This window comes from Prionailurus bengalensis, chromosome C1 (assembly GCF_016509475.1).
Source record: "Prionailurus bengalensis isolate Pbe53 chromosome C1, Fcat_Pben_1.1_paternal_pri, whole genome shotgun sequence".
Taxonomy (NCBI): domain Eukaryota; kingdom Metazoa; phylum Chordata; class Mammalia; order Carnivora; family Felidae; genus Prionailurus; species Prionailurus bengalensis.
Genome location: NC_057345.1, coordinates 99,620,535 through 99,691,719, shown reverse-complemented (window position 1 = coordinate 99,691,719; position 71,185 = coordinate 99,620,535). Strand labels below are relative to the sequence as shown.

The 71,185-nt window shown below is 48.1% G+C and overlaps 1 protein-coding gene and 1 long non-coding RNA gene across 3 annotated transcripts; one reads left to right on the top strand and one right to left on the bottom strand.

Moving 5' to 3' along the window:
• Window positions 1-2,773: 2,773 nt before the first annotated feature.
• LOC122480993 lies at window positions 2,774-9,719 on the top strand. Its single transcript, XR_006296723.1, has 2 exons — window positions 2,774-4,399; window positions 9,319-9,719. It is a non-coding gene; the product is annotated as an uncharacterized LOC122480993 (long non-coding RNA).
• Window positions 9,720-31,563: 21,844 nt separating this feature from the next.
• MAB21L3 (mab-21 like 3) lies at window positions 31,564-57,240 on the bottom strand. Of its 2 annotated transcripts, XM_043575935.1 has the most exons (7): window positions 55,913-57,240; window positions 55,078-55,323; window positions 44,751-44,891; window positions 41,656-41,947; window positions 38,228-38,406; window positions 37,552-37,746; window positions 31,564-32,629 (listed from the first exon to the last, which is right to left on the bottom strand). In XM_043575935.1, exons 2-7 carry the CDS (start codon window positions 55,123-55,125, stop codon window positions 32,396-32,398), a joined length of 1,089 nt encoding a protein of 362 aa, XP_043431870.1. In that variant the 5' UTR covers window positions 55,126-55,323; window positions 55,913-57,240; the 3' UTR covers window positions 31,564-32,395. The 2 variants fall into 2 exon arrangements, with proteins under 2 accessions (XP_043431870.1, XP_043431871.1); XM_043575936.1 differs by having other exon boundaries at window positions 55,078-57,240.
• Between the last annotated feature and the right edge of the window lie 13,945 nt (window positions 57,241-71,185).

Sequence of the window (71,185 nt, the reverse complement as noted above, 5' to 3'; positions counted from 1 at the left end):
CTGAGCCCAAGTCAGAGGCTTAACTGACTAAGCCACCCAGGCGCCCCAATGTTTTGATAAGCCCTCCATGTGATTCTGGAGGAATGGCGCTCCAGAACATTAAAATCACCTGGGGAGGGGCGCCTGGGTGGCTCAGTGGGTTAAGTGTCTCACTCTTGATCTTGGCTCAGGTCATGATCTCATAGTTCTTGAGATCGAGCCCTGCATGGGGACTGTTTAGGACTCTCTCTCTCCTCTCTCGCTCTGCCCCTCCCCCCGTGCTCTCTCTCTCAACACAAATACATAAACATTTTTTTAAAAAATAAATGAAATCACCTGGGGAGTTAAAGAAAATCAAGACCTGGGTCCCATCCCAGAGAATCTAACTTTTTCATTCTGGGGTGGGACTCAGGCATCGGGATATTCCAAAGGCATCCACGGAGATAACTGTCAAGAATAGTTGGCCTAGAACAGAAAGCTAATCCTGCTGCAGTAGGAGACTTAGCTGGAAAGCATCTGACTGAACCACCACAGACTGGTCGCAGGCTGGATGTCTGTCTGCACGGTATGCACTCCAGCTCTCCAGGGTGACTGTGTCCGAGTGGGGATAATGTAAAATCACTTCCTCACTGCTCACCCTGCCATCCACCCTCATCCCTGGCTATTGTCTCCTTTTGCTCGTGATGTGTCTGGCTGGAACCCACCCCCTTTCCCCCACCCCCCCCACTGCTGTGCTGTCACCAGTTGAAAGTTTCACCCATCGTTAAAAGCCAGTATCAATCCAGATCTTCAGAAATCCCTTCCTGAACGCTCTTGCCAGATGAGATTTACCCTTCTGTAGATGTTCACCGCATGCTGTCTGCAAGTCTTATTTTCTTTTTCTTTTTTTAATGTTTATTTATTTTTGAGAGAGAGACAGAGCGTGGTAGGGGAGAGGCCGAGAGAGAGGGAGACACAGAATCCAAAGCAGGCTCCAGGCTCCGAGCCGATGACACAGAGCTTGAACTCACGAACCGTGAGATCATGACCCGAGCCGAAGTTGGGCGCTTAACCATCTGAGCCACCCAGGCGCCCAAGTCTTATTTTCTTATACTACCTACATTTCTTGACTCTTGCCCTCTGTCGAATTGTAAATTCTTGGACACCCAGGATGGCATAGCCCTCAACTTCGCACCTCTTCTGTCAGTGTGAGTGCTTCACTGTGAACCTAGTAGGCACCCAGTAAACACCTCCTTGAATCTGGGATCAGAGCTCCTGGGTTTGAGGCTTGCCTTTGCAATTAGGGCTTGTGATCCAGGTTGTTGGATATCTCCTAGCCTCACTTATCTGCAAAATTAGGATGTTGAACTAGATGATCTTTTAGGGTATCTTTCAAATCTCAGATTTGATGGTTCCGTGTAGTCTATGCTGATTCCTGGAAAAAGAAGTCTGATACTGGCTGCTGTTGGCTGCTGGGTCAGAGATGGACACAGACAGATGGGGTCTCTTTCCTCTCCTTGTGTTTCTGGGCTGCACTGTGACTTGACTGCACCCGAGGGGGCACTGTGACAGTTCTGGGCACAGAGAATGGGTGTGTCAGGCAGGGCTGGAGTGAGGTAGGGGGAAAGAAGTTGAGGAAGAAATTTGGAACGTTGGGACCCCAAAGGAGGGCCTTCAATCTTGGCTTTACGAACATCTGATGTCAGACACCTGAACTGTTCTGTTGGAAGACTGGCCATCTTCCCGGAGAGACCATATGGAGAGGCCTTGGATCTACGTGGAGAGAGACGTGCCCCACAAATCCAGCCTTAAAGCCATCCCTGCCAAGGTGCCAAGTATGCAAGTAAAATTGTTTTGGACCCTCTGTATCAGCCACCACTAGCCACAAGCCACTGCGTGATCCCAAACCATCTGGAGCAGGAGAATCACCCAGCTGAGCCCTGCCTCATTCCTGATCTACAAAGTCACAACACATAATGAAACGGTTGCTGTTTAGGTCACCAAGTTTAGAGGAGCCTGATTAGGCAGCAATAGATAACCAGAACAAAGCATTACTCTAGGTGACATTCTATGCGCTTTAGCAAGCAAATACTCGACAAATGTCGGAGAAAATACACATACATACATACATACATACATCACATGGGCTTGGAAGAGTGCAGGCCATTTTGTGCTATTCCCACTGACTTTGATTCCGTGAGGCAGTTAAATGGGCTGTGGATACATTTCGAGAGCAAAATGCACAACCGCCGACAACAAGGGCCTCCCTGACAGCTGTGTGCTCATGATGCGGCACCAGGTGCGATGTTGGGACTTGTTAGTCACAGAAGGAGCCAGGGAATTGCACAGAGAAGGTGGAGCCCTTACAACAAAGAGGGCTTTGTCTGCTCCTGAACACAGTGTGGCCATCTCCTGGAGGGGGGTGGCGGGGGGTTGGGGGGGGGGGGTGCGGATGTTCAGTGTAGGGAGAGATCTGCAACTTGAAAAGGGGGATATTACTTTCTCCTCTCCCCGACTAATGTAAACCTCCCCCGAGATCTTTTGTGCAGTTATAATAGGGACACCTTCAGAATCACAGCCTCTTTTTCTGAACGTGTTTCTTATGTAAATGCTGCATCAGAGAAATTTCCCTCTGCTTTACACTTGAATTCTGCTTTTAAAACCTGCAAAAAAGAAACACAGAGAAAGACACCTTGAAAATACTTTGGGTTTCATCTCTTTTCCATTTTTACCTCAAGCTCCCACAGTTTTTTTTTTTCTTCTTCTTAATCCTTGTTCTTCAAGTCAAGCATATTTTAAAAGCATCCTCTGTTGAACTGGGTAAAGCAAAAAAAAAAAAACGGATGATACCGGTACATTTAGGCTGCCTGAATATACCAGAAATACAAGCCACTTGATAGTGATCTAATAATCCTTAGAATGTCACAGTGAGGTCACAGTGAAGAGCAGGGGAGTCAAGGGACGTTTAAAGAGGTGGCATCGGAGGCCTCGGTGCACCCCTCCCCCAAGCCACAGAGCTTCTGGGGGCAGCACTAGGGAGAGGGGGGGAAAAGCCCAGAATCCGTAGGTATCTTTTAGGAAGGTTTTCTTTTGTTCCCTGTCTCCCTTCCACTTCCCCACCACCTGTCCCTAGGGAGGACCCACCACCCGTGTAGTGGTTTTGACTCGCCCACAGCGCCCCCATAGGGCGACTCTCAGACCGTCATACACCGCCTTACTGTACTGATTCCTTCACACCTATTCACCTGCTTGGGAACAGCAGCGATGATTCCGTGTCCCTATCCCTGCACACAGCAAAATAATAACAACGCACTTAATGGATGAATGGGTTTGGATTCCAAGTCAACTTACTAGCACCACTTTCTTGGGCAAGTTCTTTCCTCGTGAAGACCCGGGTTTCCTTCTCTGTGAGATGGGGAGACTAACAACCACCTCCCTGGTCGTTGTGAGGAATCAAGGGGGTAACACTTGTGACGGGCACGGCAGCACACTGGAGGCACGCAGTAGGTCCACAGGTCAGGTTCAGTGACTCTCTCGTAGACCCGCCGACAGATGGAAGGAGCCTAGCCTCTGTGCGGCAGGGGCGCCGGGAGGGTTCGCTGCCCCAACGGTACCGCTCCGCATTCCTGGCTGTCCCTTAAACCCATTCCCTCAGGGACCTGTCCTGTAACCTGAGGCTCAGATGCTGCTTACAAGGCAGATCTCAGGGAGGGAGGAGAAGGGAAGCGCTTCGGGCTGGTAATCGGTCACTGAAACCTCAGTGTGAACTAGTCCCCGATCATCCTTCCAATGGAGGAGTGAGGTAGACAGGACAGTGAGGCCGGGGTGGGGATGGAATAAGGAGAGAGAGGGTGAGGAGGGCGTTGGGAATGTTGGGGCGCAGAAGAATCCGGAGCGGCTGCCTGGTACACGGGGAAACATTGCCGAAGTCAGAGAGAGATCAGGGTTCAAGTCTGGGCTTTTCCAGCTGCTGGAAGTGTGGCTGGAGGCAAGGTACTTAAGCTCTTTGTAGTTTTCTGATCTGTAAAATGGGGCAGATACTAGCTAATTGGGGGGTACGTCTGAGGGTAGAGGGAGGCAACCTGAAAAGGGCTTAGTCGGTGGTGGCGGCCGGGAGGCGCGCTGGGCGCCGAGGACTGGGCCCTGCAGGCTGGATTCACCACCGAGCAGCAGGCCAAGGAGGTGGCCCCTCTAGATTGCGGTTACCGTTTCCCTTCTCTCGGCTGGATCTCCCGGGCTCTGCTCTTTGTCTGGGGCCAGCTGTGCCCACAGTGACAGCCACCTACATTCATTCGTTGTGAGAGAATGCACCTTCTCCCACCTCCCACCTCCCACCCCGAACGGGGAGCAGAGGCGAGCCTACGATGCTCTTTCCTTCCAGCTCCAGGAAGGAAAGGGTGAAACATTCCACGGTCCCCTAGAACGCTGGGAGAAAACACCGGTAGGTGGGAGGCACTTCAGCGGCGGGGGCGTGGGGGGCGCCGCGGGCGGGGGGCTGCGGCGCGGGTGCGAGCGGGGCGCGTCCCCTGCCCCCGGGGCGTCGTTAAAACCCCGCTGGCTCCTTCCCCCTCCCTCGGTCCCCGGCGCAGCCCTCCGGCCACACCGGTTTTCTCTTCTCACCCCAGCCCCTCCCACCGCTCCTGTGCCCAGTCTCTGCGTGCGCGAGCCGGGGACCGCGGCCCCCACCGCTGGTGGGGGACAGAGGGAGCGCGGGGGCGGGGGCGGCAGTGCGGGCGAGGCCTCTGCCATCCCTCTCCTCGCCCCACCCCTGGCTCCTCCTCTTCCTTTCTCTCCCCCCCCCCCCCCCAATTACACCCTTTCTCCCGGTGCGCTACCTCCTTCTCTCCCCACCTCCTACAGCCTCCCGGTCTGGACCGCCCCAGGGGGAAGGCCAGTGCCTTGGACCCCGATCCCAGCACCCCGCTGACCTATTCTCGCTTTGCAGTGAGAAGGAGCTTTAAAGACCACTCTGCCGCAGGCCCCGGCCGGCAGGTCCCAGTCGGCCTGCGCCTGCTGCTGAGATCCGCAGCCTGCGCCCCTCTCCCGGGCACTCCACGCCCCAGGCACTGCCCTGTGTGCCCCGTCTAGGGTGGCCCCCAGGCCCGGTAAACTAGACAGGCTCGCAGTCCCCACCTTTGAGAGCCACATGTTGGGGAAAAAGGGAACAGTAACAAAGCGAAGTCGCCGTCCCCGCCTGCCCCTGGGTACAGACACTCCACGGAGCTCACGTTGTTCCCTGGGCCCGGGGGCGGGCAGCGGGGGAGGGGGTAGCTGGAGTGTCGGGGTACTGCACCGCGATGGATGGAACTGGAAGGGAGCCTCTCACACTAAGACTGCGGGTCCTTCTGGCGAGGCCGGGCCCCAGAGCAGAGTGGGGCCTCATCCAAATTCAACCTGGCACTCTGGAAGCCTTTGACATTTCCTCTGCGGGAAGAGGCTCCACCATAGGTCACATTGCTCTAGGAATGGGGAAAAAAAATCGTGATCTGAACTGCGGTGGAGAGTGTTTACCCAAAATCTTATTAAGGTTTATTTTTAGAGCCTATGTCGGCTGGCCTTATCACCAGAGACAAATTCTAGAGGGGTCTCTCTGTTCTCCTGACCTTTAAGAAAAGACTTCAAAGATGAGAGACAAGCAGGGAGAGGCAGGCTCTGTCCTGGGCCGGGTCCACCACGCAGCCGGTCATGCCTGGCCGGTGGGAATCCTTTCCAAGGGGTGAAAGGCATTGTCCAGCCCTTCTTCCAAGCCTAGACACCACAAAAGACAAGTCTCCCTACCCGCTCCCATCCCATTCCGGCACCGTCCCGCCTCCAGGCGACCTTGGGAAAAGGCCAGACTGACCTTGGGGGTCGTCTCACAATAACAATTACTAGGTGCCATTACTGTCCACAGGCTTCCCCTACAGTAGCTCTTTTTTTTTTTTTTAACGTTTATTTATTTTTGAGACAGAGAGAGACAGAGCATGAATGGGGGAGGGGCAGAGAGAGAGGGAGACACAGAATCGGAAGCAGGCTCCAGTCTCTGAGCCATCAGCCCAGAGCCTGACGCGGGGCTCGAACTCACGGACCGTGAGATCGTGACCTGAGCTGAAGTCGGAGGCGCAACCGACTGAGCCACCCAGGCGCCCCAGTAGCTCTTTTAATTCTTGCCTTAGTTCGCTCATTATCCCCATTTTACAGATTGAAAAAGGAAGGCACAGGTGTTGAAGCAATTCCCCGGAGGTCACAGAGCTTTCACAGAGCTTTCAGATTGTTCTCTTCAGCACAACAGAGTTCTGGCCTGGAGGCACCCTGCCCTAGCCCTCAGGGGCCAGAGAGCAGTCTGGAAGATGGCCACACCCAGGCAGATCTGGCCACAGGCCCCGAGGCAGGGCCTCAGGCGGTATGGATTGCTGCAGCAGAGGCAGGGACTTGGCAAGGCACTGTTGGAGCCGTGCCCAAAGCTGCCTCTCCCTGCCAGGCTGCAGAACCCATCTCCCACGTCTGCGTCCTGAACGGCCACCACTTTCCTAGGACCCCACCAGCAGCTGGGTGTCTCCCTCTCCGTCAGACTCCAAGGAGTCACAGTTTTAACGGCCCCCCAGTTCGCCTAGCTTTGCCGGGGGCGGGGATGTGGAAGGTCTGAGTGAAATCCCCAGAGACCTAGAGGGGTGGCTGGAGAGTGGCTCAGAGAGTGACTTGACTCCCCACTGTGAACCAATCAGAATGACTGGGGTGGGGAGGGCCCTCCCCCAGGAGTTGTGCCCCCCTGGGGTTGGGGGGAGGAGAGGCTTGATTCAAAAGGAGATGGGGGGGTGGTGGTGGTGGGATGCTGAAATTCATAGAGGGAGGGACTCAGTCCTGCCCTGGCTCTGGGGACTTCTTGGGCACCGTCCTTTCTTTGGCTCAAAAACTGCCCCATACCACATGTTTGCCAGCTCCCTCTGATGTGGCCAGGGGAGGACAGTCCACATGGCCAGAGCAGAGCAGGGGAGAAGAGCAAAAATCCGTGGGAGTGCCAGGAAAGCTGGAGGGGCTGTCTCCTTTCCTGCAGGAAGAAAATCAAGGCCACAAAGAACTAAACTGCCTCCTGGTGCAAGGCGGGGGCCGGACCACCTGGGAACATTGCCTTAGCGCAGCAAGGGAGGAGGGCCAAGGTGGCTACAAGCCACAACTGTGTTGAGAGCCACCAGGAGAGTGTGCCCCACCCGCCCCCCACATGTGGCTATACAGCTATGTCCCTCCAGCCTTTCAGTTTTTCATGCCAACTTTAACACACTTTGTGTCCACATTGGAACATACCCATATTTGGACATAAGCCCCCACACGCATCCATACTGGTGGGCAAAATAAAACACAAGTGTAGCCATTAGTGAAGATCACCGTCGTGAGATACACATTTGTCCTTTGACACGGAGACAGGCTCAGCCCAGAGATATACCCCGACAGACTCCAAGACGTGTCAACTGGGCGTTCCTAGGGAGGGTCACCATGGCCCACTGCTGGCTGCGCCCAGACAGCTGGCCCCAGAGCCCAGTATCTGGCACCTCCATGGCCACAGCTCAGTTGTTCAAACCAGGGCTGGTCTGGGAAGCTCTGAGAATCCGAGGAATTGCTCTGGAGATACTGGGCTTCCTAGAGAGGTTTCAGACACGCAAACTGTGGGGTCACCTGAGAAGCTCTGGGAGCGTCCTAAAGGGAAAGGAAAGTTTTATCTAACTTTGGCCTAAAACTTCCACGAGGTCAGTGCTGATCAACAGTGCTCCTCGGCCCCACGGCGTCCCCTGGCTTGGATGCCAAGGATCACGGTGCCCCCAGTTTGCTCCGTGTGTAGATAGATCCACACAGGAAAAGCACAGACCTGGAGGCTGGATAGTGCGGGTTAATAGCCCAAATTATGGAGTCAGATGGCTGGGTCTGAATCTGTGCTCTGCCACTTACTGTGTGACCCTGGGCAAGTTACTTAACCTCTCCAGGCTAAGCTTCCTCAATTGTGAAATGAGAGCAATGATAATCCTTACACCCTAGGACTATTTTAAGAATTAAATGGACACAGTTGAGCGAAGTGCTTAAACAGTATAAAGCAAGTTCTAAGAACCTGGGTAGTCCGGTGAGAGGGTCTGGGGCCCAAGGGGCAGGCAATGGGGTGTCTGGGGAGTGGAGGGTGGCCCGGAGAGAGGCGAATGGTCAGGAGATGACCACAGACCCGAGTCTCTGTGTGTCAGCTTGAGTATTCTGGAGGGAAAATAAATCAGAGCGTATTTCCTCAGGGAGCACGGTGTGCTCAGCCAGAAAGCCGCAGAACAGAGGAACATTCTCTCATTACGGTATAATAATATCCAAGATAATGTTCTCCTTTCACAGGAGCCCAGAGCACTTAGAGATTGCATTGTCAGAGTCCCACTTGCATGGGCCCTGGGCTGGGTGGCTGAGACTGCCAGTGCCGGTCGGCTGCTGTAGTGGGGATGACAGAACCTGGGCCACGGGCACTGTGGGCCCAGCCGCACTCAGCAGAAGGACTGTAGCCTCCGTGCTCCTGCAGCAGGTCCGCTGGCACATGGCCGACCCGTGGAGAGACGACTGCCCTTGGAGGTCCTCACCAGCTTAGAAAAGCACAAGAGGCCTTGGAGGGGCTTTCCAGAAGCAGGGGATCTCTCTATGCGCACTGCACTGCCAACAGGAGAAATGGGGGGCAGGGGGTCTAGTCCTGAAAGTTGGCACTTACTTCCCGGCAGCCTTTGCAGGCTATGTCTGTGTCTAAGGTCCCCTGAGCCGGGGCAAAGCAGACAGAGGGAGACCCCACAAGAGAGGGCAGGAAATGACTTCTCTTCTGTCCAGTGCAAGCCCTCCCTAGGCTGTGGACTCTGTTTGGGTGAAGAAACCCAGGTGGGCACAACTCACGGGTGACAGCCCTCTGCCTCTCTGGTGGTTGTGCTCCAGGCTGGACTACACATGCAGGGAGAGGCGTTCTTTGTGTGAGGAGACACAGACCCACTGAAGGATTACATGAGCCCAAAGAAATTTCAGAGACCTAGTGACTTGAGAGGGTCACCGAAGCAAAGAAAAGTTGCCAAAGATCGGTATGAGTCGGGTCCGGGGAAGGCTCACTACTTTTCTCCTCTTTTTTTTTTTTTTTTTTTTTTTTTTTTACATTTATTTTTGAGAGACAGAGAGTGAGTGGGTGAGGGACAGACAGAGGGAGACACAGAATCTGAAGCAGGCTCCAGGCTCTGAGCTGTCAGCACAGAGCCCGATACGGAGCTCGAGCCCAGCAACTGCGAGATCACGACCTGAGCTGAAGTTGGACGCTCAACTGACCGAGCCACCCAGGCGCCCCTACTTTTCTCCACTCTTAAGCCAGGTTTGATGTTTCCCTTTTAGGAGAAAGACGGAAGCATGTGATTCCTGAATTAAGAAGTTCTTCACGCCCCTATTCCAGACCTCCTGCCTGCCTGGGCTCCCATGCAAGCCCTCGTGCTCAAAGATGACTCCCTACATGCCTTCGGCAAAGAGTGGCATAGACCCATTTCCCCCACACTGGCAACTGGCACCAGGGAACCTCATCGTCTTAGCACCTTTTGCCTGGATTTCTGCAAGGTCTAGGTCTCGTATGGAAGTCATGAGACAAGACCATTGTACTCCTAGCGCTTAAGGTAGAGACAGAAACGCAGCGGGTGCTCACGGCTTCTCAACTGCCTCCCTATTGACGACGGCCAACCAGTGACGGCCCGACGGCAACGATTTTACCACCGTTGGCCGAGTATGAATTGTGAGCCAGCATGGTTCTGCGTGCTTTGTGTGTGCTGTGTCATTCGGTGTTGTCACAACCGTCCGGGACAGGTCCTCTCCTTAACCGCGGGTTATGGATGAGGAGCCTGAGGCACAGAAAGGTTAAACGCTTTGCTTAAGGCCACACAGCTACTAAGTGATGGGGCCAGCATTTGAACCTGGGTAAAGTCCAAGCATCTAGCTGTGAGACACAAGGTCCTTTGGCACGGCCCTCAGCCCTCTCCAGCTCCAGCTCCTGAGGTGCCCTACCTTGGGTCCCGCTAACAGCCTGTGTGCCCCGTCTCCCTGTCTCTGTCTCCGTCTCTCTGCCGAGGCTGTTGTTTCTACCTCACCGTCCCCCCGACCCCCTCCATCTCGCCACACCACACCCTTCTCCTGGCTAATACCTACTTCTCTTTCCAGATTAATTTTACCGGCCACCTCTCCTTGGCAGGCTCCCCTTATCTGCACTCCCCAAGTCCCCAAGGCTGAGCTGGGCGTCCCCCTTTTATGCCTCCATAGCAACATGTGAACACGCGAAGGGCCCCATCACTGCACAATGGCGCTTGCTGTTCCGGTGGTTTGTTTTCTCCCACACGTGACTGTCGTTCCCTCGGGACAACAAGGATGTCTTCTCCATCATGGTATCACCAGCACCTGCACCTGCACCAGCACCTGCAGACTTGGCAGGAGCACCTGCCGAGTCTATCACTTCCCCTCCTCCTCTTCCCCCCAACCCTTTGAAAACACGAGAGCCATCCTTAGCTCAAGGGTCACACACAAGCAGGCCGTGTGCCGCGTTGTACCTGCGGTTCACGGTTTGCCGGCTCCACTGTCGTCGGGCAACGCGCCTCCAAACACAAAGGTTACTAGGCAGACCGATTCGGTGATTTTTCACGTGAGAGCCATACTGGCATTTCAGACCGGGGGGAGGGGGTGGGCGGATGTTTTCGGTGGTCACAGGGACTGGGGGTAGCGCGTTAGCATCGATCGGGGCCCAGAAGCTGGGATGCTGGGCATCTGGAGGTCCTCAAGGCGGTCCCACTGGGCCATCCCCTGAGGAGCACGGGCCGGCCGTTGGATGCTTCTCTCTCACTGCTCTCCGGTAGCAGTGAAACCGCCTCAGGGATTCACTGACAGAAAAGACATTAGAGAACCAAATCCATCTCAGAGCCAATTATTTAGGCAGTAGAGACAGGAGAAATGAGAATGTAAGCCTCGAGGCAAGGACTCTCTCAGGTTCTTCGTGGGATTCCTAGCACAGTGCGCAACACACACAGGCCTCCATGTCTGTGAATGTTTCACCCGAGGAGCCTGAATGGAAGCAGGGATCACTTAAAATGGGTCAGAATCTGGCCTGAGCAGGCCAGATCCATCTGGAAGCCTGTCCCCGGCTGAGTGTGCGGGGGCATGAGGCTGTGTGCTGGCAGGCTTCACTGAAAAGGTACCACCAAGTCACAGGCACCATGCAGTGGGGAGGCTTGGTTAGCGGTCAAGCCAGTAAGCCCAGGACAGGCCGCAGAGCTGCCCACACGACTCCCTCTCTCTCTCTCCCTTCATCTCCATTAGATAGCCCGAGTTTATGCACACATTGCTATTTAAATAACTTCAGTAAAAATCTCATTCTCTCATCATGAAAGCTAATCAAATATCAGCCTAAAACCATTACTCAGATGCTTGTGGGCGCCTTAGGGAAATGTACCAGTAAGTACAAAAGGGTTCAATCTGCCTTCTAAATAGCTTTGACCCTAGTCTCCTACGGCATAGAGACCTTAGTTAGAAGTGGACACAGACGGGGGGCGCCTGGGTGGCTCAGTCGGTTAAGCGTCCGACTTCAGCTCAGGTCATGATCTCGCGGTCCGTGAGTTTGAGCCCCGCGTCGGGCTCTGTGCTGACCGCTCAGAGCCTGGAGCCTGTTTCGGATTCTGTGTCTCCCTCTCTCTCTGACCCTCCCCCATTCATGCTCTGTCTCTCTCTGTCTCAAAAATAAATAAACGTTAAAAAAAAAAATGGACACAGACGTGTGAAACTGCTTCTAGTCTCCATAAGCCATGGATTTCTTCACTCTCTTGGAGTCTTCGTTTCCCTATTCGTTAAGGCCAGAGTCACTGATCCCTTCCCAGCCTTATTTTTTTTCTGGGGGCCATTCTGGTGATCCAAAAGAGATAGGGCATGTCAAAGTCTTTCGTGAACTATAAAGCACCAGAAGAAAATATAAAATCCCATAGGATGCCTTGTTTTTGCATACATCAGAATCTGATTCCTCCTAAGAATTTCTTCTGCCTCAAAATTATTCCTCTTTAGATGTGGAGAAATGGGAACCCTCTTGCACTGTTGGTGGGAATGCAAACTGGTGCAGCCGCTCTGGAAAACAGTGTGGAGATTCCTCAAAAAATAGAACTACCCTATGACCCAGCAATAGCACTGCTAGGAATTTACCCAAGGGATACAGGAGTGCTGATGCATAGGGGCACTTGTACCCCAATGTTTATAGCAGCACTTTCAACAATAGCCAAATTATGGAAAGAGCCCAAATGTCCATCAACTGATGAATAGATAAAGAAATTGTGGTTTATATGCACAATGGAATACTAGTTGGCAATGAGAAAGAATGAAATCCTGCCATTTGCAGCAATGTGGATGGAACTGGAAGGTATTATGCTGAGTGAAATAAGTCAGTCAGAAAAGGACAGATCCCATATGTTTTCATTCATATGTTGATCTTGAGAAACTTAACAGAAGACGAGGGGGGAAGGGAAGGAGAAAAAATAGTTATAAACAGAGAGGGAGAGGGGCAAACCATAAGAGACTCTTAAATACAGAGAACAAACTGAGGGTGGGGGGGGGTTGGGGAGAGGGGAAAATGGGTGATGGGCATGGAGAAGGGCACCTGTTGGGATGAGCACTGATGTTGTAGGTAAGCCAACGTGACAATAAATATATTAAAAAAAAAACAAAATTATTCCTCTTTAGAACAAACTAGTTATTTGCATGAGAACACAGGTCATATAGGCCTTTCACTTTGGGGCCAGATGGTAAGGTAACCAAGATTAGTTCCAATTTCATAGCGTCATTTGGAAATGCCATGATGGGATTTCATAAAGCTTTAGGGTATTGGACTCTGTCTTTGATTTCTTCATGCAGCCTGTCTCCATATCAAGGGGCCTACAACTGGCCAGCTGGGCTAGGTGCTAAGATTGCTGCCTTATCTTCCCCACATTGTGGCAACCCCCTAGAGAGTTTAGGTAACAAAATTCAATGAGAAATCAACCAGTGGCTTAAAAATTTTTTTCTATAAAATAAAATCTAGTTATTTTAATCTTTGCTAGGAGACTTAAAACATATTTCCTTCTTGTTAAGTCACCAGCGTATCAGTAAAAAAAAGCCAATATATCCAAGTGCAAAAGGTAAACTGCTGGGGAAAATGCAAGTTCCAAAATCTCAGAAGCATTGCTTTTAGTCTTCTTGTTTGTGTGCTGAAAGCTGACCCGGTACATCAGGCTGGGAAGAAAAATGGGAAAGAGGGCGAAATATGACTGACAGCCCCAGGAAGAATGAAGAAAAACGTGGTTATGGACTCCCTGGAATTCTTCCTCTGTGGTTGATCTCTCCTGCGTCTCACGGGATGGGAGCCGTCTCCACCTCACACATCCCCCTCTGTTCCTTGAGCCAAACCCTCAGGACAGGAGCAAATATTTCTCTCCTACCACCTGCCATCCCATTCTTTGCTGGCTTCAATGACTCCGGGGTTCCTTCCGTAGGCTGGAGAGGCTCAAGTCCCAGAGCTGACTCGGCTCACGTCCACAACACAGCAGCGTGCTCCAGGGTCTGCCAATGAGTTGCTCTATGGTCTTGAGCCCTTAACTTCCAAGTGCAGCTCAATTTCTGACAAAGCAGGAGGACAGACCGTATCTGTGAGGCGGCAGGATGTGAGGGAAGTAGAATAGAATACTCTTTGGATGTTAGCTTTATTTTCGTCATTCCACCTCCCCTTCTGCTGGCCCAGGAAACACTCCCCATTTCTCTACAGGCTTTAGGAGCTGCCTTCAACTCCTGGAAGAGTTCGGTCCTGTCAGTCTGATTCGGTCACTCCCCCGACGTGTGAATTAAGCAGGCCAAGCGTGCCAGGCTCAGGTGGGCATGGCAGGAGAGTGACCAAGGGCAGGGTCTCCTGCCATTGCCAAGCAAAGTTCCCTCTAACCAACATGGTGTTACCCTAAGACCTTCAGTCTGGAAATGCTACCCATTCTCAAAGCCCAGCTCACAACCTTGACCTTGATCACCTGGGCTGGAAGAGACCGACTCCCATCACAGCCCTTCTCTGCACCATGTAGAAGCTCGTATCACCGACCACCATGCATTCCATTTGTTTGCATAAGCATGTTGGTTTTCCTCCTTAACAGTCAGTTCCTCAAAGGCTGGATCTAAATCTCGTGCCGCCCTGCACCCCAAACAATACCTAGCCTAGTGCTTTGCACACATAAGGTGCTCAATAAACTATTTCATTTCTAAAATAATGGCTTCTTGAGTTTTGTACAGCTTTCCTAGGTTTAATGATTATAAAATATATTTGGGGAAATCTCTAAACACTTGGAAATTAAACAAAAGACTTTAAAATAATTAGTCAGAAAGTTTCAAAGTAAATAAGAAAATATTTTGAATCAATAAAAGTAAAAACATAAAATGTCAAAATATATAGGATGTACCTAAAGCAGTGCTCAGAAGAAAACAATGCTTATCTTAGAAAAGAAGAAAGGTATCTGCTTAATCATCTAAGTTTATACCTTAAGAAACTAGAACAAGAAGAGCAAAAGCAAGCCAAAGCAAGCAAAAAAAAAAAAAAAAGGAAATAACAAAAGAACAGATATCGATGAAATAATAAACAGAAACAATAGAGAAAGTCAATGAAATCAAAAGATGGTTCTTTGAAAAGATCAACAGAATTGATAAACATTGAATAAAAAAAGGAGAGAAAATGCAAATCATCAATATTCAGAATGAGAGCTATCACTACAGATGCTCTAGACATTAATGTGAAAATAAGAGAATTACTGCGAACAACTCCACACACACACATCTGACAGTTTAAATAAAATGGCCTAACTTCTTAAAAAGAACAAACTACCAATTCAGCCATGATGAAAAGGGTTATCTGAGGGGTCTTCTAATGATGGAAGACGTTGAGTTCATAGTTAGGAACCCTTTAAAAGAGAAATCTCCTTGCCCCCGTGGTCTCACGAGTGAATTCTCACAAACATGTCAAGAAGTAAGAGCAAAAAAGGAGGAGTGCTCCCAGCCTATTTTAGTGGCCAGCATTATCCTGATTCCAAAGCCACACAATGACAACAGAAAACTTCATATCCCCATTCCACGAACATAGATGCAAAAATCCTCAATAAAATATCAGCAAATTGAATCCAGTGATAGGTGAAAATAATAATATGTTGTGATTAAGTCCTCAGTGGATGAATGGGGCAATGACACTCTTCCATAGTCTCACTGTGATGACGGTTACACAAATTTGTACATGTATTACAATTCACAGAACTGGGCACACACACACACACACACACACACACACCAATTTTACTATATATCAATTTCTAAAATGAAGTTTAAAAATGGGTGTGTTTGGGGGCACCTGGGTGCACAGACTCTTGATTTCAGCTCAGGTCATGATCTCACAGTTTGTGAGTTCGAGCCCCGCATCAGGCTCTGCACTAACAGTTCAGAGTCTGCTTGGGACTCTATCTCTCTTTCCCTCTGTCCCTCCCCCACTTGTGTGTGTGCACCCTCTCTCAAAATAAATAAACTAAAAAAATGGGGTGCCAGGGTGGCTCAGTCAGTTGAGCATCTGACTCTTGATTTCAGTTCAGTTCATGATCCCAGGGTTTGGGGATCAAGCCCCTTGTTGGGCTCCGCGCTGAGTGTGGAGCCTGCTTAAGATTCTCTCTCCCTCCCTTTGCCCTTCTCCTGCCTACGCTCTCTCTAAAACATAAAAACTAAATTAAAAATGGGTGTGTCTTGTGTGTGCATTAGCTCTCTGGTGACATTCACTAACATTTGTACGAAACCTTTGCCAAAGTGCTTCCAGATACATTTCACATAATTTTCCCACCAACAACCACACAAGATGTGTGTCATTGGTCACATTTCACAGGTGGGGAAATGGAGTCTTGGGGGGGGGGGATGTCTTCACGTGTACTGAGGAGCAAGTCAAGCCACAGGTCCAGGTCCTCAGTGGAAAGTCCCTGTCAGCTCTCCCCTGATTCTGTGCTTACACCCCCAGACGGTGATGGCAGGGCAATTCTATGTGTCCCCACCCCTCCATGGAAAGCTAATCCAGGAGCAATTGTGCCCAGGGCCAGTGGCTGCCAGGACCTCACTGCAGAAGACTTTCACGAGTGGGAACTCGCATTAGAGGGGGGCTGTGGCTCAGCTCCTGGCTCCAACGGTCCATCCCTGTGAAGCATGGTGTTCAGCCCACCACAGCAGAGAAGACCTCCCCCACTCTCTACATGCCTGCTCTCCAGATGGCTTCTTTTCCTTTTGTGGTGATCTTTTCTTCTGTAATTCCCTAAGGGTGTGGCATTCTACCGGGTTCCAAGTAAACGGGGAGGTGGAGTGCAGGAGCAAGAATCAGATTGCTAGACTATTCCATGCAATTTTCTCCAATTCCCTGCAACGTGAGGACAGTTGTCTGAGAGACCCTCTTCTCCCCATTCCCGCTCTACCCCAAAAAGCATATGTTTGTTAAGAGAGGAGGAGAGCAGAAGCTGGGGGAGATGCCCACTGGAGTCCTGATTGATTGAGGTGATCAGGAGCAGTGAATGATATGCCAAGAACACACTAATGGGAAATGTGCTAATGACAGATTGTTCTATATTTGTATATCTCTCTCCTTTTTTTTCCTTTTTCTTTTCTCTTTTGTTTTTTAGAGAGAGTGAGAGAGCATTCGGGCATGAGTTGGGGAGGGGGGGTGGAGGAGGGAGAGACAGGGAGAGAGGGAGGGAGGGAAAGAGAGAGAGAGAGAGAGAGAGAGAGAGAGAGAGAGAGAGAGAGAGAGAATCTTAAGCAGGCTCCACACTCAGTGCAGAGCCTAACACCGGACTCAATCCCATGACCCTGCGATCATGACCTGAGCCAAAACCAAGAGTCAGATACTCAACCGACGGAGCCACCCAGGTGCCCCTTCTTTCAGTTCAGTTAATATTTATCAAATATCTGAAGGGGTCTATGTGCCCAAGTAATTGCTTATATCCCCACTTCATCAGAGTAGATATTGATGGTCAAGAGCCATTTTTAGGGGACTTAATCCTTAAATGGAATGAGAGTTCATGGGGTGCCTGGGTGGCTCAGTCGGTTAAGCGTCCGACTTCGGCTCAGGTCGTGATCTCGCGGTCCGTGAGTTCGAGCCCCGCGTCGAGCTCTGTGCTGACAGCTCAGAGCGTGGAGCCTGCCTCAGATTCTGTGTCTCCCTCTCTCTCTCACCCTCCCCTGTTCATGCTCTGTCTCGCTCTGTCTCAAAAATAAATAAACATTAAAAAAATTTTTAGTGGAATGATAGTTCAGAATGCTGCAGGAACTTTTGCCAAAACTCCGGAACCTATCAGGAAAGTCTGGACAAGCAAGGGGCAAGTGTGTCTACCAGGGGTCACCAACACAGACCTGACCCTACTGGAATCTCATCTTGTTGGAATGATAGTCTGTTTCAAAGGCTTGATTCTGGCTGCGACATCCTGAGGCTGAGTCATTCCCTACCATGCCAACCCCACTGGAATCAGTCTGGCATGGGGGCTGTGGGGATGAGTGAGTTTTGGAAGGCGCAGAAGATGCGCCCGAGTCTGAGACTGTGCTGGAAAGGAGCAGTGGGCTAAGAGAGAAGTTTGCAGGGCCTTTATAGTCTATGTTTGGTGAGTAGAGACTGGGCAGACCGCATTTCACAGGCCGGCACTAGCAAATCATGGCAAAGGCAAGAAATGACTTCATTCCATTTGGTCTGGGAGCATGAGGTATAAGGGCACACTTTTCAGGGAAGGCAACCAGGTGCCTCTTGTGGTCGCAGCTACAACCCTAGTGGTTAGAAGAGGGGCAATCATAGGAGAACATATTTTAGGGAAGAGTAAGAAAGACCCAGTCACTTTTCGGGCAGCCTAAGGTTACCGTGGAAGCTTCCAGAACGGTAGATTTCAGCAGCTTTTCTTCTTTGGGGAGCAGATAGACTATTGTAGTGTTCCCCAGACAAAGCCAGGACACGGACCTGGGATAATTCCCAATCAATTTTATGGTTACGGGGTGCTTTCTTTCGGCTTAAGAAGCAATTCCTCGCACACCTGTCTTATCTGCTTTTCCATTTCCATGAGGCAGGTTTTATGATCCCCCGTTCTACAGATGAGGAAATGAAGGCTCAGAGAGATTCAGAAGCATGCTCAAATTCTCTCAATCATTAGATGGCAGGGCAGGAACTACATCCCAGGCCTGTGCAGCGCCCTTCCCCTGCCTATCTGGAGTGAGCTTCTCAAACTGAAACTCATCTCTAGGGATTGCGAAATGGGCACGCACAAGATGAGAATTTCCTTTTACTGCAATTCTGAATTTAACAAGTAAAGATATTGGTAAGTGCTCACTGCTGGCCAGGAGTGTTGGCTTAAATGTTTTGCAAGGGCACTTGGGTGGCTCGGTCGGCTGAGCGTCCGACTTTGGCTCAGGTCATGATCTCACCGTCGGGGAGTTCAAGCCCTGCATCGGGCTAGTTGCTGTTAGTGGAGAGCCCACTCCATGTCCCCTTCTCTCTGCCCCTCCCCCACTTGTGCTCTGTCAAAAATAAAATCAAATAAAGTTTTTAAAAATGTTTTTCCAAATGCACGCCTTCCTCCCTCTCTCCCTCCCCTTGTTCCTTCCTCTCATAAACATGTACCGAGGCACCGCCACACGGAAGTGATGGAAGTCATGATGTTAGGCGTCGTGGAAGTTACAGAGATTACTGACCCAGGTTCTGCCTCCAGGGGCTTCACAAGGTAGTGCTTGATCACCACTAGGCATGTTACAGTGGACTGTAACAAGGGCCAGCGGATCCGAGAGCTCTTCTATCGTACCCACCAGAATCGACAATTTCCTTGTTTGCTCATGTTCTTTTTTTTAAAAAAAAATTTTTTCAATGTTTATTTATTTTTGGGACAGAGAGAGACAGAGCATGAACGGGGGACGGGCAGAGAGAGAGGGAGACACAGAATCGAAAACAGGCTCCAGGCTCCGAGCCATCAGCCCAGAGCCCGACGCGGGGCTCGAACTCACGGACCGCAAGATCGTGACCTGGCTGAAGTCGGACGCTTAACCGACCGCACCACCCAGGCACCCCAAGTTTGCTCATGTTCTGTTGCCACGAACGGCGAGCTCCCTGTGAGTAGGAACGTGTCCATCTTACTCAGCATTGAATTTGCAGTACCTGGAACAGTACCTGGCACACAGCTGGTGCTCAATATTTGTTGTTTTTGGCACACAGTTGGTGCTCAGTATTTGTTGTTTTCTGTGTTTTTTAATTTTTTTAATGTTTATTTATTTTTGAGAGAGAGAGAGAGGCACAGTGCGAACGGAATAGGGGCAGAGAGAGAGGGAGACACAGAATCGGAAGCAGGCTCCAGGCTCTGAGCTGTCAGCACGGAGCTCGACGTGGGGCTCGAACCCACGAACTGTGAGATCATGACCTGACTTGAAGTCGGATGCCTAACTGACTGAGCCACCCAGGCACTCCTCAATATTTGTTGACTGAATGAATGAGAAATTGATCCTTAATGGGAGTCTCCTGGAAAGTTTCAAGGAAAAACATTCGTATGGGGCCTTGATGAAGAGGTGGGTTTTTGCAGGTACTGTAGCTATGTGTGTTCCAGATTGAATGTGAAGGGTGGGGGAACAGCTGGGGTGGGACATCCCTGGCAAGGGACACCGAACGTGGCTGAAATGTAGGGGACGTGTGGGAGGGAAGTAAGGTTGGGCTTACGTCATGCAAGGCCCCGGACGTCAGCTGTTTGTTCCGCTGGCCACTGGAGACTATTCAAGTGTCCGCAGTGGGGAGAGGTTGGCCAGAGTCGTGGGTTTGTGTGACAGACCCAGTATGGGTTGCAGTGAGAGTGACAGGAGGGAGGCTGTGGGCGTGTTGGAGGTGGAAGCAAGAGTCCAGGGGAGAGGTGACAAGGGCGTGAACCAGGCAGCAGCTGTGGGACTAGGAACGAGGGCCCTTCATAACTAGAACGTTCCGATCTCAGCAACCAGATGAATGTGGAGGTTGAAGGACAGTGAGCTTCAAAGGTGATTCTGAGGCTCTCAGCCTGGGGGGAGGAAGAGAAAAGGGGCTATTAGCGGGGTTAGGCTGCCAAAAGGGGACAACTGGTTGGGGCATCTTACGCTTGAGGGCCCGTGGGACGCCGGGTGAGAATGTCCAGCCAGCTCTCAGAAAGTCCGAGATGGGTGTGGTTATGACAAACCTTCTAATCTGCGGGTCAGAAATAGTTGAGCTGGGGTGGCCCTTTACCACAGGCTGCATGATTACAGGCTGCAGAGCATCAGCCTTGGAAGGGCCTTGGAACTCATTCCTCCTCAGTGCAGAAGGGGTATCTGAGGCCCAGAGAGGTTGGGTGACTTGCCCAAGGTCACACAGCCAATTGGCCCTCCCTGATTCTTACAGGAGGTCACTTGACTTTTAGGTGATTGGAATACTAATTTTGAAAAGTTGCTAACACGCACCTCTCGGTGTGCAAAGCTGATTAGGGTAACTGCAGTCGTGAAATAAAGAGAATGATCTGGGTTGAACTTAGCTGCCATCCAGATGAGAGCACGGTCCTAAAGGAATTGGGGGCAGGATGGGCGGTGGCTTGGATTTTGTCTTTTTGTTTTTGATGTGCCTTTGTCTCCCTCATTCAGCACCCCATGAGGGCCACAGCCAGAGATGATCAACCTGTTTGAGTTCGGAATCCATAACCTCTCCAATGTTTCCAGACTCCCAGGAGGTGGAGGGCAGGAGGAAAATGAAGCCTGGTACCGCACCCCAAATTCCTCTCTTCCTCACCCAAATGACACTGGTCCAACTACAAACTCTAGGACTTTTAAGAAAAGCAAACAAAACCCCAACCACATGCCAAAGGTCATCTGGCCTGAGGTGAGAGTGAATGAGTAACTCCCGTGAAAGGGAGTTTTGAGGATTTTTTTACAGCGTTCAAAGGTGCAACTGGGAAATGTCAGCCCAGGGAAAATTCTAAGACAGCACTTTCTCCCATACCCTGTGCTCCACCCGCACCCTTTCCCCCAATGATCGACCCGCGGCCTTGTGAGGAGTGAGCCATGTCAAGGGCTGAGGATGTGGGTCACTCCCTGCCAGCCCCCCCTCCCTTGGCTCCTGGGCGCTCACTTGACTACAGAGCCGGCAGGCAGGCAGGCCAAAGCTTCTGTCTGGAAGGCCTGGTCTGCTCTGTCTCCGCGTACCTCTCCCACGCCCTGCACTGTGAGGTGTTCACTGGGACAAATGCCAAAGACATGGCTGTGCCCACCTCCAGCGGGGTGACCTTGAGGGGACTCCTTTTTCTCTCTGAGCTTCCAAATGCTCATCGACGAACTGGGTTCACGATGCCTACCCACAGCCTCGGGGCTTCTCCTTTCCTCCTCCTTTTCCCTCCACGGGTCTGTAAGGAAGAGGAGTTAGAGGAGCACGGCTGCCTTTTCTTTTCTGCAGCCCCTCCACTCTTGCGGGCGAGGCGCTGGGCGTCCTGCAGCTCAGGGACAGTCACCGTCTGCGGGGGTGGCCTGGATTCGCATGGTGCAGTAAGAGAAGAGGGGCCCCTGGGAGCACGCAGTCAGCTCGGGGGGTCACAAGGGCCTCTCCGGGCATCAGGTGAGCCGACGGGGCACCCCAAAAGCACAGGGCTCTGCAGGGAGCCTGTGGGCACTCTGGGCTGGTGGCATTGCCAGCTGCTGCAGGGTCTGCGGGAGAGGAGCCACGGGCGTCCCCTGCCGCTTCATAGTCAGACAGCACTGAGCACCAGGACAGACGCCTCTCCCCCACCGGGCCCCTGGACTTCCCCTCTGGGTGGAGGGTGAAGGGGGCACCCATGCCAGGCCCCCACTGCTCCTCCTCACTCCTTCAGGAGCCCATGTCCTGGTCATCAAGGCCACAAGTCACTGACGGTGGCCGCTGGACAGAGAGAGTCAAGGGCAGCGAACTTTCCTGATGTCCCTTAATTCACCATGTGGGCAAGGAAGAACTCCTTGGAAGGAGGCAGTAGAGAGGAGGGAAAGGCAGGAGGAGGGGGCCCGGCCGAGGGCTGTCATAAGTCCCGCAGCACAGGAGCCCAGAGCCCAGCACCTTTGTCCCCTGGCCACCAAATGACCAAAGCCCTCAGGCTTGGGCAGGTGGCTTGCTCACTCAGTCTCTCAGGTCTGGGTTCGGTGCTCCGCCTACTTTTCTAATATCCCTCTGGGCCCCGAAGAGGGAGGTGACATTTTACATGACATTCAAGAGTGGAGCATGATGTTGTGAAAGTGTTTTGTTCGTTCACAATGCCACCCTCACAGGACCACTGTTCCCTCCGTCTGTTGTATCGGGCCTTCAAAGGCTGGGTCCTGACAGAAGATTCATAGGTAACAAAGCCTGAGAACAGAAGATATAAGCTCACAAAAGAAAGTCACACAGCCAAAACATAACGACGTTTGAATGAGAGGAAATGAATGGTCTAGAGTCAGAGACGAAGGGAATGAGACAGAGACCTTCTGCCAAGAGCCCTACCATTTGTCCCCCATGCTTGGCAGGAAGAGAGGGGGGAGGCCCGGACCCCTTTCTGATGTGTTTTGTTTCCATGCAAAGTGTGTGCGTGTGCACGGGTCCGTGTGTGTTGCTCGCGGAGTGCACAAAATGCCTGCGTTGGGTTGGATCCTGGCTGAGCCGGCTGTGTCCGGCAAGCGCAAGCTGCAAGTACGCGTCAGTGTTCCCCTCGGCGGTGGCCGGGGAGGCCCGGATGCGGCGCCGCCCCCCCCCCCCCTCCCCCCGCAGCATGAGTGTGCACCCGCATTCTGCTGCGTCACACCGGGCTCTGCACCGGGAGAGGAGCCAGGCCCTTCCTGGAAGGAAGGCATCCGGAGGCCAGAGGCAACTTCTCTTTCTCTAGAGGCGGGGATGGGATTCCTCAGCCCTTCCGAATGTTACTTCACCGCGGGGAGAGCCTGGCCTGAGCATCGGAAGTCGTGGGTTCAAGTTCAGGCCCTGCCTTGAAGTGAAGCACACCGTGGGGCGAATTCATGCATTCATCCCTTCATCTAAGTATCCGTTCAACAAACGTTCGCCGAGCACGTGCTATGCACCAGGCACCGTTCTAGGTGCAGAAGCTGCAGCAGTGAACAAAACAACTCTCCGCGCACGGGAAGTGTACATTCCAGTGAGAACAGGCAACCTGCCACGCGGAGAGGAAAGCGGGCTGGGGGCGCAGAGCGAAGGGGTGCGATCTGTTAGACTGGTCGGGGCCGAGGCGGCTCTGTCAACTGTGGGCCAAGGGATTTCTGAAGAGAGGGGTGAGCTGGGACAAGGCATGGGACAGGAACGAGCTTGTGTTTGAAACAAGGCAAGGACGGTGGCGTCCTGTGGCCGGAATGGGGTGGAGGCGCGAGGTGGCGGGCGAGGCGGGAGAGAAGGGTGGGGGGCAGGCCGCGTGGGCCGTGTGGGCTGCAATGGGAGTTTTGAGTTTTTCTGAGAGGGACCGGAAGCTCCTGGAAGGGTTGGAGCAGGGAGACGTGCTATGACTTGCATGTCAAAGAGACGGCTGGCTCTTGGGCGGGGAAGACTTTGGTGGCCTGCGGCGGGGCGGGTGGCAAAAGCAGGTGCAAGGAAACCAGTGAGGAAGTCCGTGTAGAGGCGTGGGGATGCATGTGGTGGGCTGAAGGTGCGGGGTGATGGAGAGGCTCCAGGACGACGCGTGGGTTTGTGGCTGAAGCAAATGGTTGGACAAGGACTCTATTTACTGAGTGGGGACAGGCTGGAGAAGGGAAACCAAGGGTTCCATTGGGGGCACTGTAAATCTGAGCAAATCATTTTCTGTCCTCTCTTCTAGCCTCTCCTTCTCACCTATGCAACAAAGGGTTGTATAGGCCACCAGCTGGTCACCAGGCTCTCCTCCATGATGATTAGGGCTACCTTCTTTAATTCTTCCACATTCCCATGTCTTTTAAACATGCAAATATATTCTGAATTCAGAGAAAAGAAGCAACAAGAGAGAGGAAGAGAGAGGGGGGAGAAGGAGAGAAAGAAAGACCACAAAAGCAGGTCCCCGTATCCGACAAGGGCCCTGCCCATGCTGATGTCCTGACAACCATGGCAGTGGGACCAGGGTGGAGGGCGAGGGGGGTGAGAGAGCACAGGCCACAGATGAGGGAGAATCACCAAAAATGTGTGGCCAGAGTCTGATTTGGGTTTGCAATTCCTACATCACTTAGGTTTGCACTTCAGAAGCTTCATGGGCTTCTGAGGAACAGATTTTAGACTTTCAATTACAAATCGCCTCAAAGTTTGTGAGCTGAGCCCAACAGGTCAACCTGTCCGAACCCTCAGTTGCCCCATTCTACCATCTCTTCAAGTGAGAAAACTCTGTGATTCTGCCACTTTGAAGGAGAGAGAAAAAAAAAATTCCTGTAAAAGTCCAGGAAGCTTGGGACTTGAATAGGTCGTTTCTGAAGGAGTTCTGCAAATACTTCTACACAATACATTACTTACTGGGCATTTGCCATGTGCCCAGGGTTGTAGACACAACCTTGAAAATAGGGATGAAATCTCTTTCTCACAGAGACTCCACTCTGGTGGGAGATGATAGATGATAGATGATAGATAGATAGATAGATAGATAGAAAGAATATATAGACAGACCGATAGAAAAAAGGAAGGAAAGAATGTCCAGGTGGTGTTTAGTGCCATGGAGAGACTTAAAGCAGAACAGGAAGTTGAACATATCAAGACAGGGGTGAGGAGGGAGTAGGGACCAGTGATAACTAGTTTGTATAAGAAGGGTTAGGGAAGGGAGTGCCTGGGTGGCTCAGTTGATTGCATGTCTAACTCTAGATTTCAGCTCAGGTCATGATGCCAGGGTCACGGTATTGAGCCCTGCATGGGGCTCTGCACTGAACCTGCAGCCTGCTTGGGATTCTCTCTCCCTCTGCGTCTCTTCTCCCCAGCTTGCATTTGCACCCGCACATGTGTGCGTACTTTCTCTTAAAACAAAACAACAAGAAAGGTTAGGGAAGGTCTTCAGAAGACACAACAAGCAAAAGTCCTGAGGCGGAGTCATGCTTGGAATGTTCTAGAAGAGCAAGGTGTGACTGGAGGTGGGAGTGAGAAAGGAAAGGGGTAGGAGGTAGGTTCAGGGAGCTCGGGGGTTGCAGGTGGTTTGGGCCTCTGGATTTTAGGATGAGTGGGATGGGACGTGACTGGAGGATTGTGAGTGGAGGAGTGACGTGCCTTGAAAACTGGAGGGGACTTGGTGAGTGGTGCACGGAGACCAGAAATCCCTAGGGCATCAGACACCATGTCAAGATATTTGAAGCTGTAAGGCAATCAGGCATATTTGTTCCACCAAATGCCTAAACCAAGATCATCGGGCCTAAATGAGAAGCCTGTACCAATGTTGCTGGAGGGTTCATTCACTTGTGTCCTGAAAGGTTATTGTTGTCCGTTGTGTGCCACACACTGGGGACACAATGGAATAAAAGACACTCTGTGTGTGGGGGGGGAGGGGGGACAAACAGGCTAGAATCCAAATCCAGGGTCACGGTAGCAGATAATGTGGGAAGGGGGGTGATAGGAGCCAAGACCCTGGAGTCCTCAGTGAGAGAATAAAGGTAGTGGCTAACTTTCACCTGAGCCCATAGAATTAGTCTATATAGACAAATAGCCTTGGTAGCCATTAAAAAGACAGAGAGATAGTACATGAACCTTACAAACTAGTAAGGAGGGGGAAAGAAATAGAAAAAAAAAAAAGAGAAAAAAAGCCCTTAATTTTTAAAAAGGCAAGATGCTGGGGCAAAAGACAGTAAAAGGTTTGGAAAATGGGTCACATGGAAAGCACAAGAGTAGCAATCAATCTAAATGTATTAGTCGAGTCAAAAGGCCTCCATTTGTTTTTAGAAACTCAGCCATTTACAAGAGACAGAGTTACCAACAATGTAAAGATACAAATGGGTGGAAAGCTAACTGATGGAAAATGATATGCGAGGGCAACTAAGGTGGTGTTCCAACATTAACATCAGACAAAAGCAATGTTTACGCAAATGTTTACGACAGTTCAAAAAAAAAGTCACCTTATAATGATAACATCTTCAGTTGACTGGGAAGACATAAACTCTAACCCTGTATGACCCTAATAATATAGTCTGAAAGCATATCGAGAACCAGTTGTCGATGCTTTAAGGAGAAATCGAAAAATCCACGCTCGTAATGGGAGATTTTAAAACAACTCTCTCAGGAAATGTTGGAAAACGCAGCCCAAAAGAAATCTGAAATAGATACAAACTTTAAGCAGCACACCATCTAACTGACATTCCTTACACCTTGCATCCAAACTCTCACAACCCCTTGTATGCACTGACCACTGGAGACGCTCAGAGCAAAAAAGCTGGCCTCCATGAGTGTCCACGGAGTGAGGCCTTCACTCACTTGGACTCTCTTGGACTCCGGTGCAATCTATTTATAAATCAGTAATGAAAACATAACTAGGAAACCCAATATGTTTGAAAATAATACTTTTTAAAACATCTAAGTACCTCATGGGTCAGCGAGGAAATCGCAGTAGCAATCAGAAAATAAACAGAACTAAAAGAAGATGAAAATGCAATTTATTAACACCTGTGGAATTCTGCTGAAAGGGTATTAAAAGGAAATTTGTATGCTTAGAAAAGAGGACACGCTGAGGAGTTCTGAGCTAAGCATTTAAGAAGTTAAAAAAAATAATAACATTAGAGTAAGCCTGGAGGAAGTAGAGGGAAAGAAAGCTATGAGCAGAAATTAACGAAAAACATACAAAGATGAACAAAACACACAATTACTCCATAAGTCTCATCAAGAAAGAATACAAATATATCAGAGTTTAAATAGATAATTAAGTATGATGAACAATTATTTTGCCAGTAAATCTGAACACTTAGATGAAATGGGAGAATTCTTAGTAAAGTGTAAATTAACAGGAAGCTCAGGAAGAAGTAGAAAATCTGAATATCATTTACCCCTAAAAGGAAAATTAATAGCTTCAAATCTTCTGACAAAGAAAACACAAGGCCCAGTCAGCTTTTTAGGTGAGTTTTACTAAAGTTCCAAGCAAAGAGATCATCACAGTTTCATGAGAATTGACTGGAGAAAGAGAGAGAGTGTTTTCTAACTCTGGTGAGAAAAGGCACAGCGGTAAAATTGTAGAGGACACCATAGGAGCGTATCTCCATGACGTTAAAAAACAGGAAGGATTTCTTACACAAGACACAAAATGCGTTCCATTCTAATGGAAAAGTCACTGAAAGTTCACCGACATGAACATGGAGAATTTAGATTGGTGCTATCACTTCAGAAAATATGTTGACATTACCTCACAAATATAAACGTGTGTGTGTGTGTGTGTGTGTGTGTGTATTCTTTGAACTTGAGAATTCACTCTTATGTATATATCCTTAAGAGACCTGAGTGCATTCAGGGATGCCTGGGTGGCTCGGTTGGTTAAGCATCCGACTTCAGCTCAGGTCACGATCTCACGGTTGGTGAGTTCCAGCCCTGCGTCGTGCTCTGTGCTGACAGCTCGGAGCCTGGAGCCTGCTTCGGATTCTGTGTCTCCCTCTCTCTCTGCCCCTCCCCTGCTTATGTTCTGTCTCTCTCTCTCAAAAATTAAAAAAAAAAAAATTTTTTTTAAAAAGGCCTGAGTGCATTAGAAGTCACATATGAGAATGTGTATAAAAGTAGTTCCAATCACCAAAGCTAGAAACAACCCGATGCGCACCTACAGTAACGTAGATACGTACAGTGGCAGGGGTTCGCTGTGGAATATTTCATGATGGTGGGAAGGAACACACCTCTGCCACCCACGCCCACATGGAAGAGCCTCAGAAGCACACTATGGACAAAAGCCAATCCCAGAAGACTTTGCATGGGATGATTCCATTGACATAAGACTTGAAAACAGGCAGAACTGAAATACACGCAGGTGCACGCACGTCGTATTTTGTGGCCTCTAAAATCAACCTTTTCACATTTTAATCTCTCTAAAACAATGGGGATGCACGGGGCCCCTGGGGGGCTCAGTCTGTCAAGTGTCGACTCTTAATTTCGGCTCAGGTCATGATCTCGTGGTTCCTGGGTCTGTGCCCCTGACAGCACAGAGCCTGCTTGGGATTCTCTCTCTTTCTCCTTCTCAAAATAAACATTTTTTTTTTAAAGAAATGAGGACGGATCTGATAGTCAGTGGTGATTTGCAATTATTTGCAATTATGAAAGCACCTTTTCTTTCTGGGACGTGAAATCATGATTCACCTCACAACTGTTAGGGGCTCAGGTTCAATGAAATATGACAGGGAGTCAAACTGTAAAGGAAAGCAGCTGAATGGCTCACATAAAATCAGAGAGAGAGGGGGCTAGGGAACAGAACGGGCACCTAGGTTTCTAAAGTACCGGCCAAGTGCTATTCTTCACCTAGGTAGTATATTGGCATCTGTTTTATTATTATTCTTTAGATACTTTCAACTCCCACCTGTGTGATATCTTTCAAAGAAAGAAAGGGAGGAAGGAAGGAAGAGAGGAAGGAAGAGGGGAAGGAAGGAAGGAAGGAAGGAAGGAAGGAAGGAAGGAAGGAAAGAAGGAAGGAAGGAAGGGAAGGAGGAAGAAAGGGAGGGAGGGAGGGAGGAAGGAAGGAAGGAAGAGAGGGAGGGAGGGAGGAAGGGAGGGAGGGAGGAGGAAGGAAGGAAGGAAGGAAGGAAGGAAGGAAGAGAGGGAGGGAGGGAGGCAGGAAGGAAGGAAGAGAGGGAGGGAGGGAGGAAGGGAGGGAGGGAGGAAGGAAGGAAGGGAGGGAGGGAGGAAGGGAGGGAGGGAGGGAGGAAGGAAGGAAGGAAGGTGTGAAGAGGAAGCTGGGCAGTGAAGAGAGGCTAAGAGGGGGAATGACAGGTGTAAGAGGAAGAGCACGCTACGCACAATAAATGGAAAGCTGTCCCCGAGAAGGCAGGTTGGCATCGCTCCACCGCACGTGGAGAAATCCTCAGACACTTCCTCCGCTCAGCAAGAGGGACGAAGGAAAAGACGGGTTTATGGAACTCGTGGTGGGATGCCACGCACGTTGTCCCCGTGATGGTTTGTCATTTCTTGATGAAGGATGTCTCTATGGGGCGGGGGGAGCTATCAAGAAAGGCAGCGGTGGAGGCACGGCCCTGGGGAGTAGCTGTCCAAGACTCCAAGCGCTTATTCGACAGCTACGGCGCACCAGATTACTAAACGAGCTTTTGACGTCCTTTATTCTGTTTATTCCCCTCATCAAGGCAGTGAGGCACATACTCTGTCATCGTGCTTGTACTGCCTTCCCAGGGTACCACAGGCTGCATAGCTGAAACAAAAGGAAATGATTTTCTCACGGTTCTGGAGAATGGAAACGCAAGATCAAGGTGCTGGCGACACTGTCTTCTCCAGAGGCTCCGCTCCTTGGCTCGCGGGTGGCCTTTCCTCCCTTGTGCCCCTGCCCAAGTGCCTCTTCCTCTTCTTACAGGAACATCGGTCCTAATGGCCCAGGGCCCACCCAAATGGCCTCATTTTAACTTGATCACCTCTTTTAAAAATTTTAATGTTTATTTATTTTTGAGAGAGACAGAGACAGAGACAGAGTGTGAGCAGGGGAGGGGCAGAGAGAGAGAGAGAGAGAGAGAGAGACAACAGTCTTCACACTGTCAGCACCAAGTCTGATGCGGGGGTAGAACTTGTGAACCGTGAGATGGTGACCTGAGCCGAAATCGGACGTTCAACCGACTGAGCCACCCAGGCGCCCCTTGACCACCTCTTTAAAGGCCCCCACCTCCAAATACAGACACATTCTGAGGCACTGGGGGTGAGAGCTTCCGTACGTGAATTTTATGCGTGTGGGGGGGGACACAATCCAGCCCATAACCACGCCCATAAAAAAATGGAGATACAGAGAGGGGTGAACAACTTATTAAGGGCAGTTGTGTGCCAGCGAGATGCAAGGGCAAGCAGGTCACTTAAATGGCTGAATACCAACCACTGCAGTATAAAACAGTCCTGTGGCCAGAGCGGACATGAAAGGAAAAATCTTTTGGAGAATAAAAACAAACAAACAAAAACTTGACCAGAATAATATCAGACTTATCAGTATATATATATATCAGCATCTCAGAATATCAGTAATATCAGACTTCTCAGAGCTAGGCGCTCTGTGCCTACAAACAGAAAGGAGGGACGACTCTCTCCCAGGCTCCCTTTGAAAGCCTGAGCCTTAAGCAGAAAGACTGTGATGGCTGGCCACCCTTCTCCCAGAAGCCAGATTGAAGTCCCGGGCTGAGGAGGGTGCCACCTACTGGGCTCTGAGGGGTATGTGCGGGAAAGAGGCTCTTCCCAAATGCGGTCCTCTACTGCCCTCTGCTGCCCAGCAGAGGAACAGTCGGGAGTCCGCAGATCGCCCTGCTTCCTACGAAGACCACAGACAGATACGGGGGGAGGTGGGAAGAGCCTACTGGATCAGACTGTGGAGTATGTCAGTCCCACTCCTCTCCACGTGCACATTTCCAATCAGTGGTCCAGCCAACTTCCACTTCTTGGCATTATACAGCTCGCTTAAAACTTGCTTCAGTTGTTTTCATCATTAAAAAAAAAAAAAAAAGTTATTATCTGCCACCTTCTCAGAAATGATGTGTCCCAAGGCCCCAGAGTATGGGTCTTTGAATGCAAGTTCTGATGACTTAACAAAACATTGGCTTGCTCATTATTTCACATTTTCAAAAATTATCAACTCATCATATCTTTGAAAGGATTTTTTTCCCCCCAACAGTTTAAAATCATGATTTCCTATGTGATAGCCCAGGGAACCCACCATTTGGTTAGAGTATTTTTGTAAAAATATTTCACTTTCCAATGTGACTTTTTTTAAAAAAAAACTCAGTTGTTCATGCTTTTAGAAATTTCAGTGGGGGAAATGTTCTGAGTAATAAAGGATTCCCTTGAGTTGAAAAGCATAAATAAGTACCAGAAGAAAGCATTGACCTCCCCAAGCATTCTTTGTGCCACATGGGATGTGTGGCCCCGTGGATCTCAGTGAAATTCAAAATGGGTGGGCTTACTGGCCTTCAATGCCTCAACTCTTGTGTGGGACCCTACACCCCCTTTATACAGTCACTGGACTGGTCATTTAAAATCCAAGTCATAAATAAATAAACAAACAAAATGCAAATCATATCACCATACCCTACTGCTCTGGGAAAGGCCAACTGTCATGCCTTTGATTTTAGAATAAAACACAGATTCCTTGCCAGCTTTACAAGGTTCAGTGATCTGAACCATTCCAGCCCCTCCAAGCCTGCCCCTGCCCCCCGCTTCCCTTCCCCTTCAGCTGTTTGCATTTTCATCCTTCGAGGAGCTCTCTGTGGCTCTATTTCAATATTCTGTTTGTTTCCTTCAGGGCACTTGCTACCATTTGTAATAATCGTGTTTATTTATCTGTTGTGCACTTCCTGTCTTTGACATTAGGTGCCGTCCCCCAACGGGTACATCCTTTGTCCATTTGGCTCCTCGCTCTACTCCCAGTGCCTAATGAGCATGTATCTACCCATGAATGAGTGAGCGAATGAGGTGAGCAAAGGCAGGTATTGAGAGGTGGGTGACACCAAGCCATTTCTTGGAGGTCATCATCCTGGGCCCATTCCAAGAATATAAAACATCGGGCACAAGAAAAGGGGAATGGCCGGAGCAGGCTGGCAAGCAGGGCTGAACTTTCACCTCTGGCCGACACTGGCCATCAAAACCACCCTCTCCCCTCTTAGAGAACACGAGGGAAGCAGCTAGAACCACACGACCCAAAGGACGGTTCAGGAGAACTGAGGGCAGGAAGGCCAGGGCAGGCGTGCCCACCGGTCAGACACAATCACCCCGTCAGCGGTGTTGGTGCCGATCCAGCAGGCAAACACTGGCTACCAACCAATGACTGACACTTTGTGTTGACCCAGTGCCCTCCTCTAGTAAGGGCACCAGCATAGTCCCGCAGGCTCAGAAAGGTACATTCACAGCTGCATTTGCGAGTGGAAAGGTAATGATCCCACTGTCAGTGGGCTGGAGCACCAGTCCTGGGCCGCAGGCCGATGCCTGGCCTCCCAGGGGTTCTTGTCTCCATCCTCCCCAGCCGACACTCAGAGCCCGAGCGAGGAGAACACATCCAGTGCTGTCAGCAGCTCGGAATCGATGGCTCGGGGAAGCCTGATGACAGCTTGTCCCCGAGAGAGGTAGCTCGTGAGGGCTGAAATGCTTGCTTGGCTCTAGGGAAGCTGAGATTGGACATCTTGGGGTACAGTGTTCCCCCCTTAAGTGCTAGTGGGTCAATGTCATCTCCTGTGCCACACGTTGCTTCTCTCCTGAGCAGGATCCTCCAGGGAACGAGGTCGAGCCAGGATAAGGTGTCCAAGAGCCTCCCAGGCAGGAGCAGCGTCAGGGCAGGCCGATCTGGGGGTTCTTCAGGAAGAGAGCCAGTTTCTGGGCCACGGTGTCCAGTTCGCCCGAGCTGGCATGTTGGAGCAGGTTGCTCTTGCGCACGAAATAGTGCTTCAGAAAGTGCTGGCTCACACACTTGTGCAGCTTCCTCACCAGGCGCAGGAACGCTTTGCTGAACACCTGCCAGTCCTTCGGGTGGGGGTATTTCTCACAAGTCCAAAAGAGCACCGTCTACGGAAGGAAGAGGTGGTGTCAGACATCGTTCCGGGCAATGGAGGAGAAAGTCTTCAGAAATGGTACCGGGCTCACGCGGCCGTGGAAGGAGGGAGAAGGGAGTCACCCGGGACAAGTTGGTTCCGCCATGATTTCACCCCCCTCGGTGGGTTCTCGGCCTCTCCCTGCAGGTCTTCTGCGCCTCTTTGATCATTGTTTCTCTCGCCACTGGTATCCCCAGTTACCACCACTCTCCTTAGATCTGCAATTTCCCCACTCCTGGCGGATGCCTTTGCCTACTACTTTATAAGGAAGATGGAAACCCTCATGGCAGCAAAACAGTCCGCCTATATGCGCACCTTCCTCTCTCGCTCTCTGCTTTGACCACCCCACCTGGCCAGGGGAACCCCCAAGCAGGGCTTGGGATCTCTCCTTCTGGGAGCTGTCTGCGACTGACTTCCCTCTTTCCTGCCCTTGCCCTTCCTCTGCAGGCTCTTGCAATTATTCTAAACTCTCCTCCCCCACTCCTTGCCCCAGGGCCACGTCTGCCTCCTAACCTCTCACATCTTGGCAAGTGAAGGCTTCTCAAAAGAATCCTCTCAATTATCTGTCGTCATTTCCTCTCCGCTGACTGCCATCTCGATCCACTGCAATATGAATTTTTCCGCCATCGGTCCTCAGGGCCCGTGGTCTCCATGTTGCTAAGTCCAAGTCCAACAGGCCTTGCCCAACAGAATGGGGTTCTCTCATTGGGGCTTCTCAATGGGGTTCTCTCTCACTGGGTTGCCAAGCTTCTGGGCTCTCTGGGTTTCTCCGGGCACCACAGCTACCCCTTGGCACGCTATCTGCTTTCTCTACTTCCCAGTGATGGAGTTTTGGAGGCTCCGTTCCATACCCTCTTTTTCTCTTGGTCTCTTTTCCTTCCTTCCTCAGCAGCTAGAATCCCCACCGAACAAATAGAGGTCACTCACAATTTCTCTTCCCAGGCCAGACTTCTCTGACCTCCTCTCCTGGTATCTCTTGGGAATCTGAAAGTTATCGCCACCAACATATCCCAGCCGGACTCACGACCCTTCTCCCCACAAACCTGGTGTGTTTCCAGACTTCCTTATCCAGCCAGTCTCAGGCAAGACTCAACCCGGGAGTCACCCCTCCCTCACCACCCTCATCAAGTTCTGCCAGTGCCTCCAAAGTGTTTCTCTCATCTACCGTGTATGTTCATCTCCACTGTTTTCTTCCTCTCCCATCTCACTTGGGCCTCTGCCCCTATTCTTGTCCCCAGTCTGTCACCACCACGCTGCGGCCAACGTGATCTTTTTGAGTATAAATCTATGTTTCTTCGTGTCTGAAATACTTTAGGGCCGCCTGGGTGGCTCAGTTGGTTAAGTGTGTAACTCTCGATTCAGGCTCAGGTCATGACCTCATGGTTCAGGAGTTCGAGCCCCACATCAGGTTCTGCATGGACAGTGTGAGGCCTGCTTGGGATTCTCTCTGCCTCTCCCCTGCTTGCATGCACATGCACTCTCTCTCTCTCCCCCTCGCAATAAATAAACAACAAAAAAGAAACACTTTAAAGACTTCCCACCATCGGTCAATGAAAAACCACAATCCTTAACATGGTTTGGTTTGCGAGGTTTGCTCCCTACCTTCCTTTCCAGCCTCATCTTACCCTCGTCCTCCCTTGTTCTCTCCTTCCGGCCCCACTGGCCCCCCCTCTTCCACCACAGGGTGACTTCTTTCATATCTGACTTCTGTGTGGAGCACACTTCCTTCCCCAGTATGTCTGGGAAACTCACCTGTCAGATCAAATTTCCCTACGACACCATTAAACACTCTCTTCGTCCCGCACTTCCCATAAGCACTAGTGATCACAGGAGTAGCCGTCTCTGTATTCATTAATGTGATTCCCTGCTAGATTGTAAACTGCATCAAAGAAGAGAGCGATACCTATTTTAATTGCTGTTACATCACTAGCACCCAGCAGAGGACCTGGCCCATGGGAGGCAGTCAATAAACGCTTATTGACTAAGTGAAATAAGCAATGTTATGATTTAGATGTTGAGTGTTTTTAAAATACAGCCTTGACTAAGAAAGAAAAGAGCAGTTTTGGGTTCACGGCAAGACACTGAGTGTGTTTTGATTTAGAGCACATCGTGCAAAGTAAACGAGTCGGAGAGGATATCATGCTAGTCAAGATAACCTAGATACAGAATAGTTTGGGGCACCTGGGTGGCTCAGTCGATTAAGCATCCGACTTTGGCTCAGGGCATCATCTCACAGTTCATGAGTTTGAGCCCCACATCGGGCTCTGTGCTGACAGCTCAGAGCCTGGATCCTGCTTCGGATTCTGTGTCTCCTTCTCTCGCTCTCTCTCTGCCCCTCCCCAGCTTGCAACTCTGTCTCTGTCTCAAAAATAAAGAAACATAAAAAAAAAAAGATAACCTAGATACAAAAAAGTGTTTTCATGCCTCTTGTAGTTAAGCATTTATCTCCCTAAACAAACCAAAACAGTTAAGCCTCTTATAATCAAGCCCCTGTGCCTTTGAGTGGGTTTTAGGGACAAATAAGCCAAAGAAGGATAAGCTCTTGTTCACATGGACTTGCTCAGGAAAGAGCCACTTTGGGGAGGAGGTGAGAAACTCATCAGACAGTTAGGCTGAAGATGGGGTGACAATAAGTGGCACGACCTTCCTGATGCTGTTTTGCAACCAGTCTCTTCTGTTTTCCCCAGGCTGAAGGCTTGGCAACGATCCCGCCCACTCAAGCCATCATCCGGATGGTGTCTAACCGCACACTGTCACCAGCCACGCCCATCCCAATGTCTAAATGTGAGGGCATCCTGCCCTTGGGCCACAGTGGGAGACTAGAAGAACGGGCGGTTAGGACTGTTTTTGCCCTTCCTGCCCTTCTCAACAAATAACCCCCCTTTACAATGCCCATTCTTGAGAGGGCACAATCCTGTGCCTTGGAGGTGAGCTCGGGAGAACTGAAACAGAGCACCTTTAAGGAGTTGCCCTAAAATCCTCTAGTGACTGAGAAGCCACTGGAATAAAAGTAAATCTTCGCATGTAATGCAGTTTTGACCGCAGTCAAGGCCCGGGAGGCCCGTGGTGGCCCTATTCAATCTCGTCTAAATTATTCATGTCACTTAATGTGTTTCCATCCATCTTAATTGTGAGGCAATGAAGTCAGTGGTTAAGATTAGGAGCTTCAATAGGAGATAGAATGGAGTTTGCGGCTCAGCTCTGGCTCTTGCTAGTGTGGCCTGTAGAAAGGCCAGGAGGAAAGAAGCTAAACCAGCAGAATGAACTAGAGTACCTTCAGGAAGCATATGTCCTCGATCCAGGAGAACAGGTGAGTGTTTTTAGGGGAATGTGCTCAGTGTTGAGAATGTTGAGATTCCAGAGAGAGGCACAGCTATGTGCAAATGAGATATTAACAGATTCTTGGGCAGGTCAAGAGGGACAGGTTATTAGGGAAGATACGAAAGCAAAGCAAAGACTACTGATTTCGTGGCCGGGGGGTGGGGGGGCTGTGGAAGCTCAATAGAATGTGAAGGCATTCATTCATTCACCCAACAAGTATTTACTGAGCAACTACTTGGTACACCACATTGGGAGAGATCCTAAGAGCTCGTTAGTAGTTGCCCTTAAATACCTTACATTGGAGCTGGGGTCAGAAGCTCTAACCCCAACACAGGGGCAGAAGATGGAGGTCCACTGAATGCCAAGGGGCACAGCAGGAGCGTGCAAGGAAGACACACACACACAGGACCTGTGCTCACCTTGTCGAAGGGCAGGGAGAACGGACAAAGCTCCCGGACAGACGCTAGGTAGGTTTGGGCTGTGCTGTCTCTAAGTCTGCCTTCTCCCAACCTCAGTGTGCCACACAGCCTGTTCCATGAACGTCCAGTTCACGGTGTATGGTTGGAAATTTGCAAAAGAGGAGCTGAGAGTGTGAAAGTCACCTCCCCAGGGGGACCCCCCCCCCAGCCCCGATCTCGCAACCCAGGTCAGGCTCTGCTGCTCTAGGCCCTCACGGAATGATGCTCCTGTCCTCTCTGGTGCTCCCCGTGCTGTGTGAGGCCATGTGCACCTGGAGGACCATCTGACAAATGTCTGTCTGCCCCGCTAAACCATAAGCTCCATGGGAGCAGGAACCACTTCTGTGTTTGCTCATCTTGTGCTTGTGGAGCACACAGCAGGTGCTGGGGCAGGTGTGGCCCATAGTAACCTCAATAAACATTTGCTGGGTGAGCGAGGAAGGGCATTCATGAATGTTGGGTTTGGGGGCGAGGGGAGGCAGGTGCCATAGGGTTTAGGGAAACCCCTGCCAGCTGATTTGGAACCTGGCAGTTCGGGTCTGTGGCAATGCTCACGTGGCAACCTCACCATTTCCCGGATCCCCCTCTGCGCGGCGGGCATCGGAGCACCGGTGGCCGCACCTGTGGGGACTGAGGGAGTCCTCACACCAGGGAAACCTCGAATCCATCTGAGATTCAAGCAATTTGCAAGACTTCATCAGACCGTGGGTTTCTCAAAGGCGGAGGCTTTGAGTAAATCAATGCTGAACCCCAGCCAAGTTTCTGGTGCATCGCGCTGGTTTGTTGCGTGAAATAAGTCGAGGGGAGAGATGGAGAGAGAAGAAAATCTGGAAAGGGCAAAAAGCAAGAAAAGGAAAGAGGGCAAGAAGGGGAGGGCAGGGAGGAGGCGGAGGCCATTCAGCTTGGGCAGGGCTGCGGCGGGCACACATACAGCCCGGGTTTACACATCTCGGTAGTGAGCAGTAACTTTGGGATGGCAACTATGGACACTAGGGTCTTCTCCTGAATTCGTCGCGTGCACACACACACACACACCCACACCTGTCGTGAGTGGCTCCGGCCGGGCCCTGCAGGGCATACAGAGAGGACCCGCCCAAATTCGTGCGTGCCCACTCACCTGCAGATGGTGGGACGTGACCACAGGCCTCCTTCCCGGACACCAGACGTCCTCCTTCATCTGCCTCAGGGCCTGGAAGCACTTCCTGCGGCAGCCCCCGTCCTCATCCAGCTGGTCTAGCAGCACCTGCTCAGCCTGCAGGAAACTCTGCTGCCAGTGATAATTTGAACAGGCCAACAAGGCAAACCCAAACGACTGGGGAGAGAGAAAACCATGAGGAAAATGAGAAGGACGGTGCTCGCCGCAGCAGAAAGCCCTCTCTGAAGCCATCCGCTACTCTGGCGGGGGGGGGGGGGGGGGGGGGGGGGCGCCTGCCAGCAGGCAGGCTCTACCTCCTACGTGGGGGACGCGGAAGGAGCCTCGGGACAAGCCCCCTTCCCGGAGCGCAGTGAATGGCAGAGGCTGTGCCCACTTTCAACTGGTTCTCCACGTTAAGCCCGAACCAGAATCACCTGCGCAGCTTCTTACACCACAGGTTGCAGGGCCCCGCCCAGCAGGCCTCCGTCGGTAGGTCCGGGGCGGGCCCGGGAATCTGCATTCCTAGCAGGCTCTCAGATTCTGCGACCCACACCTGGAGCACCGCTGATCCCGTGACGCCTCATGTTTCCTTCCAGAGCTGGTTCACAGTCAGTGATGCTGTGGGCAGCTAAGCTGTGAGCCCCCGGCTCCCCGATACCTTGATACACTCCACTCGTTGTCGGGAAGGCCAGCGCTTCAGACAGGGAGGCCAGCGAGCTTTCTCGGGCCAGACGGTAGGGATCTCCACCGTGGGGACCAGCTCTAGCTCCACCTGACATGTGGAGGTTTCCACGGCAACCCAAACTGCAGAGAGCTGCGTCAGCATGCTGACCTTACCTGGTGGGAAATGACAACGAGGCGATGAGAAGAGAAAGCCTGGCTCATTCCAAGAAGGAATTTGGGGGCGGCGGCTCTGACCACCTGATCGCAACTGGTGGGGCAACTTTCAAGCGTCAGGAGCCTTCCAAGGGTGGGGTGTTTATGTCAACACTAGACAATTAGCTGAGTAAATATCGATAGAAACGTTGCTAGAAAATCTCATTGTTAGTGAGTGTTTCTTTGTCCTTCCTCCCCCACCCCCAAGGTTTTTGTGGTACCTTTTCTTTTAAATTAATAGATTCTTGAGGCGCCTGGGTGGCTCAGTCGGTTAAACGTCCGACTTCAGCTCAGGTCATGATCTCACAGTCTGTGAGTTCGAGTCCTGCATCGGGCTCTGTGGTGACAGATTGGAGCCTGTAACCTGCTTCGGATTCTGTGTCTCCCTCTCTCTCTCTGCCTCTCCCCTGCTTGCACTCTCTCTCTTTCTCTCTCTCTCTCTCTCAAAAATAAAGTTAAAAATTAATAAATTCTTTTCAGAAGGCTCAACTGAAGAAAAGAGACACAGAAGACAAAGAAAAGACGTATTTGCTGGTAAAAATGAAATCCAACCATTCTTCCATGCCCCCTCCGTTTCATCCAGATGTCCTGACCTTGCTGAGGACAGCCTCCAGTCCCCTTACTCCTTGACCTGCCTCTGGTGGGGTTCGGCTGAACCCACCTCTCATCTGACTCCCAGTCTCTCAGACAGCATGGCTTTGTACCCCCAGTCTAGCCTCATTTGTACCCCCAGTCTAGCCCATTAAGCCAGTCTAGCCTCAGATGTATTTGTCATCCTGAGCCCTTGTAATTATAAAATACTTCAAAGTGTTCATAGCCATTGGCTTAAATGGTCGAAGGAGTGGAAACAGGCCCCCACTGCCTCTTCCAACCAGGCAGAGAGAGGGAGAGAAAAAAAAAAAGGCATCTGGTACCCTCTTCCAGCTCCTATAGGAGGACTCACTGCTAATCCGTTCTCCCTTCTTTCAAAAGATACGCGGTGGTTTTGTTTGTCTGTCTGCCCTCATTACAGATAAAGATGAGCGGTCTTGAATCGGGATCTATTATTGTTCTCTTCTTAGCTCAGAGAGGAAAATGGAACTCCCTCACTAATTGTGTCGGGCTGTTCAAAAGGATAACGTCCCTCTCCTTGGCTGGGGTGTGATAAAGAGCTTATTGTCTGCATATCATCAGAGCTGCCCAGACAGGAACACGGCGACGTCTGGCACCTTGGCATCATTTACTGAAAGCATCTCATCAGCCTGCCCCGGTTTGAATCTCTCACTTGCCCTTGCATTGTTACCAGTGTTGCAGAGGTAAGTAAGAGGTTAGCGCATGCTGGGCCAGCCTGCCTCGCCCACACCCTGCTCCTGCCTGGCTCTGCTTCCTTGCCATGTGACCCCATCTCTCTCAACCTCAGTGTTCTCATCTGTCAAACAGGTAGGAAATTCACTCTTACTCTACAGGTTTGCTAGGCGCATCGCATTTTCCATGAAAGCATCCTACACGTGGTGAAAATCCATTAAACATGTGCCAATTCCATTAGGGAACCTTCCAGAATGGTTCGGTGTAGACAAGCAAACGCACATTCAGATCCGTCTCTTTCTCCACACGTGGGAGTGCACATTGTTCGGCACTGTGGTTTCTCCCTTCATTATCTAGCACAAGGATTTTTCACAGCTCTGTGCGCACACACACGAGTGTACCCCACTCTTTTAAAGGCTGCGCAGTGGCCCAAGAGGCAGAGGTAGCACAATTTATTTTGTCAATTTCCCCTTGTAATTGACATTATTTCTAGTTACTACTTACTATTACAAAGCCCATGGCAGTGAATACCCTTGTACATATTTCTCTTTCAAAAAAATTGTTTTAACATTTATTTTTGAGAGGGAGACAGAGACACAGTGTGAGCAGGGGAGGGGGCAGAGGGGGAGGGTACACAGAATCTGAAGCAGGCTCCAGGCTCTGAGCTGTCAGCACAGAGCCTGACACGGGGCTTGAACTCATGAACCATGAGATCATGACCTGAACCAAAGTCGGATGCTCAACCAACTGAGCCACCCAGGCATCCTTCTCTTTCATGTGTAGGAATGTATTTCTAGAACCTGGAATTGTTGGGTTGTCAAGTTAAGCACATTATAAAAATGAAAACAGACTATAATTGCGCTTTAAAAGGGAGGCACCAACTTACACTTCCAGGAGCAATGCGTGCAAAGGCCCGTTGCACCACACTCACCCCCACACTGAGCACAATCACACTTTCTCATCTCCGTCAACCTATGAGGTGTTTTAATGCACACTGCTCGAAATATATGTTAGATGGAACATGTTTTCCCTCTTTTATACTACTACTTGTTTATATTCTTTTTCTTGGGGTCATTTTTTTTTTGGTCACTATTTCTACTGGTCTACTCATATTTTTTTCTTCTTCGTTTATAAATATTCTTTTATAAGGGAGTTAGCCATTTTTTCCCAGTGTGTGCATGTGTGTTCACATATACCACACGGTGGTACACAGTTTAAGATTTGGGGACTGTCAGATTTAATCAGTCCTTCATGGCTTCTCAATTTTGTGTTTTGGCACAAGTCAGTGGTTTCCACATGTGGCATCTCAAAACACCGAGGTACAAAACACGTCAGTCGGAGGGTGTTGTAGAAATGTACTAATAACAAAGGTCTGTGGTTTGTGAGGAATTTGCTTTTTAAAGTGTATCCATGTTTATGGAGCATCTGGGTGGCTCAGTCGGTTAAGCGTCTGACTTCAGCTCAGGTCACGATCTCACGGTCTGTGAGTTCGAGCCCCGTGTCGGGCTCTGTGCTGACAGCTCAGAGCCTGGAGCCTCCTTTGGATTCTGTGTCTCCCTCTCTCTGCCCCTCCCCTGCTCATGCTCTGTCACTCTCCTCTCTCTCAAAAATAAACATAAAAATAGTACCCACGTTTTTAAATTAACATCCAGGAAAGGGTGCATAACTCAAAGCCCATTGTAGCTATGCCAGGGCAGGAAACCACTTAAATCTAAGCAGATGCTGTATGGATTCCATTCTTTGGTGCATCACAGCGGAAAAAAGAGCTAATTTCTACTGTGAGGATCGAACAGATGTTGGGAGCACACGATTATGGTCTCACTTTAGGGGCATGGGCTTCAGGTTAACACCCACCAACGCAGAGGATTTCTAGAGGCAAATGGGAAATGCCAGAAACTGCTCTTGTACTTTTCTCGATCCGCTCACCTGAGAGATGACAGGTTCCAATTGCGTTTTCTACCAGCTTCCGGAATACCTGGAGCACCCTGGCGGGCACAATATCTCCCTCAATGTTCACGTCTGCCTCATGCCACTGCCACTGGCTCTTCATGAACTGCTCCGCCTCCAGCCACTGCCGCAGGCCCTCTGGGTCCTGCAAGGGACAGGGGAGCCTGGTGCCCCGCAGGGTGTAGTATCGCCAGCGCTGCTCCCTGGCCTCCCTGTACCCCACCAGGCCCTTCACCGGGACCGTGACGAGGAACTGGCTGGGGGCCAAAACCTGGGGTCGAGAAGGGAGAGAGAAGAGTGAGTTCACAGACTCAGGAGGTCACAGAAATCCTCAGGGAGCCGGCCTGTTGAACCGGGCAGCTCGGTGAACCACTCGACCCTCAGCAACGTGCCGAGACGGACAGAGAGCTGCACCTGTTCATCCCAGGAGGCGTCCGTCCTTGTTGTGCCGCTAACCACCGCGATGCCTCGGGCGGGCAAGTGGACCCGCTAGTCCTGGGTGTCAGGCAACTTCAAGGAAAAGAGTGAGCCTGACTTGCAACCCCAGAGGGCACCTAAGGTCCGGGGGAGAAGAGAAAGCAGGGAATACAAATAGTACACGCTGTGTTCTGCACGTACTAAACACCGCAATTCTCACGCATCAGACTATGTGATATTCCCAGTTACACGATGAGGCGGCGGGCTTTGTTAACACTTCCCAGAGGAGGAATCTAAGGCTCACAGGGGCTGTGAGATCTCCCGAGGGACACACAGCCATTCAGTGGTAGAGCCAGAAGGTGAACCTGAGCCCTCTGATGGGCTGGCTCTCAGTCAGGGGGGAGTGGCCTGGAACGGGCGAAGGGTCTGGCAGAGGAGGGCACGGGAGGGGGCGAAAGCATTCAGCAAAAATGTCCCCCTTTCTTTTTGCCCGTACCGATGACCCACAGCCCGTTTTAATGATCGGTCCTTACAACATCACAGATGAAACGAGAGGCAGTTGCTGAGACCACGTGAGCCACTGAGATGACTCTAAGCTTCATGGGATAAGACAAACAATCAGAATCTACCTACTCCACTTCGACAGGTACCGGTTAGGCAGAGGTCAGGGTGAAAGTGGTCAGGTGCGAAGTCCAAAGGAGAGAACACACTGGCCAGCAGCACACTACGCCCAAAGGGAGCTTGACACTGTGGGCCACATCACGTGGCAGTCTACTCCGTGCCGTACCTTCCCCCACCAGTCAGCTGCACACTGGAAGAGCCACCTCCCTTTCATGGAAAGTTCTGACAGCGGTATTTGGTTAACCTTTGCTCAGGGCCCTGTCACTGGGCAGTTCGGGGGTGAGCAGCAAATTCCGCCTCATTCTCAGAGATCAACAGTGTGATCCTTTAGATGATGGATCCACATGACTTCTGGAGGCCACAGAAAAAGGCAGTAGGATTAAAAAAGGGAACAAAGCGGGGCACCTGGGTGGCTTAGTCATTTAAGCGCCGGACTCTGGCTCGGGTCATGATCTCACAGTTTGTGAGTTTGAGCCCCGTGTCAGGCTCTGTGCTGACAGCTCAGAGCCTGGAGCCTGCTTCAGATTCTGTGTCTCCCTCTCTCTCTGCCTCTCCCCCATCTGCACTCTGTTTCTCTCTCTCTCTCAAAAATAAATAAACTTAAAAAAAAAAAGGGAACAAATCTAAACTATGGCACTCACAATCAATACATTATTTGAGTTCGTTTGCATGTGAATTCAAGAGTACAACTATCATGTTACTAGTCACATCAATGGTGCTTAATTACTCGCCGAATGTGGTCCAAGATAAAATAAAAGCAGTTTTTTATATGCCCCACTGTAACTATTTTCAAAATTTAATGTGCAGGACATCATGTACATAAATGCAAGATGTATTTTAAGCTATGGATTCTAAGTGAGACCACAGAAGGAAATTTCCTCAGATAGAATTCTAGGAAAAGTGGCATTGTGTTTCTACCCCACGTCACTGGTCTGTATTTGTCTAATACAGGTTGGAAGAGTGATAGATGTGGGCAAACGATGTTGTGATATGTCAGGATCCAATCTAGTTTTGCAATGTTTATCCCGGGGTGAATTTCCCAAGCTCGGCACTCTGACCCCAAATCCACAGGTTCCAGAATCTTGTGGGTGGTCCTTGTGGCCGACAACCTTGAAACGTCCTGGACCTGTAAGGGTCTTCTGTTCGGGTGCTATTCTTCTGCTTATCCACTTATTCACTGAAGCTGGGTGTCCGCCATGGGCCACACACTATGCTGGTGCGAGGAATGGAGTGATCAATTAACATGAACTTTACAAACAAGGAGCTTGTAGTCTTGTGTGAGAGACAGGGCATGAATACGTATATCTTTAATGCGAGTGAAAGGGGTTCTTACGTGCCATAAGAAAAATTGAGATAAAGGAGAATGAGAATCAGAGCCTCGCTTCTCTCACCACTGAAAGGCAGTGAGCCATGTCTTTTCCACAAGGAGGCATGAGTGAGGCTATTTCTGTGACAATGGCTTGGCCCAAATAGCAGTGTCGCAGGAAGGCTAGCTGTCACCCAGGGCCCTGGCCACTTAGAGCCCTGTCCGCAGTGGGCACAGTGGGGCTGCTGCTGCCATTTCTAAGGGCCACCTCTTCCTCTTCTTCCTTCCCCCACCTGCAACCCATAGACCCTCACTTTCAACTGTTTTCCCACCAGTGCCCCGAGTTCCCTCGCCCCAGCCCTCAATCTATTAACTAGGTGCTTCATAAATGAATGTGAAGTTTAACTAAACTTCAGTTATTATAGCCAAATGTGCTTTGGAATCAGAAGCCCCGGGCTCAGCTCCAACTTTAGTGCCTAATAGGACATGATCAAGTCGCTTGACTTCTCGAAGGCTCCATTTTTATCATCCGTAGAGGAGGAACGCGGGGGTTCACATGAGACAGCACCGATGGAGCGAGCGTGTAAATGATAAATGCTAAGAGCACCTGTGGTACATGAAGGCTTATCGGTATTCTCAGCAGTGTGACGTCCGTCGAATGCCCAGACGGGCCCACCCACGTTCCCTGGTTCTCTGGGAGGCGCTTGCAGTACAAGTGAGCCCTGCTTACCTTAATGTTCCCATTGTATGTGTCAGAGTAAGGGACGGCCTGAAATCGGAGGTCTTGGAGGCTGATCTCTGTGGTCAGATGGTGGACGACCCTCTGTACCTCCTCCACAATCTGCGAGATCTGCTGGCGCCTCAAGTCCACCTGCGTGACAAGGGATCGGCACAGGCGGTCATCCCCGGTGCAGGCTCCAGGCACCGGCACAGGGAAGTGACAACGTGGGCCCAGTGCTGGGTGACCACAGGAGTACACTCGAACAACCCTGCCCACCCAAGAGCTCCAGGGGAGATGAACTTGGGTGTGATGGCACCTGCTCGTGGCTCAATGTTCTCCTCTAAACTGGAAGCATTCGTTCAATATTTATCCAGCACCTGCTGAGCGGTGAGTGCCCACCTAAGTGAACAGGAAAATAGCGGACAAGATAGACTTGTCCTCGTATATACAGGACATATGTATATATGTGTACACATACACACGTATACACATACACACATATATACACGTATATACGTACACACAGGTATGTGTATGTATAATCTAATATCAGGTATAATAAAGCGCATGTAGACAAATAAAATAGGATAAGGGACTAGAGAGTAAAGGGGCTGCTATTTTAGATCAGGTGGCCAGGGAAGGCTTCGCTAAGGATGTGACATCTGAGTGAACCTTATCAACAACTGGGGAAACCAACCCCAAGGCCCCTGAAGCGGGAGCATGCTTGGCAAGGCTCAAGGACTGGCAAGGAGGACCCTGTGGTTGGAGCCTGGGAAAGGGAAAGAAGGGTGACAGGGGATGAATTTGGAAAAGACGGCGGGACCAGGCCATCCCATAGGGCTTTGTGTGCAGCGGTGAGACGATAAAATAGGGTAGAAAGGCTGCTGTCCGGGTTGGTGAAGATTAAGCAGTTCAACGCTTGTGATCATGCTTCAGATGGTTTCCCACTTACGTTGTCCACAAAGGATGGCTCTCTCCACCCCGGTACTCACCCCTCCTTTGCTACTAGATTCACAAGGTGCATGTTTGCTTTCCTTCAGACTCCACACTGTGAGTTCCCCAGAACCAGAACTACCCTCAGAAAGTCGAACACCAAAGATATATACCTTCACAGATACTTAAAGTTTAGGGAAATTGGTGTTTGTGGGGAACACAAAGGAACTTTTAGCAAAATCCAGGAGAGTTAGAAAGATCCAAGTAAAGAAGAAATGGGAAGAGTCTATAAGTGTTTTCTGAAATGGAGGGGCTCTGTTCCATTGCTCATGGTGCCTTAACGAGTGTCCCCTTGGAGGGGCTACTGAGCCTCACCAGGAACTGACTGGAAGCAATATTTGGTATATCTAAACACAAGGTCCACCATGAATCTCTATATCCCCACCCAGTTTTGTACAATGGCTGTTTCTATGTATTCTCGAGTAGTTTAAGACACCCATAAACTGGTCAAGAAAACAAGTTCAAGGCAAAGAGATTTCTAGCTGCTTTTCTAAACTAAGTCACCAACTAGCCCAGTCCCCTAAGACCTCACACCTCCCACCCACAAACCCAACAACCATATACGGACATTGGACACAAATATTCACACGCATACATGTTGTATGTCACATACACATTATAAAGTATATCCTATGTAAAGTTAGTTCATTAATAAACATTTATTTAGCACCTCTGTGTTCCAGGTACTCTGTTACATGCTGAGGCACAGCAATGAACAGCACAGACACAGCCATGGCTGACAGTGGTGGGGAAGACAGGTGTCAGTACTGAATGGAAGTGTGGGTGCCATGATTGGGAAGTGTAGTGTGCCCCTGGGTACAATGGAGCAGAGGCCTTCTAGTCTGAAGACTGAGACCTGTTTTAAAGGTACTTGTCCCCACACAGGGGACTGTCTTTGAAAAACTAATACTCTCCAGATGTCTAGGAGTCACAAGAAACATAGGACGAGGCCCCTGATCTTCAGGAGTGTACAATCTCACTGAAAATACATGATACACATGAAATAGTCTTTTCAAAATCCATGTGTCTTGTCTGACCTTAGATATGATGATCGTGTCTATACAGGCTCGATCTTCTTCTTGCCACCAGTGGCCACAATACTGCTCTCCGTATTTCTATCCCACTACATTCATCATGGGAGAAGGGACCCGGGGCACCTACCTTGAACATCTGCAAACTATCAAGATTCTGCATCTTCCAGAGTGTCCAAGCGGAAGAGAAAAGGTGGTCACGGAGGGGATAGATCATTTGCCATGCCAAACATAAAGGAGAACGTGTTTAGCAGCCCATGATGAAGGGTCCTCAGCAGTGTAGAAATTCTTTGTGTTGTGATTCAACTCCATTCAACCCATTTTGTTGAACACTGTGCGTACGTGTCAAGAGGTTTACAGACAAAGCAAGACAAATAAACTGGAAATTGAAGTCACAGCAATCTAGTGCTGGGTAGAGGTTTGCACAGGATACTATGGGTACGCAGAAAAGGGAAATTTCATCTAGTATTGGAGGCTGGAGGCCCTTTCTGGAGGCATAGTGTAGTGGTGTTGTATCTTGAAAGATGAGTAGGAGTTAGCTGGAAAGAGAAGGGTGTGAAGGTTGTTCTAGAAAGAGAAAATGGCAGATATCTAGTATGAGGAGCACAAGGGAAGAACTACAATGGCTCCTGTATTGTTGGAGAAGGGATTGCCTTGGAGGAGGATGGCGAAATGGGAGAATAAGCAGCAAGAGGTCTTGAGAATAAAGGAAGAAGAATTTCAAGAACAAAGTCAACAGTAAGGGGCCGAGCAAGATAGGGCCTGAAAAATGTTCACCATGTTTGGCAACTAGAACAAGATCAATGTGTTCGGGGAAGGGGTGGGCATTAAGCCAGATTGAAGTGGGTTAAGACTAAGTGCGAGGCAAGCAAGTAACAAGGTACGCAACTCTTCCAGGAAGTCTGGCCAGGGGAGGGGTAAAACAAAACAGGGACACCAACAGGTTTTTTCAAAATGACACACAGGTTTGAACATGTCTAAATGCAGAGAGAAAGGAGCCGGAAGGAAGAGGCAGCAGAGAGCGAAGCTGTGGAGTAAAAATTTCCCAGCCAGAGGGGCTTGCAAATCCAGAAACCTGGTGAGCACTTCACCTTGGTGCATCAGAAGGAAAGAAAGACAGGTGCAAACACAGATAAAAGGGTAGGGAGTGAAGGAATGGGAGAGATTTCCTGTCTGATGACTATTTTCTTTACAGCATAGGAGACAAGGCAATGTGCTGTAAGGTGGAGAAGGGAACGTAGGGGACTTTGGGGTGACAGACTTTGGAGATCACATCTCTAAGAAATGGAGGCTGTTCAGGCATGTATGTGAAGATTTCCAGGAGGTCCCAAGACTCAGCTGTGGGGGGTTCCCGAGGCTGTGGGATACCAGTGGGCTTCGTTGTAAGATGTTCTCCACGCCTCGACCCTCCAAAGGTAACACCAGAGGTGCTAAGGTTAGGACTTGCTGGGCAAGATCTGGAGAAGAATAAAGGAACAAGGGAGGGTTTTCATGATGGGCCACGTTTTCCAGCCAGGGGAAGAGAATGGACAAAACCATTTTGTAGATTAGAGAACATTGGACAAGTTCAGGGACCAGAAGTCTGATCAGGAATAGTGGGAGAAAGTAATACAAGGGCTAACTAAATACAACACTGCAGTCAGAGCGGTTGGGAAATAGTATTCTCAAATAGCTAATTTCTTAGACTCTGTTGAGGACTAAGGCTCAGCCACAAATCTTCCAAGCCCACTGATGTGACTTCATAGAACTCAAATGTCAGTAACAGAGTGGTGACTCTCCACATTTTGTTTCCTGACTTGATAAACTAATGAAAGATTCATCACCATATTGACACTGTCAAATAATGTTTGACATTATTTATTAAATAATGTTTAGGGAAACAAAAGCAAAAATGAACTATTGTGACCTTATCAAAATAAAAAAACTTCTGCACAGAGAAGGAAACAATCAGTAAAACTAAAAGGCAACCAATGGAATGGGAGAAGATATTTGCAAATAACATATCAGATAAAGGGTTAGTATCCAAAATCTATAAAGAACTTATCAAACTCAACACCCAAAAAGCAAATAATCCAGTGAAGAAATGGGCAAAATACATGAATAGGCACTTCTCCAAAGAAGACATCCAGATGGCCAACCGACACATGAAAAAATGCTCAACATCACACACCATCAGGGAAATACAAATCAAAACCACACTGAGATACCACCTCATACCTGTTAGAATGGCTTACATTAACTACTCAGGCAACAATAGATGTTGGTGAGGATGCGGAGAAAGAGGATCTCTTTTGCATTGTTGGTGGGAATGCAAACTGGTGCAGCCACTCTGGAAAACAGTATGGAGGCTCCTCAAAAAACTAAAACTAGAACTTCCCTACGACCCAGCAATTGCACTACTAGGTATTTATCCACAGGATACAGGTGTGCTGTTTCGAAGGGACACATGCATCCCCATGTTTATAGCAGCACTATCAACAATAGCCAAAGTATGGAAAGAGCCCAGATGTCCATCGATGGATGAATGGATAAAGAAGATGTGGTATATGGTATATATACACAATGGAATATTACTCGGCAATCAAAAAGAATGAAATCTTGCCATTTGCAACTACGTGGATGGAACTGGAGGGTATTTTATGCTAAGCGAAATTCATCAGTCAGAGAAAGACAAATATCATATGACTTCACTCATATGAGGATTTTAAGATACAAAACAGATGAACATAAGGGAAGGGAAGCAAAAATAATGTAAAAACAGGGAGGGGGACAAAACTGAAGAAACTCATAAATATGGAGAACAAACAGAGGGTTGCTGGAGGGGTTGTGGGAGGGGGGATGGGCTGAATGGGTAGGGGCACTAAGGAATCTACTCCTGAAATCATTGTTGCACTATATGCTAACTTGGATGTAAATTTAAAAAATAAATAAACAAACAAAGAAAGAAATAAATAAAGTTTGACTGATAAAAGCTTGAGAGAAAGAGTGTGTGCATGCACGCACGTACATGCACATAACAAGTAGCCTATCGGAAAAAGTTCTCCATTGTGAATCTCTTCTACAAATTATGCCCTCGCCTGATGGTGGAATTTTCTTACTGGGCAGAACTAGACAGTTCACACACTCCCGGGTGCACACCTGTCATCTCTCACTCATTATACATCTTTATGACCTGTCTTGATTTCTGAAGCTGCAGAGCAGAGTCAGGGCCCTAGGGCCACACATTCTGGTTCCGATTTCCTTCATCCCTTACTTCCGCTGCAGTTTTGACTCGGGATCTTAGAATTGAAAGAGACCTCAGAAATCGGCTTGCCTGGTGTCACTTTACAGGAGGCCGGAGCGGCAGGTGGTCCTAATGTCACACCGGTACTCGGCAGTAAAGCCAGCCCTAACATCGAGTTTCCCTCGCTGCTCTTTCCCTCCCACTGTGCCGGACCCTCAAGTGGACGCCCCAGAAGTAATACCTACCTCTATCCTTTTCCTGAATTAACACGCCCTCCATTTGGAGTCCAGGCTCATGAAATAACAAGTCCGAAGTCTCTATTTATTTGGGCATCCCTGACTATTCTGGCACTACCCCCCGCCCCTCCCAGCCACCGCACACCAGGGCAACACAGCAGGGGCCTGTGTTGTGGGGTTCGACCAGAGCTGTGGGGAACAGCCCCACTTAGGACAAGCCTGCCTCATGGTGCCCAAGCCCCGGGAGTCAAGTGGAAGCCTCTTTCCCATAGGTGATGATGGGCTGCCGCTTCCCCTCCACGTCTCTGGCTGCAATCGCTTCTGACCCATACTCTTATACGGACCACATGCTGTCTCCAGCAGCCCCAGCAGGGATTTGTGCGAAAGGTCTCCCAGGCTCCGTCCCACACCCCACTTGTCACTGTCCTCGTGTCACTCACAACCCAGAAACCCCAGGCAGCTTCCCTCCAGCCGTCCTGACCACAGCCTAGTAAGGTAGAGCGTAAAGATTCCATTTCAGGGTATGGAAAAGCAGGGAATGGGGCCCCAGGCAGCTTTATAGGGAGTGATTTCAGGGAAAGAAGGCGGCTTCACCACAAGCAGAGACGGTAGCCAGCCCAACCCCAGAAGCCCTTTAGTGCCTGCCCGACATCAGGAAGATACCAGCTGTGGCCTTACAATAGCCTTGGCATCAGATCCATTTCATGGCACCGCTTTGAAACAAACCTAAAGTGGGGGGGTGGGGGGTGGAATATGGTAATTTAAGAAGGATTCAAGGCCCATTCAGTTGAAACTTGACCTCGGTGCCTGTTTGAGTTTCACTCAACTTCCTCTGCTGATTAGGTCAATGAACAAAGGTATGCTTTTCCTTTGAAAAGACGGCATTTGCGGATGGGACAAAGCACAAGCAGAAATGAACTGGGTGAAATTAGTCAGACACGTGGTGCTAGATGTGGTTAGGTCATCGAATCCTCCCTTCCGTCACACCAACCCCAGAAAATTCGCCACGCTTGTTGGCTTGCAGATTCAGGTACTCTAATTAAGCAGAGTTTATGCAAAATGAGTCATCGGAGCACCCTTTAAGGGCCCAGGCATTTTTTTGTGGGCTTTCCTGTCTCCAGGGCATAGGTACGTGTCCACACACACGTACACATCCCCATCCGGGCCACGTTCCTCCTCCCCAGCCACAGTGTCTGGCCCACTGTTGTCCCACACATCATTTGCTTCTGTGACTAGCTCCAGGTCACGAACAATTTACTGTTTCAAATATAAATTAGTGAGAATGCAAGGTTATTCCCTATAATAACACCATTCTGACTCGCTTGCATTCCGACATGCTTTCTTGAGAGAGAGAGAGAGAGGGGTGGAGCCAAGTAGCGTGCCAGGAATGTCACACAGGCCTGGCCACAACCCTGAGCATATGGCCTGTGTGACTGTCCCTTACGATAAGGGCGCCTGGGGATAAAAGGCAGAGAACTTCCTTCCAGACATCAGGAAGTCAGACTTAATTCTAGAATCACATTTAATCCGATAATTGGGTTTTTAAATAAAACAGGATGGGCACCATCTCTGACTTCCAGGGGTTAATAATCTAAAAGGATGGGGATAGGGGCGCCCGAGTGTGTCAGTCGGTTAAGCGTCCGACTTCGGCTCAGGTCATGATCTTGCAGTTTGTGGGTTCGAGCCCCGTGTCGGGCTCTGTGCTGACCGCTCAGAGCCTGGAGCCTGCTTCGGATTCTGTCTCCCCCTCTCTCTCTGCCCCTCCCCTGCTTGCGCTCTGTCTCTTCCTGTCTCTCAAAAATGAATAAATGTTAAAAAATTTTTTTAAATAAATAAAAGGATGCAGGTGAAGAGATGCTGCCTACGGACAAGACAGGAGGCTTCCACCATGATATCCCCGCCTTTTCAGATCCACTCTTCCCTGAGCCATCTGCTGGGGCCCCACAGAATATGTACAGCTGGGCAGAACCCACAGCAACAGCAGTGCCACAGCGCTGAGACCGGAGTCCCTCCCGTGTGCAGGACACTTTATGAGAGCTAGCTCCTCCGCACTGCCCAACACTCCTTGAAGGTGGGCGCCATGATCATCCCCATTGTACAGAGGAGGAAACACAGGCTCAGAACGGCCAAGTAATCTTGCCCAGGGTCCTGCCAGAGTCAGGAAGCCCCAGAACAGGGATCCATGCCAGGCACTGTCACACCTGGCAGCCCACATTCATAACCAGGGCTCTGCCTCCCCCAGGGACAAGGCTGCAGAGAATGAAACCCATGCTGCCTGCCTGAATGAGTTTCCCTCAGCTCGGAAGGCCTCTCGTATCCTCCTCCACCTGTGAAAACCCTACGTGCGCTCCCCCCAGGCTTAGTCTCCACCCCTCTTGCTGTGGACCACCTCCCCCACGAGAGCTAACACTCCTCTGTTCTCCTCCAGTGCCCGGTGGAAATCTCTGCTGCAACCCCTCTGCTCGGCCATATATTATATTAAGCATTTCCCTGTCCACACACGGGACATCCTCCTTTTATCCTTAGAGCTATGTGCAAAATCTGCAGGCGGCCTAGGGCCACCCTTAAAGATACCCAGTGGGGCGCCTGGGTGGCTCAGTTGGTTGAGCATCCGGCTTCGGCTCAGGTCATGATTTCATGCTTCACGGGTTTGAGCCCTACGTCGAGCTCTGTAGCCTGAAGCCTGCTTCGGATTCTGTGTCTCTGTCTGTCTGTGTCCCTCTCCCCCCCCCCCCCCCCCCCCCCCCCCCCCCCCCCCCCCCCCCCCCCCCCCCCCCCCCGCTCACGCTCTGCCTTTCTCTGTCTCTCAAAACTGAATAAACATTAAAAAAAAAAATTAAAACAAAAAAGATACCCAAAACACAATGTCCCTCTCATTGAGCAGGCCACATCCCGGGCCTGTGTTTGGGGCACCATGTTTTGCACAAAGCAGGTGCTTAGTGTGTGTTTATGGAGATATAGAGGGGTTTAGCGGAGCAAATATGGCTTTGGAGTAAAAAAAAAAAAAAAAAAAAAAAAGAATGTTCTTACTGACACCTCAGCACTTTTCACTATCCAGCTGTGTGACTTTGGGCAAGTATTTTAATCCACATGAGCCTATTTCCTCCTCTGTAAAAAAATGCAAGTAGTAGGCACGTGCCACATGCTTCTTGACAGATTAAATGAGATACTGCGTGGGCCCCAACCCGCCAGCACCTTTTACACTATTCTAGTATTATCCTCAACGAGTCCTAAAAATACTCTGACCCCATTATGTGCAAAGATACTGTGTGAATGTCAAGGGGAATGAAAATATCCAGGACACTATTCTCCCCTCCAGCAACTTCTAAAGAATAAAATGAGGTAATATTTATGTTGCCACCCAAGATAATAATAGGAAAGGTGTCAACATGTACACCTGCGTGCCCAATAAATATTGTCAGTAATAATTATGATGGGAGTTCATAGGAAAGCAATAAACGTTCTGTGCTGGGGTGTCAGGGAAATCTTCCTTGATAAAGTGGGCCCTGAGCTGAGTCTGAATATGATGAATATGAGCCAGAGAAATGGAGAGAGGATATCTCCCTTGGTAGAGGAAAGTGGGGAAGCTGGGGCCTTAGATATTCTCAGGACACAGTACTTGTGGAGCAGGTGTGGCGGATTCAAACACCCACAGGGACAGAGGGGGACGCACACGTGCGGGAGGGCTGAGGGGGGCGGGTGTCGGACCCAGGAGAAGCTGCGAGCAAATGTCCTGCTGAACAGACACTCGGCCCCAGCCCATGGGACCTGGGATTGCCAGATACCCTGATGTTTTCCTTTTCCCGGAGAAGATGGAAATCTGGATTTCTATGCAAAATCCCGCTATTATGAAATGTTTGTAACACATGTGAAGGCATTTAAAACTACTCCGCAGGCCAAAGAAAACACGTGCACGGCTAGATTCAAAGCGTAGAGCTCTGTTTAGAATTTCTGCTATTGGAGACACAGGGAAGCAGAGGGTGGAAAGATAAAGTATTACTTGGATGCCAGGCTAAAACATTTGGAGCTTTTTGCTTCAGAAAACACAGGACCATGGGAAAATGTCAGCCCAAACCCCTTCTGTTTATAATAGCCCCCAAAAGGAGAAATAGTGGGAAATCACTTTGTCGGCTATAATTTTTATCAATGTGAGTTTCCCCTATTTATCTCTTTAAATGGTTTTGCCTAAGGAATCAACTTTCCTTATCACTGTGATCATGACCTCTGCTGTGCTTACTTGTGAAGGCACGTCCCTAATCTTAGACAAGTCCCTACCCTTATTTTACATGTTTTAGTTTTACGGGTGGCTGTCTGTGTGCCTTAATAGTTTTGTCTGTAAATGGAAAGGGTTAAGTTAGATAATACTTAAGGTCCCTTCAAGTTCTAATATTCTGAGAGTCTCTGACTCTCTATGGAAGAAATTCAATTAACTCTTAATTGATGTGTACTAAAAATAGGATATATATTTTTAAATCTAGCATGATTACAGTTTCCAAAAGGCATTCTTAATTTCATTTACTCTTTTTCAATGACCTCACTAAGCCCCTATTATCACCCCCATTATACAGAGAAGAAAGCTGAGGCTCAGGCAGGTTAAGTGCCTTGCTCATGACTGTACCAAGCATCAGTGACGGAGCTGGAGTTCTAACCCACGTTTCTTCTGTTCCACATTCTGCACCCAAAGGGCCTCTGGCACTAAACAAGTCTGTAAACACTCTTATGGGTGATAGTCTTGGGTTCCTGAGGAGCATTTTATGCATCTTTGGAAGCAGCCTGAAATCCCTCTGAATCCAGGTTGATGGGGCGGCAGGGGTGAGGAGGGGTGTTTGGGAGAGACCAGTACCTGCCCTTACCTTATTCAGTAGGTAGTCTTCCAAGTCTCCTGCAGACGGGGATTTCATGGTTTCTCGGTCAATCCTTAGTAGAGCAGCAATGTTGTGGTTTGTCCCTCAGTGGAGGACAACAGTTGCAAATTGGTATCCCAGGAATGTCAGTCTCAGTGCTAAATTTCCTTGGGAATGTGTACATGGACCAGAGACTTCCCTTCCCAATTCTTCCCTTCAGCTCTCATATCCAAATTGGGAGCATTCGCCTGTCATCTTTCGGGAAAGTTTTTTTAGAAAGGAATTTAGAAAGGAGAGCTGATGAAATTGAAATTGAACTGGAGTCCAACCTAATTTGACTCGACCTAGACCTATGGACTGGTGCTTTGACCGAAGGGCAAGTTTCCAAGTTGTATTTCCCACTCAAATACTTAAAAAGTTTCCATTTAAGATAGAAATGCTCGGGAGTTGGCTTCTTCCCTGCCTTTTTATGCTCTTGTCCTGACACCAGATGCACCCCGGAGCCCAGTATCTTTTATCTCCTTGTTCTTATCCTGTTGACAGTAAATATTCCTTGCCCTTCAATCCAGAAATCCCGCAGATTGATTTACCTTCTTTACAATAAACAAATAAGGAACTGACAAACAAGCGGCCGGGCACCATCATTATGCTTACAGACAAGTGATCAGGTCTCATCAACAAGATCAGGGCACAATAATGTGCATGTGGAAAAGCACACACACACACACGCGTGCTCACACACAAACATAGAGGCATGCACACACACACACACACACACACACACACACACAGACACACACAGGCACACACCCAGGAATGGCAGGACAGGGATCTTTTTGCCTACCTGCTGACCTTTAAATATAATCTCCCTCTTCCCACTTGAAAACTGGCAGTAAAAAATAAAGTCAGTGTAAACAGGCCCCTTGAGAGTCGAGGAAACACTCTTGTCTAGTTTTGCCAGCAAAACCATGTTGGAAAACAGCTCAGGCAGTAAGTTCCCAGTCTGGCTGGCTGGGGCTAGTTTTATTACAGAAAAAAAAAAAAAAATCACAATGGCCTGATCTCCCTGAAGCTGGTAAACATCAGAGACTGCTATCAGATGATCTGAAGAAATTAGAGCGCTTCTGGGAGCCCAGCTCACTTCTGAGCAAATGTCTTTCCAGACCCACCTGGGAGCGCTCAGCAACTGTTGGGCACCTGGGCTACTCCGCTGCCCGATGTCCGCAACCACCACATTTGCATACCTCTGCTCTCTGCCAGGTCTGGAAGCCACATCTGGGCCACGCCAAGCTCCCTGCTCCACCCACCTCATAAATCCCAGCGGTCGTGCCAGCTTCTATAGATCCCTTCTGTGAAACACTGTAGCAAATCGAAATAGTCCATGTAAATATCATAAACCTACCCCTCCTCAAAACTGCCTTGCTCTCCCATTTTCTTCTATTTGTAATTCAAAATTCCCTTCGCATGATATCAAGTGCTCCAGAATATTTCAGAACCTTCTTCTCTTGGCTTACCACTGGCTGGTCAGTCCAAACTCAGTGTTTCACCAACAGAACCTGAGCCTCTCTCTCACTGAATTTCCTATGGTGCGGAGTTCTCTCTCCACCTCATTTTCGGTTTCACCAGAGTCCTCTTGTTTTTGGCCTTACTCTGCTTCACTGTAATCATTAACTCAGGATTCCAATTGCTCTGGTGGGGCCTCTCCTAGAGTTCTAAGTTTCCCCCAGAGGTATGTCATCAGATGCACAAACTTGCTTTGCCTCCCTCTGTCTGTGGCTGTGGCTGCCCTCCCTCTATGGCTCCAGCACTGCCACTGTTCAAAATGTTGAAACTGTAATTCTTCTCTCGCTAGGGCTCAGTGATGCCTCCCAGATGCATCACTGGGGCCAGGGAGAAGGAAGCAGTCTGTGCTCAGGGTGGATTACTACATTCTAGTTTTACCTGGGTGCCGTTCCTGGCAAATAGGGGTTCTGGAAACACAACCAGTGCCTGATTCCCTAAGACACTTCCTCGTGGGCAAAGGCTCCAATATATAGGGCAGTCCCACAGTGCAGGATCTCGGACAGGTTGGCAAAGAGGACCTTTCTTTGTAGATATAAATCTCTGGCTACGTGACTTTTGGATTAGCAAATATTTATTGAGCAACAGTCTGCCTAAGGCACTTTGTTGGGCCACAGAAACAGACTCAAAGTTAACTCAGATTCTCCTCCTTTTTCGGGAAATAAATATCCTCATTTCTCATGACTCATACCAAATGCAAGCATGAACATGTAAACCAGCTTTGGCCCAATTTCTATTGTGAGGACCAAGAAATTATTTTTCAAGTCAGTTTCACAAGGTATTCAAAACCCTAAACCATCCATATGAAAGCCCTAGGAAGATAACGTCATCCTTGATTCACCAGCAGAGGCGTTTGCTATTGATTTACTTACCTAATGGCTGGGATTTTCATTCCAAGGAGAAGAGCTGGCTTGATCCAAATCAATCTTATATATACAAATTTGTTAAAGTTCATCAAGGTCACAAACTCTGACTTATTCTTTCAAAAATTCCATTAATTCCAGGGTGACCCAAATCTGTTCAAAGGACCACATGGAGACAATTGTCCATGCTGTGAGGATGCCCTCAGCAGTGAAGAAGACAATGAGTGATGCTGTTTTGTATCCCCGCTGTGGTCCAGTACCTAATACATAAACCCTGTCTGTACTCTATCCCCATAGTGGTCTAGTACCTAACACATAACTGTCCCTCAATAGTGTTGAATATTTGATTGCATTAAACATGAAAGTGACAGTCTCATATATAAGATATTTGGTGATGTGTAAGATCACTTTGTAAGTTATAAGATTAATTTCATACATGCACCTGTGGTCCTTTAAGTTACTATCATCTATCATAGAAAGGCCTGATATAAAAGAATTTAGCATAGTATGTGGCACATGGTAGGATCTCAATAAACATTTGTTTTCATACTCCATTTTCTTTGCTGGGGAGGGGACCCTTTCTTTCAATGGATGCGAGTCATTGTCCTGGTCCTATCTTATGGTAAGATCTTTCATTGGGTTGGTCTTCAAAGTTGCATCAAAATGCTAGTCTCCTTTTCTGTCATATCACAAATGGCAACTGAGATAGTCTGAACTTGATCTTTGTCTAGTTTCAGAGGTAGAAGATCCCAAAGTGAAATGCCTACATGGATCAGGCAGGTAATAAAATAAATCAGGATAGAGTAGAACAATGGAAAGGGGTGGGGCCTATGATGGCTCAAGACTATATTCCCTATTTAGGGAGGATATTCGTGTGTGTGTGTGTGTGTGTGTGTGTGTGTGTGTGTTTAAATAACACTGTACTATCAAATTCTGGACAATATAAAACCCACCCCTGCACACCATACTCCTGCAATACTCAAATCATTGCAGTCCCCTAAAAAATCCTTGATATCTTCTCTGGCCCTTACGTAGGCAATGCTCTCTGCTTGGGTACTCTTCCCTACCTCCTTCCCCCTTCACTAGACCAACTCATATGCAGACCTTCTCTAATTCTAAAGGCTGAATAGGGGACTCTATGCAGGGCTCCTAGACCAATTGCTGGTTTACTTTATCACTTGTTGCACTATATGCTCCTTGAAGGCAAAGTACTTGGCATAGAGTAGGTACTCAAAAAATATCTGCAGGATGAATGAATGCATGCATGAGTAAATAAATGAATACATGAATACATGAAGGTGGCCCCTTTTCTCATTCTTCGGTCTAATCCCATCCTATCTATAGGCACAAGATAAAGTGTGAAAATAAAAGGTAAGTAATAAAGGTTCATTGGTTCACTTGGGAACACAATTAACAAAAGTAGAAAGGGAGTCAGATAATGACCCATTTATTTATTTAGTTTATTTATTTTGAGAGAGAGAAAGAGAGAGAGAGCGAGAGAGCAGGGAAGGGGAAGAGAGAGAGGGAGAGAGAGAATCTCAAGCAGGTTCCACACCATCAGCACAGAGCCCGACTTGGGGCTCAAACCCATAAACTGTGAGATCATGGCCTGAGCCGAAACCAAGAGTCAGCCATTTAACCAACTGAGCCGCCCAGGTGCCCCAGATAATGACCTTTTAAAGAGATGACTTCAGGGGCGCCTGGGTGGCTCAGTCGGTTAAGCATTCAACTTCGGCTCAGGTCATGATCTCAGGGTCTGTGAGTTCAAGCCCCGCATGGAGGTCTGTGCTGACAGCTCAGAGCCTGGAGCCTGTTTTGGATTCTGTGTCTCCCTCTCTCTCTGTCCCTCCCCCGCTTGCACTCTGTCTCTCTCTGTCTCTCAAAAATAAACATTAAAAAAATTTTTTTTTAAATAAATAAATAAGTAAAAAGCTGACTTCAACTCAGCAAGAGCAGAGCAACAGGGTAAGATAGGTTTGCACCTGAAAGAAGCCATTATTCTTAGCGTATAACTGTCAGGACTGCTGTAAAACAGCCGGATAATTAGAAGATGCATGTGGGTCTTGGAATCCAAACACCCATGTGTCTTTGTAAAAGTAATGGCTCCATCTGGCCATGTCAATAAAGAGTGCATTATTTCTTAGCTGCAATTATTATCCTAATACATCCAGAAAACAGAAAAGTCTTCCAACATCAGCCTGAAGGGAGAAAACATATGTTTGCTTTACACCAATGACTCTACCACTTGTATCGCCTGAGATCAAAAGAAATAATGAGGGGCGCCTGGGTGGCTCAGTCGGTTAAGCATCCGACTCTTGATCTCAGCTCAGGTCATGATCTCGCAGGTTAGTGGGTCTGAGCCCCACATTGGGCTCTGTGCTGACAGTGCGGAGCCTGCTTAGGATTCTGTCTCTCCCTCCCTCTCTCTCTGCCCCTCCCCCACTCGTTCTTTCTCTTTCTCTCTGTCACCCAAAACAAGTAAGTAATCTTAAAAAAAAAAAAAAGGAAACAATGAGAAATAATTAGTGTTGTCAACACCAGCTTTCCATGCAGCAAAGATAACCTATTTTAGTTACACAATAGTTTGTATTAAATGATCCCAGTTTGGGCTAGGGGAAAGGAAAGGAGACTATCTCGAGCTGTTACTATCTGTCTGTGTCCATGCATCTATATATCTGTGCACTGGAATGTCATTCTGGATTTTCCTCATTCAAAGCACCCATGCTGAAAGGTAACCCAGAAACTTATTTTTAACAAAGACCAGTTGTTGATGTAATAAAACTCCCGCTGTGGGTTAGATGACAATTTATTTTCAAATTAAATAGTAAAAAATGTTTCCATTTTCCTATCTCCCTCCTGGTAAGCAGGGTTGTATTTTCACTTAAAACTTTTCCTTAAGTCAGGGTACAACCCCCTTCCCTCTGCTCTGGGTCATGTGAGGCTGGCATGCTTTTCAGTTGCCACACTGAGGAACATGCAGAGAGTGAGGGAAGTATTTAAGAAAGAAGACATTTGGTTTTATTAAGTGGTTACACCATGAAATTAACTGGTAAGTTTATCGATCTGTTCAGCTCAGTTTCTGTGATGTGTGACCTAGGAGGTGGCAGGAAATAGGTAATAGGAGAAACGGGATCGCTGCTAGTTCTTGGGCACACAGTGAACTGCTTTCCCCCATCCACCCTTTATTGTTCATGACACAGGACAATTATTTCTATTTTTTGTTTGTGGGTTGGTTTTTCAGTTAAAAGAGACCCAGAGAGAAGATATATAGACACAGAGATCAATGGAACAAAACAGAAACTCCAGAAATAGATTTATGTAAATACAGCCAGCCATTTGACCCTTGACAAAGCATAAACACCATTCAGTTGAGGAAAGATAATTCTTTTCAACTAATGGGTATTGGAACAATAAGTCATCCATAAGGGAAGAAAGAAACCTTAATAAAAAGTTCACACCTTGCAAAAAGAAAGATTAACTCAAAATGGATCATACGTCTAAATGATAAACAAAGCAATAAAGGTTTTAGAAGAAACATACGATAAATTCTTGCGACATGGAGTTAGGCAAAGAGATCTTAGAAATGACACCAAATAGATGATCCATAAAAAAAAAAAAAAAAAGGATAAACTAGACTTCATCAAATTTAAAACCTTTTGTTCTTCCAAAGAGAATGAAGAGACAAGCTGTGGACAAGGAGAATATATCTGAAAACTACCTATCCCACAGTGGACTTACATCCAGAATATACAAAGAGTTCTCAAACTCAACAGTAAAAAAGCAAATAACACAATTAAAAAAATGGGTAAGGGACTAAAAGAGACACTTCACCAAGGAGCATATAAGGATGACAAGCGCATGAAAAGCTAGTCGACATCATCAACTATTAGAAGCATGCAAATTAAAAATACATAAGATACCATTACTTACATACCTATTTGAATGGCTAAAAAGAATACAATTCCAAGTGCTGACAAGTACACAGGCAACTGCAACACCATACATTTCTGATGGGAATGTGAAATGGTACAGCTACCCTGGAAAATGATCTGGTAATTTCTCACACGGTTAAATATCAATTTCACCCCCAACAATCCCACTGCTAGGTGTATAGCCCAGCGAAATGAAAACTTGGTTTATATAAAAACCTGTACGTGAACATTTACAGCAATTATATTTGAGAGTCAAAAGCTGGATACCACCCCAAAGCTCTTCAACAGGTGAATGGCTAAATAAACTATGTGACCTCCATACCATAGACCATTATGCAACAATAAAAAGCCACAAACTATTGGTACACATAACACAGATGAATCTTAAAAATGCTGAGAGAACCCAATACCAAAAGGTGACATACCATATGATCCTATTTTTTTTGTCATTCTCAAAAATCCTCAAAGAAAGATCAAGCTATAATGGTGGAGAACAGATCAGTGGTTGACAGCGTGTTTGGGGTGAGGCGAGGATGTGACGACAAGCAGACGGCTGAGGGAACTTTTTGGGATGGGGGAACCGTTCTGTATCCCAATGTTGGTGGGGTTTTCATGAATCCATATATGTGTTAAAATTCATAGAAATTTTCACCAAAAAAGTGTTACCACAGATAATTTTTTTTTAATTTATTTTGAGAGAGAGAGAAAGCACGCTCATGCCAGTGATCAGGGTAGGGGCAGAGAGAGAGGGAGAGAGAGAATCCCAAGCAGGCTCCACACCATCAGTGCAGAGCTGGATGTGGGGCTCAATCTCACAAACCGTGAGATCATGACCTGAGCCCAAACCAAGAGTCAGACACTCAAGTGACTGAGCCACCCAGGCTCCCTACCATAGATCATTTTAAAATAAAGCAACCCAATGATATTGATTGTAATGAAAATAAAATCAAGTTACCAGATTTCTCAGAATATATTCTGTGTTATTTTATTGAAAAAAATTAAGTATTGTGAAAAGTAATTGAATACTGCCTTTTTAAAAAAAAAAAGACCTTTTTTTTAAAGAGAGTTTTAGGTTCACAGAAAAGTTGAGAGGAAGGAACAGAAATTTCCCATGTACCCCATACCTCCCACACATGCACAGCCTCCCCCATTACCAACACCTGCCACCAGATTATTACATTTGTGCAGCTGATGAACCTCATTATCACTCAAAGTTCGTTATCACCCAAAGAGTGCTATCTCTTCAGTGTTGTTGAATTTGATTTTGCTGATTTTTTAATTTTTTAGTTGTTGACCTAGGGTTTTACAACTAATTCAAATCTACTTTCAAATAACACGGTACCACTTAACGGGTGGTCCGAGTACCTTACAATAACAAAATAATCTTGACTCCTTCCTCCCATCCCATCTCTCCCTGCTGTCATTGCTATCATTCATTTTACTCGTATACAAGAATACATAAGTAGTAATATACATCCAATACGCATAAGCATACACAATTGAATACACTACTTTTTTGAACAAACCATTTTCTGTTAACTCAATTCATAAGAAAAATAAAAGTTTTAACCAATAGTGTTAAAATGTCCATACTACCCAAAGCAATCTACACATTTCATGCAATCCTTATCAAAATACCAGCAGCGTTTTTCACAGAACTAGGACAATTTTAAAATTTGTACAGACCCACAAAAGACCCCAAATAGCCACAATAATCTTGAAAAAGAAAAGCAAAGCTGGAGACATCGCAATTCCAGACTTAAGTTGTATTACAAAGCTGTAGTCATTAAAAAGTATGGTACTGGCACAAAAACAGATACGTCGATCAGCAGAACAGAAAGAAAAACCCAGAAATGAACCCACGATTATATGGCCAATTAATCTTCCGCAAAGCAGGAAAGAACATCTAATGGGAAAGACTGTCTCTTGAACAAATAGTGTTGGGAAAACTAGACAGCTACGTGCAAAAGAATGAAACAGGACCAATCTCTTTTACCATACATAGAAACAAACTCAAAATGGATTAAAGACCTAATTGTGAGACCTGAAACCATAAAAGCCCTTGAAGAGAGCACAGGCAGTAATTTCTCTGACACTGGCCATAGCATTGGTCTCCTGAAGCAAGGGAAAGAAAAGTAAAAATAAACTATTGGGGGCACCTGGGTGGCTCATCAGTTAGGCATTTGATTCTTGATTTTAGCTCAGGTCATGATCTCACAGGTTTGTGGGCTCTAGCTGCACTGATGGCATGGAGCCTGCTTGGAATTCTCTCCCTCTCTCTCTCCCTCTCTCTGCCCCTCCCTTGCTTGTGTGTGCACACATGCTCTCTCTCAAATAAACTTAAAAAAAACCTAAAAACATAAACTACTGGGACTACATCAAAAAGCTTCTGCACAGCAAAGGAAATAATCAATAAAACTAAAAGGCAACCTATGGAATAGGAGAAGATATTTACAAATGACATATTTGATAAAGGGTTAGTATCGAAAATATAGAAAGAACTTATACAAGTCAACACCCAAAAACAAATAATTCAATTAAAAAATGGGCAGATGACATAAATAGACGTGTCTCCAAAGAAGACATCAGGGAAATACAAATCAAAACTACATGAGATATCACCTCACACTTGTCAGAATGGCTAAAATCAACAACAGAAGAAAAACGGGTGTTGGCGAGGATGTGGAGAAAGGGGAACCCTCTTGCACTCTTGCTAGGAATGCAAACTGGTGTAGCTACTATGGAAAACAGTAGGGAGGATCTTCAAAAATTAAAAAAAATTTTTTTTTCAACATTTATTTATTTTTGGGACAGAGAGAGACAGAGCATGAACGGGAGAGGGGCAGAGAGAGAGGGAGACACAGAATCGGAAACAGGCTCCAGGCTCTGAGCCATCAGCCCAGAGCCTGACGTGGGGCTCGAACTCACGGACCGCGAGATCGTGACCTGGCTGAAGTCGGACGCTTAACCGACTGCGCCACCCAGGAGCCCCTTCAAAAATTTTTAAATAGAACCACTTTACGATTCAGCAATCGCACCACTAGGTATTTACCTGAAGAATAGAAAAATACTAATTCAAAGGGATATGTGCACCCCAAAGTTTACAGCAGCATTATTTACAATAGCGAAGACATAGAAGTAGCCCAAGTGTCCATCGATTGATGAATGGATAGAGAAGATATGGTAGCATACACAATGGAATATTATTCAACCATAAAAGTGAATGAAATCTTGCAATTTGCAACGATGTGGATGGAGCTAGAGCATTATGCTAAGCAAAATAAGTCAGAGAAAGACAAATAGCATATGATTTCACTCATGTGGAATTTAAGAAACAAAACAAATGATCACAGGGGAAAAAAAGAGACAAACCAAGGTACAGACTAGTAACTATACAGACTGATGGTTACCAGAGAAGGTGGGAGATGGGTAAAATCGGTGATGGGGATTAAGGAGTGCACTTATGGTGATGAACACTGGGTGGTGTATGTAAGTGTTCAATCGCAATACTGTACAGCTGAAATTGATATTACATTGTCTGTTACCTAACCGGAATTTAAATAAAAACCTAAAAAAAAATAGAAACAAAAAGAAAATAAAGTGAAAAGTTTTTATTTTACCTTCTTCAATCCTCTTTTTTCTTAATGTAGATCCAAGTCTCTGACCTATATTCTTTTCCTTCTCTAAAGAACCTCTTTTACCATTTCTTGCCAGGCAAGTCTACTTGGCAGTGTATCCTCTCAATTTCTGTTGGTCTGAGAATGTGTTTCTTCTTCACTTTTGAAGGATAATTTCATAGGGTACAGAACACTAGGTTGGTGGTTTCTATTCTCCCAATGCTTTTAATACTTCACCCCACCTTTCTTTGTTTGCATTATTTCTTTTTTAAAAAAAATTTTTAAATGTTCATTTATTTTTGAGAGACAGAGAGAGAGAGAGAGAGAGAGAGAGAGAGAGAATGATATCAGGGAGGGGCAGAGAGAGAGAGAGGGAGGCACAGAATCCGAAGCAGGCTCCAGGCCCTGAGCTGTCAGCGCAGAGCCTGACACGGGGCTCAAACCCACGAGCTGTGAGATCATGACCTGAGCTGAAGTCGGACACTTAACTGAGTCACCCAGGCACCCCTTTTTGCAACATTTTTGAGAAGTCAGAGATAATTCTTACCTTTGTTCCTCTGTAGATCGGTGTTTTTTTCCCTTCTTGAAGGATTTTTTTCCTTATCTTTGATTTTCCTGTTATTTAAATATGCTATGCCTAGATGCAGTTTTTGATTGGTTTGGTTTGCTTTGGTTGGCATTTGACACTGAACAGACTTGGTGTTCTCTGAGAATCCTGGATCTGTGTTGGGGCCACTGCCATTTAATTGGGAGGATTCTCAGTATCGTTGTTTCAAATATCTCTTCCGCTTGTTCTCTGTTTCTTCTGGTGCTCTCATTGCATATATGCTTACCTTTTGTGGTTGTCCTACGGTCGTTAGGTGTTTTGTTCTGTGTTTTACGATCTTTGTTCTCTTTGCTTTTCAGTTTCGGAGATTTCTGTTGAGATAGCGTGACACTCACAGATTCTCTCCTCGGTGTGTTCAGCCTATCATAAGCACCTCAGAGTTAAGTCTTCATTTCCCTTTACGTGGTTTTTGTCTCTGGCATTTCTTTTTGGTTCTTTCTCGGGATTTCCACCTCTACATACACTGCTTATCGGTTCGCATATGCTGTCTCCTTTATCCACTAAAGCCCTTTACATATTAACCACAGTTGTTTGTAACTTCCTATCTAACATTTCCAACATCCCTTGTCATGTCTGATGCTAACTGTGATTTTTGTCTTTTCATATGCCTTGTACATTTTCCTTGACAGTTGGACATTCTGGGTAAAAGAAACTGCTGGAAATAGGCCTGAAGTAAGGTGATGCTGGGACATGGGATGGGGGGGGAGTGTTAGGGGTGGGAGGGGGATGAGGAGCCTTCCCTAGTCCCATGATTAGGGTTGCAGACTTTTAGTGAGTCTGTGCCCCTGGACTGTGAACTTTTAGTGTTCCTCCATTTTCTCTTCTCTCCTAAAGTGAGATAGGAGTTGGCTATTTTTCCTTCTTCCCCATGGAGGGTTAAAGCTGACTGGGGTTGAGAATTTCCCTTCTCTCAAGTCAGTTTTGGTAAGTCCCCTGCAGCTTTGGCTTTGGTTAACTAGTTTCTGCTAAAGGCAGGCCTTTTCAGAAAGAACAGCTTGCTTGGGTATATTTAAAAATGGTTCCTTCTCCCTCCCCCGCAGGAAGCGCCAGGATATTTTTTTCTGGTAATTACTGTGAGGATCTGGTAGAGAGCCGAGAGGTAAATCTCACAAAATTGTGGAGACCTCTCATGACTGGGCCCCTGGAGTTTTTATCTCAGAATTCTCCGCACTGAACCTCTAGCAATGTGCCCCACCACCCTGCCGCTGATTCCCAGGGGGGGATTCTTTCTCTGTGTTTCTGCTCTGCTAAGCAGGGGCGCTCTATATTCACCTCGCTCTTCAATTTGGAGGGCAGTGGTCTGCCTGTGGCATGTTCTCGCTTACGAATCCGAGAAGAGTTGTTGATTTTTCAGTCTGTTCAGCGTTTTACTACTTAGGATGGCGTGGCGACTCCCAAGCTCCTTACGTGTGGAATAAGAGACCAGACGTCCAATAGTGTCTGTTTAGAACTCTCATTGTTAGATCTCATATACTAATTATTAAAATGCCAGTGATGGTTTTAAACTTTAAAATCAGACAGCTAACAAGTCAGATTGAAATAATTAAGTCTAATATTATGAGTGAAAGATCAGGAGGGTCATTCTGGACATGTGTATGTCCTATTACTACTACCTTGGACAGTGGCCTTTCTGAATAATACATTTTAATAACCAGGTGTACTGGAATTTTTTGAAGAGTGTGTAGGAGGAAGGAGAGGGGGGAGAAAAATACAAAATGAAGTTGACAGTTGTTATTTTGGGATGGTGGAATAATTATGGGCTTTTTTGGTGTGAATTTGTTTTTATATATTTTCTACAATGAGCATATGTTATTTATGATCAGAAAAAAAGGTGTAAATGCTACAAATGCTATGTAAAATAAAACACTCATTTTTTTAAATTTTATTTTTATTTTAGAGAGAGAGCGGGCAGGGGAGAGTGGCAGAAAGACAGAGAGAGAGAGAGAAAGAAAGAGAATCCCAAGCAGGCTCCACACTGAGCACAGAGCCTGATGAGGGGCTCGATCTCACAAACCATGGGATCATGACCAGAGCCAAAATCAAAAGTCAGCATCGCAACCTACTGAGCCATCCGGGTGCCCCTAAAACACTCATTTCTTGATACTTTCTTTATATTTGCTTTCTAGTTTTGCCAATATTATTCTGCATAATTAGAAAACAGATTCAGGATACCTGAGTGGCTCAGCCGGTTAAGCATTTGACTTCAGCTCAGGTCATGATCTCACGGTTCATGGGTTCAAGCCCAGTGTCGCGCTCTGTGCTGACAGCTCAGAGCCTGGAGCCTGCTTTGGATTCTGTGTCTCCCTCTCTCTGCCCCTCCCCAGCTCACTCTCTGTTTCTCTCTCAAAAAATAAATTAAAACAAAATTAAAACAAAAAAAAAATAGATTCAATTTTGTAAAAGTTTTAAAGTAGGGAAATATTGGCACAACTGTAAAGTACATATTTCTGTGCTGATTTTCTTTATTAAGATGTATCATGCTGAGGCAGGAAAGATATAAAAAAAATGTAAAAATATATGTATGTCGGAGGCTTAAGAGAACATTCGTAAATCATTTTGTAGTACACCTCTATCTTTCAAGGTAGCTATACAATTTCAAGGGCAAGCATCTGACAGAAATAGTTGCAAGTACATTGGAAAATAAAAGGATCTTCAGGGGTGCGTGGGTGGCTCAGTCTGACTTCAGCTCAGGTCATGATCTCACGGTTCGTGGGTTCAAGCCCCACATCAGGCTCTGTGCTGACAGCTCGGAGCCTGGAGCCTGCTTCAGATTCTGTGTCTCCCTCTCTCTCTCTGCCCCTACCCCACTTGCACTCTGCCCCTCTCTCTCTCTCTCTCTCTCAAAAATAAATGAACATAAAAAATTTATTTATTTATTTATTTATTTTTTTTTTTTTTTTTATAAAAAATTTTTTTAAAGAATCTTCAGACCACACAGTCAAACTCATCGTGCTCTGCTGGGTACCAACAATGCAAAGATCCTACTGATTCCATAGGCTCCTTCCTTAGGTAAAGTTTGAAAGTCAAAGCCAAAGTATAAAGAATGATGTCATCAGCCCTGTCCTGATGGGGCATGTCCCAGCTGGCCCAGACAGAAATTGCTGCAGGGAATCATGGAGAGGAAGGCTGAGAGCACACTGAGGAGGTGAGAGCTATGAAAGGAAGGTGGGAGGGACTATCTTAAGCCAGGGATACCATCCAGGCACTGGCATAGAGACATTGTCAGGGACCGTGGTCAGAGAAGTCAATCTGGAGGATGCCTGACTAGTCTGGAGAGATTACATAAGGCACTGAATTCAAAGCTAAGATATTTTTATTTTTCTTTGTAGGCAGTGGAGAGCCTTTGAAGGATTGTGAACAATACATTGATATGATAGAGATTGTTCTTTTGAGGCGTTTGGATGGCTCAGTCGGTTAAGCATCTGACTTCGGCTCAGGTCATGACCTCAAGGTTCATGAGTTCGAGCCCCGCATCAGGCTCTGTGCTGACGGCTTGGAGCCTGGAGTCTGCTTTGGATCGTGTCTCCCTCTCTGTCTGCCTCTCCCCTGCTGGCTCTCTGTCTGTCTCTCTCTCAAAAAATAAATAATAACATTAAAAAGAATTTTAAAAAATTGTTCTTTAAAGTGACTTACTTTGCGACTAGTTATCTGTGGGATTATCCACCTCTACTAGCCTGTTAGCTTTGCAGGCAGAGATTGTATCTGGTTCGCTGTTGTCATGGGACTCGGAACTGATACTAGACACTTCAACACCCTCTGTGCAAATCGGAGAAGGGTGGCCCCTTCCCTGGTCCTGCAAAGCTAATGTATGGTGAGCTGGCCACACCTGCATTAGCAAGATCTTCCAGGCAGAAGCAGTCCACACAAGGCTTCACGGGTTGGTGTGAAGAGCTAGATTTCAGTCCCACTCGCCCCTCCCTCAGGTATCCTTGTGCAGTAGACCACCTAGCATTAGCTGAAGACACTGAGAAGCTACACGCAGGGGACTAGTTCAGAAGTGATCCCACTAGGCAGTGAGCCAGGCTAATGGCAGTGGGGTTAGAAAGAAGAGGAGAGGTCTAAGTGGCACGTACACTCTCCAACACTTTGACTGGAAGGCTGCTCTGAGAGATCCTGGGTAGTATGTGTCATAAGCATGGGCCTTTCTTAAAAATTTACTCCATTCAGCTCCTCAGTGACGCCTGTACCAGCAAACTCTGTTTTCAAAGTCTTGTGTGAAGGCGAAGGCTTCTCCATAGATTGGCCCTAGTCTCCTCTAGTCTCATTTGGGGGTGTTCAAGCGTGAGAGATTACTCAGGAAGCTTTGGTTTTTCTTGAGTTAATAGTACTTACACATACCTGTCCTCCTGCTGTCTTAGAAAGAAGCTGTGAAGAATGTTGAACAACTGGTTGGCAATAATATTCTGGTGGTGGAAAGGACAGGGTGGGGGTGGGGAGAGAGGTTATTTCTCTTATGAGTTTCTGGTCATGAAGACCACTTCTATCAAAGTGAGGCCCACTCGAACCCCAGACCACTCAAAGTCTACTATCCCAGAATCACTTGTTTGCCTTGTGGCATTTCTGGTGGTTCCATCCTGCTCTCTTTCACTGGTGCTTCCTCTTTCACTGAACATCTCTTTGCCAGAGTTCCTTCTGGCATGGTCTTGTGTTTTGTTCTTCCCTTACTTTACATGTCCACTCAGTGGTCCTATCCACTCCCATGATGCCCCAAATGTCCCACTGCCGTGACTCCCACTGATGATCTCCAGCTCATGCCTCTCTTCCAAACACTAGACCTTATAGCATCTTGATCATTTGACATTGCCTTCTAGATTTTTTTTTTTAATTTTTTTTTCAACGTTTATTTATTTTTGGGACAGAGAGAGACAGAGCATGAATGGGGGAGGGGCAGAGAGAGAGGGAGGCACAGAATCGGAAACAGGCTCCAGGCTCTGAGCCATCAGCCCAGAGCCTGACGTGGGGCTCGAACTCACGGACCGCGAGATCGTGACCTGGCTGAAGTCGGACGCTCAACCGACTGCGCCACCCAGGCGCCCCGCCTTCTAGATTTCTTGAAGATTTCCTAAAATCAACATAACCAAAACCGAACTGATTACTTTTCATGTTTCATCATAAAAGTAATATATTCTCATAGTAACAAGTGAGACCATTTGAAATATGAATATAAAAAGGAAAAAGGAATCTTTACATCACTACTACATTTGTACATGCATATCATTTATGTTCGTTTCTGGTGTTTCTTAAAAAAAAAAAAAAGACTACATACACTCTCTCTGCATCTTGCCCCCTAACAGTGTAGTGTAGAAATTCCCACCCCCTTGCCCTACCACATTTACAAGTATAGACAGGATTCACTCTTTAAATAGCTGTATAGTAGTCCATGGTGTAAGTGTGCGAGGGTTTACTCCACTTCTCTTTTTTTTTTTTAACTTTTTAATGTTTATTTCTTTTTGAGAGAGAGGCAGAGAGACAGAGACAGAATGTGAGTGGGGAGGGACGGAGAGAGAGGGAGACACAGAATCTGAAGCAGGCTCCAAG

What these genes read in the sequence shown, in the direction of transcription:
- MAB21L3 (XM_043575936.1), bottom strand. Translation starts at nt 55,125, where the DNA reads ATGAAATCCCCGTCTGCAGGAGACTTGGAAGACTACCTACTGAATAAG. An exon ending in AAGACTACCTACTGAATAAG is followed by an intron (nt 44,892 to 55,077) that starts GTAAGGGCAGGT and finishes CTTGTCACGCAG; the next exon opens with GTGGACTTGAGGCGCCAGCA. An exon ending in TGGAACCTGTCATCTCTCAG is followed by an intron (nt 38,407 to 41,655) that starts GTGAGCGGATCG and finishes ATTTCCCACCAG; the next exon opens with GTAAGGTCAGCATGCTGACG.